This window comes from Apium graveolens, chromosome 8 (genome assembly GCF_009905375.1).
Source record: "Apium graveolens cultivar Ventura chromosome 8, ASM990537v1, whole genome shotgun sequence".
In the NCBI taxonomy this organism is placed as follows: domain Eukaryota; kingdom Viridiplantae; phylum Streptophyta; class Magnoliopsida; order Apiales; family Apiaceae; genus Apium; species Apium graveolens.
The window spans coordinates 43,741,263-43,813,351 of record NC_133654.1 but is presented as its reverse complement, the minus strand read 5'-3'; the positions used below and the strand labels follow the sequence as shown (position 1 = coordinate 43,813,351).

At 35.4% G+C, this 72,089-nt stretch overlaps 1 pseudogene; it reads left to right on the top strand.

Annotated features, from left to right (window-relative positions):
• The first annotated feature begins 41,335 nt into the window (after positions 1-41,335).
• LOC141679526 (umbelliferone 6-dimethylallyltransferase, chloroplastic-like) lies at positions 41,336-52,741 on the top strand (annotated as a pseudogene).
• The last annotated feature ends 19,348 nt before the right edge of the window (positions 52,742-72,089 follow it).

Sequence of the window (72,089 nt, the reverse complement as noted above, 5' to 3'; positions counted from 1 at the left end):
TCCAACCATTGTTAAATTGCAAGGTAATTATCCAAGGTTCCTTATGATTAGTTATGGCTATCCTAGGAGTTTAAGCTCTAAATTCCTTATCAATCTCTTTCAATAAATCATTTAAGAAGAGAGTGAATAGTGTTTTCAAGAAATTTAAATTGTTTAATCTTGTGTTTTTGGTTATATTAAGCTTTGGTATGGACTTTCAAGGGTGATTCCAAGCTCCTTAGTTAGTCTTACTCACCAAGGAAGGTATAATCTCTTAACCTAGAATTGTTATTGAATATTAAGAGCTTATTATGAGTAGGATAGTTCATGAGAAGCATGGTGATTGAATATGTAGAGATTAGTTGGTTTTGTGATGTTTTTGGAGTTGTAAATCTTGGTTATTAGTTAATGAACTTAAGAATAGTTTTAGTTCATGTTTGAAATTGAAAGGCATATGTCATAGCCTATTTGTTTATTCGAGGATTTAACTCAACTCAAATAAGAATGTAATAAGTAAATAGTGGATCTATCGTCAGAGAGATCTCACAGAGTAACATCTGTCAAAGGGTTAAGAAACATTATTCATCTACAGACTTGAAGACTTAATTCACTGGAAGAAGCTCAAGAAATTGATCAAGCCTCAGTGATATAAATCAAGATTGTGGATTTAATCAAGTGACAGAGATCTCGTCAGGGTATCAATTAATTACAAGGATTTAGTCTGAAGAAAATCAAGAGTATCAAGGTCAAGGCTTGAAGAAACGTCACGGAAGTTAGTCACTCATGAACCAGACAGTACATCGAGTGTCAACATTGAAGTGGTGGAATTGATTCATAATTGACAGTAATTTTCAGAAGATTTTTGGAAGAATGGTTGCTGCTCAAGATTAGTATTAATTCTCTATTAATTAATTAAGTCAAATAATTTAATTAAGAAAATAAATTATATCTGCAAAGATTAATTTATTGATTAATTGAATTAATTGATTAATTAATTCAGAATTAATATTAAGGATTTTCAGAATTGTTATTAGATTAAAATATATTAATAATTCAGTAAGACAATATGATTTGAACTACTATGACAATCGGTATGACAATTGATAGTCATACCGAAAGTCTTGCTAGTTCATTCTGATTGTCTTGCTAGCTATTGGGATTGTCTTGCTAGTTCAAAAGGATAGTCTCACCGAAAGTCCTACCAGTTCAAATGGATTGTCATGCCAGTTCATTTGATTTTCTTGCCGAAAGTCTTGTTGATTCAACTGGATTTGATTTGTTTACTTAAACAACAGAAAGCAGAAGACATTATTCATTTCAATCAAACAAAACACACAAGTCAAGAACACAGCAGAAACAAAAGCAAATTATTTCATTTTTCATCTGTTTTATGAAAGGAATATGTCCTAAGTCCAATCATGTATTAGGATTTAGGAATAACTTTTATGTAATCTGTTTTGATTTCATTTATATTAATAAAAGACTTGTTTTGTTTTTATTACGGGCTCTATCTATTTAAGTGTTTAAATAAGATATACCATAGTTTAGAGTAAAGCTTTTTATGGATTATGATGAGATCATAATAGTGAGACCTAAAAAGATGATAACTCTAAACTTAAATAGTTCCTGGTCATAGGATTACTAACTAGTAATTAATAATCCGCAAAGATCGGTACATACTATGCTTGCTTCATTATGAAGGATGTCTGTTCTCATAGACATTTGTGTGGTGACACTATAGCTAGTATGTAGGTGCTTATTATAGAATAAGTTCACTGAACATGACTCGCACAGCTGAACAACTGATGGAGTTCACTCACGTGTCAGCAGTTGTTCACATAGTGATAGTTGTACAAGTATCCTTAGACTTGAGGTCATCATAGTCATCTTGTGTACACTGAACTATGCTTTGGTTTAGTTCTTAGTCTCCAGGGACAATTATTAGGGCTCTTCTGGGTATAGGAATTTGTACACGAAGATAGTGTATGATCAATAAAGGATCTACCCCTTCCAGTGAAGGAAGCGAATGTTCAAGGCTGATCCACTTATGCTAGTTCAGGAATCTCTGGCCAGAGTGAATGAAATTAGAAAGGAGTTTCTAATTTGCATAGAACTACGCATAGTAAATGGTAAGCAAGTGATTGAATTAGATAGGCTTGACACGAGATCCATGCCTTGTATTTAATCGGGACATTATAGGGTAGAAGGAGTTTATTGTACGGTAACTATTCACTGACAGGTTCTTGGTATTCTAAGCAGTGAATTCATATTATCCGGATAGTCGCGATATGTTGAGAAGCATCACTCACGATGTAGAATAAATGTGATTAATTAATTAATCATATTTAATAAATTAGAGAATTTATATAAATAATGATAAAATAGTTTTATTATTATTTATTTCTACTACCGGCTTAATATTGAACCTACAGGGTCACACCATAAAAAGAGAATAATTTTATGGTGGATGAATTAATTAATAATGGCTAATAATTATTTATTTGTGAAATAAATAATTGACTGGCAAATTTAATAATTGATTTAATGAGATTTAATTGATTATAAATTAATTAAGAAAAGTTCTTAATATTATTAATTAAGGATTTAATTTTTGGAAATTAAATCAAGAGAGAGAATTATTTCTAAAGTGTTTAGAAAAAGGATTAATAATTAAAAGGTGTTTTAATTATTAATGAGAATAATAAATGGGATAATAATAATAATATTTATGGGAAAATTTCAGCTGAAAATTTTGCCTATAAATACACTATTATAGACCCTATTTTTATTCCAACCCAAGAAACCCAAAAGTTTTAGAAAACCAAATTCTCTCCTCCTCCTCCTCCTCCTAAAAGTCGTTTTCTTGGTGGATACCGGTGGAGTGCTTCACACTTGAGGAGCAACTGCTAAGGATCTCTGATCGTTGTCTCCGAATTATTTTAAAAGGTTAGATTCGATCCCTCGAATTTTTATTCATGATTTATATGCTTTTATTTTGATTTTGTATGTGTAAAAGTGTTTTTCCACGCCCCGCTGCGTTTAAAAATCCAACAATGGTATCAGAGCATAGGTTGTATGCATATAGATCTGTGGTAAAAATTTCAGAATTTTATGTGCTTGTATGAATTAATTATGATTTTTACAAGTTATATCATGGATTAATTTTGTCTGATGATAAATCGTTTCTCATAATAATTTTGAATGTTGATCTGGGTTCTACAAGTGTTGTAGATCGTCTGGGTATTTTTTTCATAATTTTATGATGTATAGATTTTTTATTATGAATTTTTGAAGTTTTTGCAATTAAATTCGTAATTAAATAAGTAAATATATGTATATATAGTATATATATATATATATATATGTTTGTATATTCATATGCTGTACATCTGTAAGTTGCTGTACTACTTTTGCTGTACGGAGAAGCACAGAAACAGTCAGGTACGGCTGCTGCACGGAGTTCGAGAAAGAAAGAAAACGGCGGCTGCTGAAAAAAAATATAAAAAAATAGGGGTGTAACGCATTCCGGGTATGCGTTACACACCTGTGGCACATTCATGGAATGCGTTACACCCTTTAATTGCTGAAAAGGGGTGTAACGCATCACCGGAATGCGTTACAGCCCTTTTGTTGATTTTAAAATTGATTTTCTAGGAGTTTCGTAACTCCGTTTTAGGCGTGCAATATACCGTTGGATTCGTTTTTCCGAGACGGATCTAATGGAGTGATCAATTTTAGTTTATATAAAAGTTTTGAACTGTTTATATTTCCATGAAATGTTTTAAAGCTGTTTTTGACTGTTTTTAATTGCTTTTAAATGCTTCATGTGATACATAGAGATGTATAATGCTTAGTTCTATGTGCTAGATGATATAACATGCCTACCTTGATGTTTATTCATGTTGATATATGTGATATATGCTTAGTTTATCATGCGATGATAGATTTAGGTGAACTTAAATGAACATAAGGCGTTTGTTAGACAACCTAGTATAGTGAAATTGTTTCATAACCTTAATAATAATATTATGAATACAATCATGAGATTCTTGTGTTTATGAAACACGTAATTGAATATAAATTTTTGATATGAGAGAAAGGATGATTCTGTCAACAACAGATTTCTATCTGTAAGAAAGGGTTATTAAGTGACGCCTCTTGACAATGCTCCACCCGATCTGGGAATCATCTGATTATTGATTATTGATTTGAAATATTTAATTTAAAAGGAAGAATCTCTTTATAATATGATTATGATTGTAACGTAATATAATCCCTCTAAAATTAAAAAATATCAAGTAGTAATTGGCCAATGATACAACGGACTTGTGTCGGTCATAGCCTTCCAACATGGTAGAAAGTAGTTCTTATTTTTGAATCATTGTCGTTTCGTGCCACAGCCGAGGGCTTTGATTTCGAAATAAGAAATACTTGTCTATTACATAGAGATGTGTACATTGAATAAGAATCTAAAGGTCGTTACGTGCCACAGCCGTGGGCCTTTGGGGACTGATTCAATTGTGCGGAATGTTGGGTTAGACTTGACTTAGAATATTGAGTTTATCGTGCCACAGCCATGACTCAATTATTCAAGAGGCTAAAGTTTGATTAGGGAATAACATTAGATGTAATTGACAAGAGTTGTCTGCCTATTGAACATTACATGGCGTTTTGTGCCACAGCCGAGGTTGTGTGATGGAATGTATGATCCCTATTCCCACTAGCATTGTGAATGCTTAATTTTTCACGTAGGGGGTTGAATAAATTTAGGAAAACTAGTGGGAGCCACTTATGAATAAAGACCCGATTCATATAGTGTTTTAAAATGAAATCAAATATTTGCTGAGTGTTGTTATGTGTTTATCATTTACAGATTTACTATATTATGTCTTCTGCACTATCACTCAGGAGCATACTAGATGCTCACAAGTTGACTGATCCTAATTTTGCTGTATGCTTTCACTGTAACAAGTTAGGGCAATGGAAGAGTAACTGCAAGGTTTACCTTGCAGAATTGAAGAAGAGGAAGGGTAGTAAGACTACCGCTTCTGATTCAGGCATGTTCATGATCGAAGTTAATATGTCACTAGGTCAAATTTCTACTTGGGTATTAGATACCGCCTGTGGTTCTCATATTTGCAATTCGTTGCGAGGACTAAAGGGAAGTAGGAATCTTGAAAAAGATGAGGTGATTCTACGTATGGGCAATGGAGCAAGGGTTGCGGCCATAGTTGTAGGATCATTTAGTTTACATATGCCTACGGGCATGACTATTATTTTGAATAATTGTTATTACGTTCCCTCTATTGTGAGGAATATTGTTTCTATCCCTATGTTGGGTTTGGATGGTTTTTCATTTATTATTAAGAATAATGAATGTTCTATCCTTAGAGATAATGTTCTTTATGGACGTGGAATTTTAAATAATGGTCTGTATGTATGTGACGTAGAGCATGATTTACTTCATATTGAACAAACTAATAAAAGAAAACGAGATGATGAAAATCTGACCTATTTATGGCACTATAGGCTAGGTCATATTAGTGAAAATAGACTTCGGACATTGCATAAGGAAGGGTTACTAGACCCCTTTGATTTTGAATCATATCCTACATGCGAGTCTTGTCTATTGGGTAAAATGACCAAATCTCCATTTAGTGGACATAGAGAGAGGGCTACAGATTTGCTAGGATTGGTACACACAGATGTATGTGGACCAATGTCTACGCAAGCCATGGGAGGATTTTCGTACTTCATTACTTTCATAGATGATAGATCTAGATTCGGATATGTGTATTTGATGAAACACAAGTCTGAAGCCTTTGAAAAGTTCAAGGAATATAAATATGAAGTGGAGAAACAAACCAACCACAGTATTATAACTCTTCGATCAGATCGAGGTGGTGAATACTTGAATGGACAGTTTCTAGATTATCTCAAAGAAAATGGTATAGTCTCCCAGTGGACTCCTCCATATACTCCACAGTTGAATGGGGTATCTGAAAGGAGAAATCGAAATCTGTTAGACATGGTTCGATCCATGATGAGCTATGCAAATCTTCCAGTATTCCTATGGGGTTACGCATTGGAAACCTCAGCATATTTACTGAATAAGGTACCTTCCAAATCTGTTCCTCAAACTCCGTATGAGATATGGAAAGAAAGGAAACCGAGTCTTAAACACGTTAAGATTTGGGGATGTCCAGCTTATGTCAAGAAAGTTGACCCAGATAAGCTGGAATCTCGATCCGTAAAATGTAGTTTTGTGGGATATCCCAAAGAGACTTTAGGGTATTACTTTTACACCGATCATCGGGTGTTTGTCTCCAGACATGCTACCTTCTTGGAAAAGCAGTTTATCCTTGAAGGAAACGGTGGGAGCAAAATTGAACTTGATGAAGTTCGTGAAGCACAAACTACTACGGTTCAAGTGGAAACACCTGTTCAGACTGAACAACCTTCTGTGGAACAGCCCATTCGTAGGTCAGAGAGAGTGTCTCGCCAACCTGAGAGGTATTATGGCCTTGTCATTGAGAATGACAATGAGTTGTCAATTATTGATGAAGACGACCCTAAGACCTATAATGAGGCTATGAGTAGTGTTGACTCAGAGAAATGGCATAGTGCCATAAAATCCGAAATGGAATCTATGTATACCAACCAAGTATGGACTCTGGTTGAAGCGCCTGAAGGTGTTAAGCCTATTGGGTGCAAGTGGGTATATAAGAGAAAGATTGGAGCAGATGGCCAGGTGGAGACCTATAAGGCTAGTGGCAAAAGGATTTAATCAAAGACAAGGGATTGACTTTGATGAAACCTATTCGCCTGTAGCCCTGTTAAAATCAATTCGGATTTTGCTTGCGATTGCTGCTTACTACGACTATGAGATCTGGCAAATGGACGTGAAAACGGCCTTCCTCAATGGGGAACTTGAGGAGGAAGTGTATATGACACAGCCGGAAGGTTTTCTTTCCAAGGGAAATGAACACCTAGTGTGTAAGCTGCTGCAAACCATATATGGTTTAAGGCAAGCTTCTCGTAGATGGAACACCCATTTTGATGAGACAATCAAAGAGTTTGATTTTATCAAAAACATGGATGAACCATGTGTCTACAAGAAGGTTAGTGGGAGTGCGGTAACATTTCTTGTATTGTATGTGGATGACATACTTCTTATAGGAAATGTTATACCGATGCTGCAATCAGTCAAAGTATGGCTATCAAAGAACTTCACCATGAAGGACTTGGGAGAAGCATCCTACATTCTTGATATGAAGATCTATAGAGATAGATCTAGAAGAATGATAGGTCTTACCCAGGGTACATACATCCAGAAAGTGCTTAAAAGGTTTAGCATGGAAAACTCCAAAAGAGGTCTCATACCGATGAGTCATGGAGTGTCCCTTTCCGAAAAAATGTCTCCTAAGACACCTGAGGAAAGAGAGCATATGAGTAAGATTCCTTATGCTTCAGCAATAGGATCTATCATGTACGCGATGTTGTGTACAAGGCCTGATGTTGCTTATTCAATTAGTGTGACGAGCAGATATCAGTCCAATCCAGGTGAAGACCACTGGAAAGCAGTGAAAAACATCCTTAAGTACTTGCGAAGGACTCAGGACATTTTTCTTATTTTTGGCGGTGAATCTGAGTTGAAAATAGAAGGTTATACTGACTCTAGTTTTCAATCAGAGAGTGATAGCAAATCCATGTCAGGGTACATGTTTACTCTAAACGGTGGTGCGATAAGTTGGAAAAGTTCCAAACAGTCGACAACGGCTGACTCCACAGCGGAAGCAGAATATATAGCTGCAAGTGAAGCTGCAAAAGAAGCTGTTTGGATGAGGAAATTTTTTTCTGAGCTGGGAGTTGTTCCTAGCATCGAAGAGCCTATTATGTTGTATTGTGATAACAACGCAGCAATAGCACAAGCCAAGGAACCTAGGTCTCATAAAAATTCCAAACATGTCCTGCGGCGCTTTCATCTGATTAGGGAGATTGTTGAAAGAGGAGATGTCAACGTCGAGAGAGTTGACACACATAACAACATAGCAGACCCACTCACAAAGCCACTTTCTCAGAGTCACTTTGATCATCATAAAGACAAGATGGGTATTAGATACCAGAGTGATTGGCTTTAGTACAAGTGGGAGATTGAAAGTAATATGTTCTAAGTCCAATCATGTATTAGGATTTAGGAATAACTTTTATGTAATCTGTTTTGATTTTATTTATATTAATAAAAGACTTGTTTTGTTTTTATTACGGGCTCTATCTATTTAAGTGTTTAAATAAGATATACCATAGTTTAGAGTAAAGCTTTTTATGGATTATGATGAGATCATAATAGTGAGACCTAAAAAGATGATAACTCTAAACTTAAATAGTTCCTGGTCATAGGATTACTAACTGGTAATTAATAATCCGCAAAGATCGGTACATACTATGCTTGCTTCATTATGAACGATGTCTGTTCTCATAGACATTTGTGTGGTGACACTATAGCTAGTATGTAGGTGCTTATTATAGAATAAGTTCACTGAACATGACCCGCACAGCTAAACAACTGATGGAGTTCACTCACGTGTCAGCAGTTGTTCACATCGTGATAGTTGTACAAGTATCCTTAGACTTGAGGTCATCATAGTCATCTTGTGTACACTGAACTATGCTTTGGTTTAGTTCTTAGTCTCTAGGGACAATTATTAGGGCTCTTCTGGGTATAGGAATTTGTACACGAAGATAGTGTATGATCAATAAAGGATCTACCCCTTCCAGTGATGGAAGCGAATGTTCAAGGCTGATCCACTTATGCTAGTTCAGGAATCTCTGGCCAGAGTGAATGAAATTAGAAAGGAGTTTCTAATTTGCATAGAACTACGCATAGTAAATGGTAAGCAAGTGATTGAATTAGATAGGCTTGACACGAGATCCATGCCTTGTATTTAATCGGGACATTGTAGGGTAGAAGGAGTTTATTGTACGGTAACTATTTACTGATAGGTTCTTGGTATTCTAAGCAGTGAATTCATATTATCCGGATAGTCGCGATATGTTGAGAAGCATCACTCACGATGTAGAATAAATGTGATTAATTAATTAATCATATTTAATAAATTAGAGAATTTATATAAATAATGATAAAATAGTTTTATTATTATTTATTTCTACTACCGGCTTAATATTGAACCTACAGGGTCACACCATAAAAAGAGAATGATTTTATGGTGGAGGAATTAATTAATAATGGCTAATAATTATTTATTTGTGAAATAAATAATTAATTGGCAAATTTAATAATTGATTAAATGAGATTTAATTGATTATAAATTAATTAAGAAAAGTTCTTAATATTATTAATTAAGGATTTAATTTTTGGAAATTAAATCAAGAGAGAGAATTATTTCTAAAGTGTTTAGAAAAAGGATTAATAATTAAAAGGTGTTTTAATTATTAATGAGAATAATAAATGTGATAATAATAATAATATTTATGGGAAAATTTCAGCTGAAAATTTTGCCTATAAATACACTATTATAGACCATATTTTTATTCCAACCCAAGAAACCCAAAAGTTTTAGAAAACCAAATTCTCTCCACCTCCTCCTCCTCCTCCTAAAAGTCATTTTCTTGGTGGATACCGGTGGAGTGCTTCACACTTGAGGAGCAACCTCTAAGGATCTTTGATCGTTGTCTCCGAATTATTTTAAAAGGTTAGATTCGATCCCTCGAATTTTTATTCATGATTTATATGCTTTTATTTGGATTTTGTATGTGTAAAAGTGTTTTTCCACGCCCCGCTGCGTTTAAAAATCCAACACTTTATTCAACATCCAAATTCTAGATTGTAAAGTTAAATCCAAACCACTAGAATTATTTATCTTGTTCTTGTGTAACAATCTAGCGGATTAAAATCCCTAGAACTTAATCTCAAATCGCATTTAGCATTTGATCTTTTCATTGCAAAAATAGAAAAAGTTCATGTTGAATTTATTCTAGATTTGTAATAATTGATTTGAGATTAATCCCTTGTAACCGATACCGTTGTTGTAACACCTTTCAAGTTTAATAAAAGTTTTATTTAACTTGAATTTTGTTTCACCTTTTTATTCCGCATTTTATTCGATTAAACGGTATTGTTTGCATTCAACCCCCCCTTCTACAAACAAATTGGGACCTAACAATTGGTATCAGAGCCTTCTGATTAACGTACAAATCAAGATCCTAGACTTTTGTGTTTCTTTCACTCCTTGAATTTTTTATTCACTCAAAAAATTCATAATGACTACACAAAAAGTTGGAACCGTTAAAATTCCACTATTCGATAAAGAAAATTATGTTATGTGGAAGAAGAAGATGCTATTGTTTTTACAAGTTGCTAATCCCAAATATCTGCAAGTGTTAAAGAAGGGTCCAAAAATTCCAATGGTTATTGAACCAGAGGTAATAGAAAATGATGTGGTGATCACCAAAGCTAGAACTTATATGAAAGATCCTGAGGATTTCTCTCCTGCTGAAATAGAAGAAGCCTCCCTGGATGCTAGCCTTCAATTAATTTTAGTAGATTCCCTTGATCCCTTGATGAATAGACATGTGATGAATTGTAAAGATTCCTAACATATCTGGGAAACTATTGAGGTTATTAATGAAGGCACATAGGAAGTTAGGGAAAACAAGTTAGAAATCCTAACCTCTGATTATGAATACTTTAAATCCAATCCAGGAGAAGGAATCACTGAAGTGTTTGAGAGGTACAATGCATTGATCAACAACCTGAACATTAATGGTAAATACTATTCCATCAGGGAGGTCAACAAAAAGTTCCTTTTAACACTGCCAACTCATCTCGAACATAGAATCACTGCCATAAGAGAAGCAAGAGATCTGAGTGAGATTTCTTTAGAAAGGCTCTATGGTGTGTTAAAGACTTATGAGTTGGAGCAGATTCAGCAGAAGAAAGTTTACGGGAAAGGAAGAGTGGTCAGCACGTCTACTGCTCTAGTAGCTGATGAACAACAACAACAACCACAATATCAACAACAATCTCAACAGTCAGAAAGAATGGTACAGTCTTCCAAGGTTGAAGAAAATGTGATAGTCGCAGAATTTGATCCTCCTACTACAAATCAATCAGGAGATGATTTTTATTCCTTGGAAAAACTGGAGCAATTGGAGGATGAGTCAATGGCCCTGATTGTCAAGAGATTCTCAAATGTCAGATTCAAAAGGAATCCCAAGTTCAAGTACAAGTCCAACTACAACAGATTCCAGAAAGGTGGATCTTCATCCTCTAACACCAGCAGTGGTGGGTATAAAACATGGATGGTTGATCGAAGCACCATTCGATGCTTCAACTGCAATGAGTTGGGACACTTTGCCACAGAATGCAGGAAGCCAAAACAAGTTAGGAAGAACTCTTACGATTCTAATCAGAAGAGTAAATCTGAAAGGGCTTACCTGGCAAAGGGAAGAAGCTGGGATGATACTGACAGTGAAGATGAAGAAGTTGGGAATCTTGCTCTCATGGCTAGTGATGCAAACACCTCATCGTCAAGAAAAGAGGTAAAATTTACTGATGTTGAATTAGTTTATCATCTAGGAGGTTCCTTAGATTGTGCTCGTCGGGATAATGAATTGTTAAATCAACAAATCAAAGACCTTGAGAAAGAGGTCAATGAATTAAGACTTGTGCACATTAATCAAGATAAATTAAAAGAACAAGTATCTTTTCTAGAGAATAGAGTTGACTGTTATAGACAACTTGAAACTATTCTCAAAGACAAGATCACCGGTCTTGAGGCTAAGGTTAAAGCTTACTTTAATTCTTGTTCGAAGTCCAAAGAGTTTTACAATAAGCAAGCTGTTAATCAAACATCTGGAATAGGTTATGATTACAATGCTGCTATTAGAAAATTAGGCATAAACTCCCCTCCTCATGTCTGTGCTAAAGGCAGGGAAGTACCACATGTTCTTAAGGGTGTTGATGAACCCCTCTATAAAGAATCAATTGCTGAACCATTTGATGAGACCTCATTTATTATTCAAGAAGAAATCCGTGCTGAAGATAATGCTAATGAGAAAGCTGTCTCCAAGTCAAGTGTGTCAAAAGTTCCAGTCAAGGTTGTGAAAGCAACTGAGACTAACTCAGACACACATGAGTTGGATAACACAAATGCCATGTCTACCATGCATAAGTTGCCTATTGTTAATCCCTCTCATAAAGCATGTGGTGTTCCTGATTGTATGTCTTGTGCTTTTAATCTGATGTATGTTTATTTTAATGGTAAGCATGTTTCTAATAATAAGACTACTCCTCGTCAGCATGTGAATAATAGAAAGCATGATAGGTCTAAGACTGCTAGTCCTCCTAAATCTAGAAAGGAGACATTTGTGCCTAATCCTAAACAGAAATTTGTCAAGGCTGTTCACAAGGTCAAATGTCCAGTCATTGAGAAAGTTGAGAATATTAAAATTAAGAATGTTGTTTTGCCTGATAAAGGCCAATTTTACAAATATGCCGGACCCAGCCAAGCTTGGGTTCCGAAGAAGGTCTAATCCATTTATATTGCAGGGCATTAAATAGGTACAACCGGTAGTGTGGATTCTTGACAGCGGATCGTCAAGACATATGACCGGAGATAGAGCCCTGCTATCAAATGTGGTTGAGAAAGCTGGCCCAGTGGTTACCTTTGGAGATAACATCAAAGGTTTAACGGAGGGATATGGCTGTTTGCTAGCTGGAAATGTTATCATTGAAAATGTGTATGTTGTGCAAGGACTTGAACACAATCTGTTTAGCATTAGTCAGTTCTGTGACAACGGCTACAATGTTTTATTCGACAAGCTGAAGTGTCAGATTCTGCACAAGAAAAGTGAAAAACCCTCCTTGATGGGAATCCGGAAAGGAAATCTGTTCGTAGCTGACATGAACTCTGGAAGCAATCCTGAAGTCAATTGTTTCTATGCAAAGGCATCGTCAGATGAGAGTTGGCTATGGCACAAGAGACTTTCTCATCTCAATTTCAAAACAATGAATTCTCTTATCAAAAGAGAATTGGTCAGAGGTCTGCCTCAGCTGGAATTCTCCCCAGAAGGACTATGTGAGGCTTGCCAGAAAGGAAAGTCAAAGAAAGCAAGTCACAGAGGCACTGACACATCTTCCATAACTGGTGTTCTGCAATTATTGCACATGGATTTATTTGGACCAGTTAATGTCCTTTCGATGTCAAAGAAGTGTTACTGTCTTGTGATAGTTGATGACTATTCCAAGTATACGTGGGTTTTATTTCTTCACTCTAAGGATGAAACACCACAAGTTGTGATTGATCATATCAAGATGATTGAGTTAGATTCTAATGTCCCTGTTAGAGCAATAAGGTCAGATAATGGAACAGAATTCAAGAATTCACTTCTCAATGGATTCTGTACAGACAAAGGGATTACCAGATAATTTTCAGCTCCTAGAACCCCTCAGCAAAATGGAGTGGTAGAAAGGAAGAATCGTACATTGATTGAAGCTGCAAGAACGATGTTAAGTGAATCAGGTCTTCCAATGTACTTTTGGGCTGAAGCTGTCAATACTGCATGTTATACTCAGAATCGAACTCTAATCAAAAAAGACTTCATGAAAACTTCTTATGAGATTTTGAATGAACAGAAACCTTCTATCAAATACTTTCATGTATTTGGTGCCAGATGCTTCGTGCTCAAGGATGGAGAGGATCATCGTGGTAAATTCGAGGCAAAGGCATATGAGGGTATTTTTGTTGGATATGGAAGAAGATCATACAGAGTGTATATCATTGATCAACACAAAGTAACTGAAAGTGTCAATGTTACATTTGATGACACTAAACTCCCTAGTATCCAAACTGAAGATCCCTCTGAGAAACTGAAGTTTGATGATATGTCAGATTCAGAATCAGAACATGGTCAAGAACCTGAGTTTGTTGCTGGTGAAGAACCTGTTAATCATGATGATACTGAAGGTAATAGTGATGGAAACTTTGGCAACAATGGAGATACCACTGCTACTGACGGAGAATCTTCAAGTCAACATGGCAACAACTCAGGGGGAGATGCTGAAGGATCATCTAGTAGGACACAACATCCCAATGAATTTCAAGGCCAATCATCAAGATCAAATCTTCCAAGACAGACTGTCTGGAATAAAGCTCATCCCTTTGAGTTGATTATTGGTGATCCAGATGTTGGAGTCAGAACTAGACGTGCTACTCAAAATGAGTGTCTGTTCTCAGGATTTCTTTCTGAGATGGAACCTAAGAAGATTGAGAAAGCACTGACTGATCCAGATTGAGTGATTGCTATGCAAGATGAACTCAATCAGTTTGAAAGTCAACAAGTCTGGAAACTGGTACCTAGACCTACACACAAGAAAGTTGTTGGTACTAGGTGGGTATTCAGGAATAAACTAGATGGAGATGGTGTGGTTACAAGAAACAAGGCAAGACTGGTAGCAAAAGGGTATTCACAAGCTGAAGGCATTGATTATGATGAAACCTATGCTCCAGTGGCTAGACTAGAGGCCATCAGGATATTTTTGGCATTTGCAGCATTCTCTAACTTTAAAGTTTATCAAATGGATGTCAAGAGCGCCTTTCTGAATGGAAAGCTGGATGAAGAGGTATATGTAGAGCAACCTCCTGGTTTTGAAGATCCAGATCATTTGGATTTTGTCTTCTTTCTTTTCAAGGCTATCTATGGGCTCAAACAGTCTCCAAGAAAATGGTATGACACTCTCTCTGAATTTCTTATTGAAAATAGCTTTATTAGAGGTGTCATAGACAAAACTCTCTTTTTTAAAAAACATAAGAATGATACTATATTAGTCCAAGTCTATGTGGATGATATAATATTTGGGTCTACTAATGATAATCTCTGTAAGAGATTTGCTAAGTTAATGCACAGCAAGTTTGAAATGAGCATGATGGGAGAGCTGAAGTTCTTTCTTTGATTACAAGTAAATCAAAGGTTAGATGGAACATTTATTTGTCAATCCAAGTATCTCAAGGAACTCCTCAAAAAGTACAAACTAGAGGATTCTGCATCAGCAAGGACTCCATCAACTACAGCTGTCAAGCTTGGACCATGTGAAAACTCCATTAAGGTAGATGTCACAAGCTACAGAGGTATGATTGGCTCGTTACTCTATCTTACTGCAAGTAGACCAGATATTATGTATGCTACATGCTTATGTGCAAGGTTCCAAGCGGATCCTAGAGATATTCATCTCGTTGCTGTTAAACGAATCTTAAGATATCTTAAGGGAACACCAAATCTAGGTATTTGGTACCCTAAAGAATCTGGTTTTAACCTTGTTGGATATACAGATTCAGATTATGCAGGAAGTGTTGTTGATAGGAAAAGCACCTCAGGGAGTTGTCAATTCCTAGGTAGCAGACTAGTCTCGTGGTACAACAAGAAACAGCAAACAGTTTCCAACTCAACGGCCGAGGCTGAATATATTGCTGCTGGAAGCTGCTGTGCTCAGATCTTGTGGATTAGGAACCAGCTACGAGACTATGGCTCTGTATTGAACAAAATTCCTATTTTATGTGATAATACAAGTGCAATAGCCATCACCAACAACCCTGTGCAGCACTCGAGGACAAAGCACATTGACATCAGGTATCATTTTATTAGAGAGCACGTCATGAATGGTACTGTTGAACTATTTTTTGTTCCAACTGAAGAACAAATAGCAGATATTTTCACTAAACCACTTGATGGATCCACATTTACCAGATTAGTTGGTAAATTGGATATGTTGAATAGTTTTAGTGATTAATCTAGTTAATATCTGAGATCTGTTCTTGAATGAATTTACAAATGAATTTTTCATAAATGAAAAATTCATTTGCAAATTTATTTTATCATTTTATCATATTTCTTGCTTATTTCTATGTAATTTTTATTATCTTATCTTATTTATTTACTCAACTTGTTAATTTTAATGTCTCAGAATATTTTATTTTCTCTAAAAATATTTTTCTATGAATTCAATTTGTTAAAATTCAAAAGAAATCTATTTTTGGACTGAAAATATTATTATCTCTTAAATTATTTTAATTATTTTAATTATATAAATATTTTCTGCAATATTCATTTCAGTTTTCTGAAATTGAAATATTTTATGTTAATTATTCAGTATATTTAAATACTTAATTTATGTTATACTAGAATGACAATCGGCATGACAATTGAAATTGTCTTGCTAAAAGTCATTCCAGTACTAATACTTGTTTATTTTTAAATCAGATTAATTTTATAACTGGCAAGATAATCGGTATGACTATTGATTGTCATGCCAGTAATAATTAATATCAGGCTTTTTATATTTTATTTTGTACTGGTATGACAATCGGTATGACTATCAGATTGTCATACCAGTTATATATTATTATTTGTTTTGTTTTTTTTTTGTTTTTTTTTATTTTTTTTCCTGTCTTTAAGCTGGTGTGACAATCGGTATGACAATCGGTATGACACTCCGATTGTCATACCAGTTATACTACTTAATCGTTTTTATGTGTGTTTTAATTTTCATCAGTTCAGTTTTTTTGTTTTTCAAAAATTTCATCAGTTATCTCTCTCTCTCTCTCTCTTCGACCAAACACCAATTCCATCGCCATTATCTTCCTTGCTCGAGTTTTTACTCAGCAATCTAAATCATCACTCCTGTGATATATACATACAAGTATATATATACAGAAGTGCTGTTGAATTTTTGTTAAAAAAAATCAGTTTGTGTTTGTTGATTTTGGGTATTTTTAATTTTAATTTCTGTTTTGTGTCTTTTGGCTTTTCAAATCCGCGTTTGTGAGTTAAGAATTTTAACGAGATACATTTCTGTCTAAATTTTTCGATTATAATTAATTTAATTCTAATTATTAAATTAATTTAATTAATTCAAATTTTCTTAATATTATTGTTAAAATTCTGAAAGTGTGTGTCTTATTATTATTTTAAATGGCTCTCAATTTCCAAATTGTCGCGCATAATCAGGTTGGTTATTTTAATTCAGAAAAATGTGATGTGGAAAAATTTAAGCCTTGGATTAGATTTTTAAATGACCATTCGATTGTTAGCTCTGCTATTAAATCAAATGTGATTTTAAATGTCGATCTGCTTAGACTGATTTGCACAACCTCTACTGTGGCCGATGATTCAAAATCTTTTTCATTCACCGTGGCAAACACATAGTATGTAGTTGATGAAACAGTCATCAATCGAGCATTAAATTTTCCATTGGACAATTTCTGTAATTTACCCTCTGAAAATGATATCACAAACTTTTTCCATGCTATTCACTATTAGGGGGTGATCAATTTAACCAAACTTTCAAAATCCAATTTGGTGTCTGAATGGGACATTTTCTTCGATACACTTTTTAAAGTGTTTGCCAACTGCACTAAATCCAAATTTCACAACATCACTTCCACTCTACAGTATATTGGTCTTGCGGTTGTTTTCAATCAAAGGATCAATTTTGGCAAACTACATTTTCCCATTCTCTTGAGACGTCTCACTACTGCTTTATGTGATCATTCTACAAATCGTAGGGTCTCGTGTTACTATGCTCGTTTTCTCATGCTTATAGCAGATCATCTTCTCACACCTGAGCACAAAGCCCTTTTTGCTAACTCTGTAGTAACCGAACCCCCTCCTGTAAGCAAAAATATTTACACCCGCCAAGACACAACCTTCAAATTCATGCAAGTTCCAGTACTTGTATCTGCTTTTATGGCCACTTATATTCCCTTACCTATTTTCAATCTTCCCGGTCATGAACAGCAACCTCAACCTCCAGTGGTTCAAGCCACTCAGGCTCCTCCAACATCAGATGCTCTTCTATTACATGTAGTAATTCCTCACTCTCACTCCATTCCTACTTCTGTTGAAAGACCCCCAGTGGTAGATAGGACTGACCATGAAGTTGTAGAACCACAGGTTCAATCCCAGGTCATAGAGCCAAACACAGAGTCATAACCTATCTCAACCTCTCCCCCACTGTCTAAAATGTTACCCAGAAGGTTAATAGGAAGTAGTGTATTGTTGAATGTGAGTGAACCCTCAGCTCTGCCTCCTCCCAAGAAAAGAAGAACATATACTGAGGCATTTGAAAGCCCATCCTTGTCCTCCCAACAGGACATGGACTTTGAAATGGCCAATGAACAGTTACTAGAGATATTCTCTCAACAGGATGAATCTATTGAAATTCGCCATAGGGCCATGGCATCCGGTACTGAGTCAAGCACAATTCCATTACTCACAATGGAACCATACATACCAGTAGATGATACTCAGGACACGGAGCGAGGAGTGCACATAGAGTCTGTTACAGTGCCTGCCATAGTTACGGTAGAAGAGCAGTCACATGCTTCTGAGGGAAAATCTGACTCTCAGCCACCTTTAATAGAGTCATTTTCTCCCCTCCCAGATCCAACACCTCTGGCTCCCTCACGGGATTCTCCACTCGCAGATTTATCTGGAGAAAGTGGAGGGCAACTCGGTCAATCTATCCCTGAAGCAATTCAGACATCTATTTCACATGAAATGATAGGTTTGACAGAGGATCGGGACTCGCGAATTCCCATTGCACCACCACAGACCTCTCTTGAAGAGGCTAGGGTGATTTTAACTGCAGGTACAGAAGAACAGCAACAGGAAAAATCCTCACGAGCAATTATATTGAGAGAAACACAAACACGAGAGGTGAGTGAATCAAACACGAGTGAAATTCAGGTGAGAGCACACGCAGACACAGACACTGAAAACCTGTTAGCTCAAATTGCTGCTTTAAAAGAAGAACTTGCTAAAAGCCAAGCTGAAGCTAAATCATTCAAAGCACAAGTGGTTGAACGGTCTTCTTCTTCCACCTCTGTCAACAATCAGCTGGCACTCATTAGGAATGATATCTCAGATCTCAAGACCACTGTCATACCAAAGCTCAATTTCATTCAGGAAACTCCAACTTTATCAGCTGATGACATTTCTAACTTCTGCTCTCTACATACAAGAATGACTTCTCTTGAAGACCTGGTTGAAATGAATCATGCACTGGACTCCTCCAGATTTCTAAAGATAGAAACGGGCATGGAACATCTTAATGAAGGAATGAAACACTTATATTTCATGATCAAGAATTCTCACTACCCTAATGAAAAACAAAGAACTTACTTTGAAGGGCCGTCTGGTGGAGGCTTAGGCTCTGGAGGTGATGGAAGTCATGGAGGGTCTAAAGGAAAGTCAGTAGAGGATCCCTCAACTAAGGGGGAGAAGAAAGGGAGTAGTGGAAAGGGAAAAGAAAAAGATACCTCTGCTGGAGACAAAGGAAAGGCTGATGATGTCTACTACAGTGGAGAACATGATGACTTTGATATTTTTGACATTCCCACTGAACCAGTCTTGGAAGATAAAGATGGTTTATTTGAAGCTGAAGAGGAAAGTGATTTTGGAGAATGGGAAGAGGAAGCTACAGTGGATCCTATCTTTGAGAAAGAGTTTCAGCAGCAGCAGTCAGAGATGAAAAGAAAAGAAGCTGAACTCAAAAAGGTCTCCCAGATCATTGACATGAGGAAAGACATACAAAGAACAGAAACTCTTCAAAAGCAACGTCTTCATGACATTAAGGCTCAAGAAAGGAGAAGAGATGTCAGACTGAAGATTGGTGAAACATGGGATGAAGCTAGGAGAGTACTTGATATGCCTCAGCTGAGCACTAACAATGATAGGCAGTTCTTACATCTTCTTGACAAGCTGGAAATCTCAAATCCTAACAATGACATGTACATGAATGCTATCAAGAATGAAGTCTCAAGGATCACAGCTGCTTTTGACAGATCCCTAAATGAGATGAGCATTTTTGTATATTGTCAGAGTGAAGGATCTTTCAAGGTGTCACTTCATCTGTTTGAGAATCGTTCTTTGTCAGAGATTTGGGTTCTTCTCAACAAAGTAAAAAGAAGCTCATAATTGAATGAAGTTCTTCGAGAAAGGCTTAAAGAGTTTTCCAGCAGGGCTAGTCCTCAAGTGGTCAACAATCCTCATCAGGTGAGATTCTTTAAGTCTGATTGTCTTCAAATCTGTCAGCTAGATGTACAATCTCTTAAAGACTACTCAGCTAAGCATCTGGTTTGGATGGAACATCATTGAAGAACTGCTGGATACTCATCCATGTTGAAGACTCAAGCTGCTGATTTGATTCAAGCTTATTATGAAAAGAATATTAAAAGGTACAATCAGTTCAAGAATAAGCTGAAGTCAGTTGGAGTTCAACCAGTCAGACCAGCAAGCTTCACTTCAGAAAAGGATCGTGTCTTTGAGAAGGAGTTGCTTCAAGATTTAGAAGAAGGTGAAGTCAGAAGAGAAGACAATTGAAGTCAATTAGCTCAAATCTCAATGTAATATGATTAGAGCTTTATGTATCAAGATAGACTAATGTAGTTATATGTTCAGGCCAGAGGAACATCTATCTTGTATTCACTTGTAAATTTCTTTTGGAATCTGGAAAATATTAAATATAATCCAGAACTTTTCTTCTATTTACTTTGCATTACTGTTTATATCTTTTTCTTATTTGTTAGTTGAGTTATCCTTTAGGTATTTGTTGTTATTGTCTAACAAGCAAATAGGGGGAGATTGAAAGGCATATGTCATAGCCTATTTGTTTATTCGAGGATTTAACTCAACTCAAATAAGAATGTAATAAGTAAATAGTGGACCTATCGTCAGAGAGATCTCACAGAGTAACATCTGTCAAAGGGTTAAGAAACATTATTCATCTACAGACTTGAAGACTTAATTCACTGGAAGAAGCTAAAGAAATTGATCAAGCCTCAGTGACATAAATCAAGATTGTGGATTTAATCAAGTGACAGAGATCTCGTCAGGGTATCAATTAATTACAAGGATTTAGTCTGAAGAAAATCAAGAGTATCAAGTTCAAGGCTTGAAGAAACGTCACGGAAGTTAGTCACTCATGAACCAGACAGTACATCGGGTGTCAACATTGAAGTGGTGAAATTGATTCATAATTGACAGTAATTTTCAGAAGATTTCCAGAAGAATGGTTACTGCTCAAGATTAGTATTAATTCTCTATTAATTAATTAAGTCAAATAATTTAATTAAGAAAATAAATTATATCTGCAAAGATTAATTTATTGATTAATTGAATTAATTGATTAATTAATTCAGAATTAATATTAAGGATTTTCAGAATTGTTATTAGATTAAAATCTATTAATAATTCAGTAAGACAATATGATTTGAACTACTATGACAATCGGTATGACAATTGATAGTCATACCGAAAGTCTTGCTAGTTCATTCTGATTGTCTTGCTAGCTATTGGGATTGTCTTGCTAGTTCAAAAGGATAGTCTCACCGAAAGTCCTACCAGTTCAAATGGATTGTCATGCTAGTTCATTTGATTGTCTTGCCGAAAGTCTTGCTGATTCAACTGGATTTGTTTTGTTTACTTAAACAACAGAAAGCAGAAGACATTATTCATTTCAATCAAACAGAACACACAAGTCAAGAACACAGCAGAAACAAAAGCAAATTATTCCATTTTTCATATGCTTTATTCAAGATCAAAATTCTAGATTGTAAAGTTAAATCAAAACCACTAGAATTATTTATCTTGTTCTTGTGTAACAATCTAGCGGATTAAAATCCCTAGAACTTAATCTCAAATCGCATTTAGCATTTGATCTTTTCATTGCAAAAATAGAAAAAGTTCATGTCGAATTTATTCAAGATTTGTAATAATTGATTTGAGATTAATCCCTTGTTACTGATACCATTGTTGTAACACCTTTCAAGTTTAATAAAAGTTTTATTTAACTTGAATTTTGTTTCACCTTTTTATTCCGCATTTTATTCGATTAAACGGTATTGTTTGCATTCAACCCCCCCTCTACAAACAAATTGGGACCTAACAGAAATTTATATAAATTAGAAAACTTGAGGTGTTGGGGCTGTTGTAGTGATGTATGGATGGAGTTTGGTTGTATGGTTGAATTGTGGTTGGCTTGTGGTTGATTTGGAGTAGAATAAAAATTGGTAATCGTGTAAACATAGCCGTCGTAATGTCCAATTTACTTTAGACTGTTTTTTCTCTTAACATCAGGACCCGAGAACTCACTGTTAGGTTTTGATCACTGCCATGATTAGATAGTTCATGTTACGAGCTTCGTTTTGATATGTGGTTCGTTTGAATCCGATGTACGGTTTAGGAGAAACGTCCGTTTTAAGTAACGGCGTTTCGCGAACGAACCATTACCCCTCGCCTTACTTTGAAACATTTGTTAAATGACTAATTGGAGTATGAAACATTTATGTAAAGTGTATTAGGCAGTTGGTAAGGCACTCGCAAAAGAATCGCCTTAAAACTCTTAATGGTTAATTTATTAAAAATGGTGGAGCCGAGGGTACTCGAGCGACTTAAGAGAATCATTAAGCGCAAAGCGAGCGTTAGAGTCTAATTGGTTAAATTATAGATTCTTAAGCAACTTTGGTTTAATTCCAACTTATATGTGGTTTATAGGTTACCAGACTCATTCCGGGACTTTTACCACCCCCAGTCGCTAAGGCAAGTTTTCTACCCGTTATACTGTTGTTGTGATGTATACATATGTATATGCATTATCTTGTGACAGATGCATGGTGGTTAATTAGCAAATCTTGCGATATATTGGAGCATGTTATATGGTATATATGCATGTTTGTTTCATAATCTTGATATATATTGTTGATTCAATTGCTTATAAGTTGCATAATACCTATGCTAGAGATAAGCAGTTGTTGCGTATACCCTTAGTATAGGGGACCCAAAGTTGAACATTTTCTAAAACCGGGAGTCGATGTTCCCGAGTATATTATATATATATATATATATATATATATATATTTATATATATATATATATAGATATAGTTTTCAAAACTATGAATCGAATAAGGTTTATTCGATAACTTTATTTTATTAATGAATATTATTTTGAATATTCATTCGAGGACTTATGACTCCGTTTATTTTATTTAATGAATATTATTGTTAGAATATTCATTCGAGGACTTATGAATCCGATTATTTACTAATTATTATTCTTTATTTTATTAAAGAATATTGTGTCGATAATCAAACTCACTTTTGATTATTCAAATAAAGATAGTACTTTCGTATAAGTATATCTTTGGTTATTTAATATTCATTTCAAGTATAAGTTTTAAAACTTCTACTTCGATTATATTTAAAAAGATCATCCTTATGGGAATATTATTTAAATAATAATATTCAGATATTTTCTAATATATCGGGATTGATTTATTTTATTAAATTAGCATTACTCCAGACATTCTTAAAAATGTTTTCGAGTCTTCAAAATGATTTTAAAAGTTAGAGTGGATCCCAAAACTCGTTTTCAAATTTAAGATCTTCCTTTCGAAGGGGATTTAAATACTCGCTCAAAAATCTGAGGGATCTGGCTCCGTGATGTATTCTTATATTCGCAACAAGGTTGCTGTTTTGATAAAAGAGTTTTTGATTACTTACTCAACACTCGGGAAGTAAAATTCTCGGAACAAGTTAATCCATTAACAGGCATCGCCTGGGAAATATCGGTGAGTTCTCCTTTCCAACTAGATACGACTTCTTGGTGGAGCCGTATCAACAAGTTTCTACTTGGGAAAAGGGGGGACGAGCTTTACGTTTCAGAGTCATGGATTTCATCTGAACTAGGAGTGGCGTAAGTGGTCGAGTACCGCCGGCCCAGCCTTATTATATTGGCCCAAATGGCCTGGAAGTTCCGCTAAGACGGTCCATTCCTTAGGAGTCCAGTGTTCAGTTGACAAGTAAATCCGACAGGTTCTCCTCTACATGTAGAAAATGGTGGGGTTGCACTACTACGACTAATCATTGTAAGTGGTCTTCCTGGCGCGGCAAACTCCCGTAATGAGTTCATCATCCAATTGGATATTTCTGCAACACTACCCAGAGCACTTCGATAGAGAGGCTACGGTTGGGCGATTGTTGAGTGTTGGCAGGGTCGAGTTTTCAAAATGATGTTTGCATCAAATGAAGTATCTCGTAACTTCATTTTATTTTGATGATATTTTAAAGATTGATTCTATACAAGTTTTGTCTTTTAGCTTAATCTATGGGATGAACTATTTATACATTGAACGGTGGTAGTTCAAGTAGTATTCGGAAAAGATATATGTATATTGGAGTATCTTGTAACTTCATCTTTTAAACTTATATCTAGTACATGATTATCTTGTGCATGTCAAAGATTTTCAGAAAAACGTTGAGACAAGGTTAGATATATGAGATCACCTTGTAATTATATTTTTATACAGTTATAAACTGGAACTCTGTGTATATTATACATGTCAGAGGATTTCAAAGATTGTGAAAAGTATATATATGTATATATATACTGAATATTTTGCGACTTGGTCGCGTTAAGATATCAGCTTGGTTCATTTCTTCTTGACCAAGACTTTCATGAGTACTATGAGAATGCTCATATATTGTTAATTATTATACATATTATTTCGGTGGGCTTGTTGCTCACCCTTGCTTTCTTCTTTCATGACACAACAACAGATAGAAAAGATGAACATGACCAAGCTTCCAATTCGCAAGCGGTTAGGAAACGTTCCGCAGTTTTCTGGAAGCGTTGATGCCGCTGTAGCTGAGGTAGAAATTACCAATATGCTAGACTTTCAACTTCTGATGTACCAGACTTATGTATCTATATGAATTGTAATAATGGCAAAGAAATGTAAATTTATTCAGAAACCCTTTTAAGGTGTAACGGTTTATAATTGTGGAATAAAATGACTTGTGTTATTTTTGGTATTCATCTCTGAGATTATAACTTGTGGTGTGTGTGTGTATATTGTGGGGTCACAGTAAGCAGTAGTTGGTTGACTGTCAAGATTAAGTATTGATAAAGGAATTGGAACTCGTGACAACCCGAATCCCCGACCCCGGATTTGGGGGTGTTACAGAAATGGTATCAGAGCCAAGCATTATAAACCTCAGAGATGATGTGACGTTAAGATAATAAGTTCACTAAGATAATAAGAACTTTTTCCAAGTTCATAGTCGGGCTACCTAACGTAGTACTGACAGTTAAAACCCTTACGGGAACCCTTATAAATATTATGATAGTAACATAGTTCGTTCTCGTATAGGGCAGCGGGGCATCGAACCCTGAGGTTCAGGAGCATCAGCATGATGATGTTTTATTAAATGTTGGAGATCAAATTGTGAATCTGATAGAGTACCCTAGCGAGGGACCGGATGAGATTCATGTTGGGAATGTTGCAGTTGAGGATGTTATCCCAGAACGGATTGTTGCTGAGGAGGATCTCGTGGAGGGTCCTGGCGGGAATAAAGAGAGGACTGCTGAGGAATTGATGACCGTAGTCAGGGCGACTACCATAGCAAGAATGGCCGCGAGGGTGGCACTAGAGGATGAAGAGTTACCAAGGGCATAAAGGTTAATGAGGGCAGAAGGAGTGGGGCCTTCCACGACACCAATTATACCAGTATCAGACCCTCTTCCAGAGGTTCCTGAAGAAATCCATGAGGTTCTACCAATTCCTGTTCCTTCCCCTGTACAGAGCCCAGCACCTACTGAGGAAATGCCACATTTCTCTCATGCACCATTATCACCTGATACCGTGCTTGGTTATCCATTTGGATCTCCTGGGTCTGCACCACCTGCACCCCATGGACTGCTAGATGCTACCACTCAGGCTTCTCTTATCGCCAATTATCATATGACTTGGGGTGGCCTATCTGAGGCCCGTAATGTTAGAAGTGATCTGTTGGACCGACTTACTGCACCAAGAATTGAGGGCAGGGTACTTCCGACAGGATTAGCTTATAGCATGGAAAGGATTGAGGCTACCACCCGAATTACAGCTAGAGGCCATCTTGAGGGTCAGATTGATCCAGCTCTACTTGCGACTAACTTAGACCTCATCACCGCCTTAATGGAGCAGGTTAGGATTGTGCAAGATCTTCTTGCACACAGTGAAATTGGGTATGCATTGACCCAGCCTTCAGTCTTTTCAAGCCAACAAGTTCTGACGTTTTGGAGGACTGGGCATTTTGATAATGGTGGTGCAACTGGTACTCCCAGCATTGTTTTTGAAGTCAATGATGATGAGCATGTGTTAACTCCTGGAACAGTTCGAAAGGCTTTACATTTACTAGAAGGCTGCATTTTCTCAACACCGGAGGAACCAGCTCTACAGCAGATCATGGCCAATTTGGGGTATGAGCATAGTTTGGCTAAGCTTGGACAGTTGAAACGAGCACATATCCGAAATGAATGGAGCTTTTTCTTCGACTGCATCACTAAAACCTTCGGGAATAAGTGTTTTAACTTTGATGACATTCCAATAATGAGTCAGCACATCGGGTATGCTATTATAAACCAAACTCATTTTGATTTTGCAAGTGTTGTGCTAGGTTTTATTGGGGATAGGATGACAGAGGATAGGATTGTTGTCTACTTTGCTAGGATCTGTCAGCTTATATATAATTTATGTTATGCTGATGAACCCCAACCTACCACTGACTTATTTCCACCCTTTAAACTAGCAAAACAGGCTTTTCATGACTTGGTAAATGCTGACCTTAAGAAAACGGTGGTTAGACCGTTACAGATTCCTCAGTCTGTAAAATAGATCCTGGTAAATGTTGATCCTCAAACCTATAGATATGTTTATTCTGATGTTCAACCTACCACCACATCCCAAATACCACAACAACCATCAGAACATACCACACATACATTTATACCTCAACCCTCTCTCAGAACATATCTCAAAACTTATCTCACACCTTCACAGACAGCTCAACCTTCATCCTCAGCACCTACTGTGAAGCCTTCATCTTCCAAGTCTAAGAGGACAAAGACTGTTCCTCAGACACCACTGAAGAGAAGGAGGATTGTTCTGAGAGATGAGTCAGACAGTGAGGAACAGGTTTCTGCATCAGAACCTGTTGTAAAAGAAGCTGAGAAGGTCCCTTCTTAGAAGGATTCTAGAATTGGGGGATCTAAGCTTCTCAAAAGGCTTAGAAGAATGACTTCTTCTGAACCTCCCAAGGAATCCCTACCTTCAAAGAGATACAAGAAATAGAGAGATAAAAGGCCAGCTTTAGATGATGAGGAAGCAGCAGCTAAGGAAGGAGATCAGGAATCTCTGATCTTAAAAGAACCAGAATTTGTTGAAGCTACTGCATCTCCCTCTCCATTGTCCCCAACTCAGGAAGCTGCTACAGACAAGGCAAACACACCATCTGTGTCTCTTGTACATGAAACTGTATCTCCTGTAGACCCAGGCACAAGTGCTGAAATTGATATTCACAACCTGGTTGTGCCTGAGGTTCTCTACTTAGAAGCTCCAACAGCAATTAATCCATCAACAACACCACTTACTGATGCTAATGAAACTCCAGAATTGTCTGCAACACCTTCTCTGCATCTTGATGTTGATGATCAGAATATAGGTGAGCATCAGGATATGGCTGTTGATCAGAACTTGGAAACAAATCAGCACTTAGAGGATGATGCTGAAGCCTCAATTGCTTCACATACTGTTGTTTTATCAGAAGATGCTGATTATGTCCGTTCTAATGCTTCAAATGCTGATACTACTGGTGAAGCTGGTATTAATGCAGATGCTGATGAAGCTGGTCCTTCAGGACATGCACCGCAATAAACTGTTCATAAATCTGAACTAGTTAAGAAGTTTGTTACAAGAGCAGCACCAGTACCTTGGAGTGAAACTCCTAGAGGACAGGAGTGGACTAAGGAATGGAACTCAGTTACCTTTGTTCCATCTGAAAAGATTCTTGCTGAGCACTTGGCAAAAGCTGATGAAATGTTAATTAATGATGATTTCAAGACACAGCTTCGAGTCACTGCATTGAGTACTAGACATCTTCAAGGTCTCCATTCAACAACTCATGCATAGTTACATAAAATTCAGGAAGAATTGCTCAAGCATGAAATGACTCAGAAAATTGATAAGAAAAAATTCTTTCAACCTACCTTTGACAGAGTTGCTTACATTGAGAGGACCCAAGAGAAGCAACAGTCTCAGATTGATGATATTTTGAAAAATCAAGCTTCTCAGCAATCTCAACTCGATGAAATCCAAGCTTCAGTGGAATTGCTTGTCTCACTTCTCTTAGCTGCTGATGCCAAAAAGGGGGAGAAAGTAATTAAGTCCAAATGCAAAACTGATCAGACACTGAAGGGGAAGGATGATGAAAAAGATGAGCAGGGAAACTCTGGAATGGGTGGAGGTCATGGTCAAGGTAGAAGTTTCTCATCAAGAAGAGCTGAAATTAGAAGTCACAGGACAAGTTCTGATGCTGGAAAAAGAATTACTTCTGCTACTGGTAAAAGGATAAGTTCTGATGAACTTTTGGATCTTGATGAAGTAATATCAAGACAGTTATTTCTGAAAGAAAATCCAGGGATGGACTTGGAAAGTCTGATGGAAGAAGAAGCTAGACTTAAGTCAGAAAAAGTCAAATCTAAATCTGAAGCTTCTGTTGGTAAAAAGAAACTTCCAAAGGTTAAAGGCATTGTGATAAGAGAAAGAACAAATCCTGAAGCAACCAAGGCTAAATCACAATTGCAGATAGATCCAAGGTCCAAGGGCAAAGAGAAAGTTGGTGAACCTATCAAGGTTTATGTGCCTCATGTGGATGAAGAAATTACTGTTGAAGATGCTGATCTTGCTCTGACTTCAAGAAAATTTTCTAAGACAACCTCTGACATTGCTCAAGTTGTTCAGAGTCAAGATATAGTTAGTTCTGATATCTCAAAGAAGCAAGTAACCTCTGACATAGCTCAAGTTAACTTGATATCAAAAGATAAATCAAAGGAAACCTCTGACATTGCTCATGTTAAACCTTCAAAGATACTCCTACCAGGATTCACCAAAGCTAAACAGACTCAACCTTTGAAGACTGCTGTAAATGGTTTTGAAGCAAGAGTCGTTAGTGGAAAGGAAGCAAGAGATAAAACTGGATTGGGTAGTACTGATGAAAGAAGAATACAGAACACAACCAATGATCCAACTTCCTTAAGTGAACCAGGTATTGGAGCAACTCCTGAAAGATTGAATCAACTAGAATCTGTACAGATGGATTACCATACCTATTTGAAAGAACACATCTTGTTGTATTTCATGACATATGGTAGGGTTTATCATATAAGGGAAAATGCCATTCAACTGAAGTATTTTGAAGAATTGGAACATGTATTATTCTTACTTCAAGTGAATGACAAAATAACAGAAAGTGCTGCAAACTATTTGAAGAGTCAAATTCAGAGACAGAAAAGGCTTTATTCTGTTAAGTCTGACAACACATATCTTCCTAAGTACAGAGATCACAAGGGTGATATTGTTGAGATGAAGCCTAACTCTGCTAAGATTATAACTACCTTTCTGGGTTACAAGGCTGTGGAATTCAATCTTGAGTCTGACAAGGCGTATTTGATCAGACTGGATCAGGACATAAGGAAAGCTAAAATTAATGATCTTAGGGCTGCAATCTTTCAAACTGGTGAAGATTCTGCAGAACTTAAGGATGCTAAAAGGAGGATGATTGATGAACTCAGATATGCTGAGAGATGTTTGTTAATGAACTATCTCAGAACAACTCCTGACATCAGAGAGATCAGAAAATGAAGCCAAGTCAAGATCTACAACTGCTCAAATTTTGATATGAATACAGACTGAAGTTGTTATCAAAAGTTAAAGTTGGTAAAGCTTTAAGGACTGTAAGTTGTAGTTATCTAGTCAAATTATCATATATTTGTACTTAATGTTTCTGACATCATCAAATATCTGTTAACTTGTATATTATGCTAATTTACAAGTTGGGGGAGATTGTTAGATATATTTGATAATGTCATGACTAATGTGATTTATATTTAGTTTTCAGATCTTACTTAAACAGGACAAATCAGTATTTAACTGAAATCAGTACTTATACTGAAGTCAGAACTTAAGTCATCAGTACTTAAGGTTCAGGAGATATTTATCAGAAGATAATATCAGGACTTAAAGAAAACGTTCAGATAAGGAAGGCAGTTGATTTACAGGAAGAGAAGATCAAGAAAAACGTAAGAAGAGATATGCATGAAGAAGGAATTCTATGAAGAATAGAATACTTGGAAGAAAAGATATCTGATTGATATATTTTAGGAAGCAGAATTATATTCCATATCAATTAGCGATTATCTTGTAACTGTGTACTATATAAACACAGACATAGGGTTTACTCTATAAGTGTTATCATTATCAAGAAGATTATTTATTGTAACCCTAGCAGCTCTCATGATATTTGTTCATCATTGAGAGAGGACAGTTCCATACCGTAACAGAGTTTATTGTTATAAATAAAGTTTGTTTTCTGTTACTTGAGTTATTAAAGTTTGATTTGATTGTGCTATACACTGTATTCACCCCCCTCTATAGTGTGTGTGACCTAACATATATATATATATTTTTTATTAATGTGACCAAAATTTCAAGAAAAAATAATTTTATTTGATAAGTTACACTACAGGAAAACAGGACAAAACCGACCACACGTAACCGATCGGCAACTATTTGGCTCCAATATAACCGACCACCAGGCTGGTCGATTATGTAAGAGGATAAACGGTGCAGTTTTGATGATGTGGCAGAGCTAAAAACAGGTGGTCGGTTATAGAAGCTAAAAACGATGCAGTTTTGCTGATGTGGCACAAGTAAAACCGACCACGTTTACGTGGTCGGTTAAAACCCTAGTTAGAGGCCATTAAAACCGACCAACATCTTCGGTCGGTTATAGGTGAAAATATAAAATTAATATAAAGTACTAAAAAAATACCCATTATATACAGAACGGTGTCGTTTAACTGCATTTTTTATAACCGACCGTCGTAAGTCGGTTTAAAGCTATTTTTTTGTTTTTTTGTGTTATATCTTTCATTTCTTGAAATTGGGGCAAAAATAAAAAACAACTAAGAGGGATAATTGAAGTGGAGGAGTAATAGAGAAATTATGAGTTTTTCTCATTTATTGTAATTAATGTGTGTGTGTCTGTGTTTGTGTTTATTGTATGTATTAAATGTGTTTTTGTAATGTATTGAATGTTAAATATGTTTTTATGAGAAATTGAAGTTATTCTCATTTATTGTAATCAATGTGTGTGTGTTTATGTTTGTGTTTGTGTAATGTATATTGGTAAGTATTGAATGTTTTTTATTTTTTATAAAATGCATGTTAAATTATTTGTAGATGGAAACCATTAATCGAAGTTGGATCGATAATCAATTGCAAAGTGATAAACTTTTATTGACTCCGAAATATAGAATTGGTGTAGAAATATTATTAAAATTTGCTCTTGAGAATGGAATGGAAGAAGATGGTACAATGAAGTGCCCTTGTAAACGTAGTAAAAATTTGAATTGGTTAAAAATTGATGATGTTAGATTTCATTTGCTCTCTAAAGGGATGCTTGTGGGTTATACCTTGTGGACGTCGCACGGTGAAAAGATAGGAAGAAAATGTAGTCGAACATCACATCATCGTCGATATGTTCGGGAACCTCCGAGAGTAGAAGAACCGATAGATTTGAATGCGATGTTACATGATTTTGCCGGTGAAAATTATGAATTTTATGACACTACGGATATGGGAACTATGAATGTAGAAGAAGATCCAAATGATAGTGCTAAATAATTGTACGAGGTTATTGTTGAAAATGGAGCACCTATTTATCCCGGTAATACAAAGTACACAATATTAAGTTTTACCACAAAATTATTGGAATTCAAAAATAACTTGCATTGTAGTAAATAAAACTTTTGATAGTTTGCTTAAACTTCCTACAAATGTGTTACCAAAACAGCATACATTACCCGAAACTTATTATGTAATGAAAAAAATTATAAAGGATTTGAGGGTTGAACATGAAAAACTTGATATGTTTGAGAATGATTGTCTGTTAATTTATGGAGATGACAAGGATAAAGTTGTGTGTGATATATGTGGTAAAGATCGTTATCGGGATGTTTCTAGGAAAGATGGTAAAAAAATACCAAAAAAAATCTTAAGACACTTTCCTTTGGTTCCTCGACTACAACGCTTATATATGTCGGGACATACATCCGATCACATGAGATAGTACAAAAATAGAGATGTGAAATTAGGAGAAATAATTCATCCCGCGGATGGAGAAGAGTGGAAAATTTTTGACCGTCGATATCCATCATTTGCTCAAGAGATTCGTAATATATGGCTTAGTCTTGCGACCGATGGTTTCAACCCTTTTGGCCCTATCGGAAAAAAACATATAGTGTGTGGCCCGTGGTGATAGTTGTCTACAATCTTCCACCATCGATGTGTATGAAAAAGCCTTATATGTTCATAACGGATATAGTGTCGGGTCTAAATAGCTTTGGAAAAGATATTAACGTTTGTCTAGGGCCTCTCATCGATGAATTGAAGATATTGTGGAATACCCGAGTGAAAACATACGACCAATCTTTGAAACAAAATTTTACAATGAGAGCGGCTTTTATGTGGACAATTAGCGACTATCCCGCTATTAATATGATAAGTGGGTGGTCGGGCAAAGGAAAAATGGGATGTCAAGTGTGTCTTGGAAGTGTGCAAGGGTTTCAATTAAAATATTGTGGAAAGTGCAGTTTCTATTGCACGAACCGAATATTCCTTGAATCAAATGATCCACTCCGTTAAAAAATTAATTTGTTTGATAATGAAAAAAGAAGATTGTTGCGTGGTCGTTTGTCCGGGGAGGGTGTTAAGGAGTTGCTTGATACTTTAGTTTTTCTACCAGCCGGAAAGACTAATTCGAAGGCAAGGAGTGTCGGATACGGGGAAGAGCATCATTGGACTCATGTCCCAATCTTTTACGAACTCCCATATTGGTCATCACATAATTTACGATATTCAATTGACATCATGCATACGGAAAAAATGTTTTTCAAAACATTTTTTTTACTATTGTGAATGCGGCAAAGTCAAAAGATCATAAAAAAGCAAGAGCGGATTGCAAGCATTTTGGGGTGTTACCACATTTGTGGATCGATGAAAAAGGAAAGTCACCTAAAGCACCTTATTCCCTTACTAGAAAATAATGTAAACTTTTGTGTGAATGGATTAGTGCACTAAAACTTCCAGATGGTTATTCCTCAAATATATCACGTTGTTGCAATGTTGAGGAGTGTACATTTTATGGATTCAAAATCGCACGATTGTCATATTTTTCTTCAAAAATTATTACCTCTTGCAATTCGTGAGCTTCTATCGGCGCCTATTGCAGATGCCATCATGGCAATTTCTAACTTTTTCCAAGATTTATGCTCATCCATGGTTACAAAAACTGATTTGGAAATAATGGAAAAATCGGTTATCAAAGCGTTGTGTTTGTTGGAAACGATTATTTCTCAAAGTTGGTTTGATTCGATTGTTATTTTCTTTTATTTGTTTCATCTCAAAATCTATTTTCTCAATTTCTCACTCAAAATCTCCAAACTAAAAAACAATGGCGTACAATGAACGACGAACAATGGCTTCTCACTCAAAATTTGTCCTCTATTTCTCACTTAATGTAAGTATATGTTTATATATATATATATATGTTTTGTGTGTGTGTGTGTTTTGTGTGTGTAAGTATATATGTTTATATATATGTTTTTTGTGTGTGTGATTCAAGTTAATTAACGATCGAAGTTCAAGTTAATTGTGTGATTCTCAATTTCTCACTCGATTTTCAGTTTTTTGTGTGTGTTTATGCTTTTTTGTGTAAGTACATATGTTTTGTGTGTGTTATATATAAGTTTTTTGTAAGTATATATGTGTTTTTGTGTACATTACAACAAAATGGGCCAATTACGATGGCCAACTTTGCGACGGAAAAAATCGGATCGTCAAATTTACGACGGAAATTGAAATTCGTCGTAAGTTATCAAAGAGGTAAATTTAACTTTTTCCCAAAAAAATTTGGAGGGAAAATAATAATCATTTGAAGTTGCGACGATTTGAACATTTCGTCGTAAGTTAAATATTTTTATTAAAATTTTAACTTGGAATTAAATAAAAAAGATATTTCATCTAAATTTACGACGAAATATTTGTGACGGAAAAAATTGGAACATCCAATTTACGACGGAAATCAAAATTCGTCGTAAGTTATCAAAGAGGGAAATTTAACCTTTTTCCCAAAATTTGGGCGGGAAATTTGACTTTTCTCAAATTTTGCAGATAATAATTTATGACGGATTCCGACGTAAATTAGCACATGAAATTTGATAATTTCAATTTTTAAAAAATATTATTTCATGATCCAACCATATTAATGTCAGCATTTATTTGTTTGGGTAACATTTCAAGAATTTCAGGAAAAAATTAAATATTTTGATAAAATATTTTAATATGAAACATTCATTATATCACTAATATATATATATATATATATATATATATATAAATTATCATCTATATGGTTGGATCGATGAAAAATATTTTTAAAATAATCGAACCACAAATTCAGAAATAAACACTAGTTAGTTGTCCAAGTCAAACTGATGTTTGACTGTTAAAATGTCCACCCAAAATAAAATTATTTTGATATGAAATTTTGGTTATATCACTAATATATATATATATCTATTGACATCCAACCGGTTAGATCGTTGAAAAATATTTTTAAAGTAATCGAAACAGTATCAATTTAGGATTAAACACTAGTTAGTTGTACTAGTTAAGCTGATGCTTGACTGTTAAAATGGCAAACCAAATAAAACTATTTTGATATGAAATTTTGATAACATCACTAATATATATATATATATATATATTGACATCCATACGATTGGATCGTTGAAAAATATTTTTAAAATAATCGAAATACTAATTCAGGATCCAATACTAGTTAGATGTACTAATCAAACTGATGTTTGACTGTTAAAATGTCAAACCAAATAAAATTATTTTGATATGAAATTTTGGTTATATCACTAATACATATATCTATTGACATCCATATGGTTGGATTGTCGAAAAATATTTTTAAAATAATCGAAACACTAATTCAGGATTCAACCCTAGTTAGTTATACTAGTCTAACTGATGTTTGACTGTTAAAATATCAAACCAAATAAAATTATTTTGATATGAAATTTTGGTTATATCACTAATACATATATCTATTGATATCCATACGGTTGGATCGTTAAAAAATATTTTTAAAATAATCGAAACACTAATTCAGGATTCAACACTAGTTAGATGTACTATCAAACTGATGTTTGACTGTTAAAATGTCAAACCAAATAAAATTATTTTGATATAAAATTTTGGTTATATCACTAATACATATATATATTGACATCCATATGGTTGGATCGTTGAGAAGTATTTTGAAAATAATCGAAACAAAAATTCAGAAGTAAACACTAGTTAGGTGTACTAGTCAAACATCAAACTGATGTTTGACTGTTAAAATGGTTAACCAAATAAAAAATATTTTGATATGAAATTTTAGTTATATCACTACTATATATATCTATTGACATCCATGCGGTTGGATCGTTAAGAAATATTTTTAAAATAATCGAAACACAAATTCAGGATTAAACATTAATTACCTATACTAGTAAATTCATGCTTGGCTGTTAAAATGACAAACCAAATAAAATTGTTTTGATATAAAATTTTGTTTATATCACTAATATATATATCTATTGACATCCATATGGTTGGATCGGTGAGAAGTATTTTTAAAATAATCGGAAAACAAAATTCAGAAGTAAACACTAGTTAGGTGTACTTGTCAAACTGATGTTTGACTGTTAAAATGGATAACCAAATAAAAATATTTTGATATGAAATTTTAGTTATATCACTACTATATATATATATATTGACATCCATGCAGTTGGATTGTTGAGAAGTATTTTTAAAATAATCGAAATACAATTTCAGGATTAAACATTAATTAACTGTACTAGTAAATTCACGCTTGACTGTTAAAATGGCAAATCAAATAAAATTATTTTAATATGAAATTTTGTTTATATCACTAATATATATCTATTGACATCCATATGGTTGGATCGGTGAGAAGTATTTTTAAAATAATCGGGAAAAATATTCAGAAGTAAACACTAGTTAGGTGTACTAGTCAAACTAATGTTTGACTGTTAAAATTGATAACCAAATAAAAATATTTTAATATGAAATTTTAGTTATATCACTACTATATATATCTATTGACATCCATGCAGTTGGATCGTTGAGAAGTATTTTTAAAATAATCAAAATACAAATTCAGGATTAAACATTAATTAGCTGTACTAATCAAATTAATGCTTGACTGTTAAAATGGAAAACCAAATAAAATTATTTTGATATGAAATTTTGGTTATATCACTAATATTTATATCTATTGACATCTATATGGTTGGATCGTTGAGAAGTATTTTTAAAATTATCGAAACATAAATTCAGAAGTAAACACTGGTTAGCTGTACTAGTCAAACTCATGCTTGACTATTAAAATGGAAAACCAAATAAAAATATTTTGATATGAAATTTTAATTATATCACTACTATATATATCTATTTACATCCATACAGTTGTATCATTGAAAAATATATTTAAAATAATCGAAACAACAAATCAGGATTAAATACTAGTTAGATGTAATATAAAACTTTGGTTATTCACTAATATATATATATATATATATATATCTATTGACACCCATACGATTGGATCAAAGAAAAATATTTTTAAAATAATCGAAACACAAATTCAGGATTAAACACTAGTTGGATGTATTAGTCAAACTCATGTTTGACTGTTTTATTTTCTACAAAGTATAACAAATTATATAATAATAATAATAATAATAATAATAATTAAATTTACACTCTTAAATTTAACCAATTACAGTTATATCGTCATCTAAGAAACTAAATTTAACTATTATAACAACAATCCAAGGGTTGGATTTAATTTTATGAAAACTTTTTATATATCAAAACAAAATAAAATTATATTAAATAAAAAGTTAACCCTAAATATCCACCCCTGTCACTTAGGCAGTTAGGCGTACCCCTCCCCCCTTTTAAGTTCCTCACGCCGCCGACTTAGAACCCACATCCCCCTATCTCTCTCCCTCTCCTCCCCTCCTCCGCGAGATAACGAACTTTGGTATCTCAATTATTTGGATTCAGCCTTTCTTTTCTATGACGAGACCGAGAAACTGGTGAGAGTGAAGATTCGAGACTGTCCAATGTGGCAATTGCTGCTCAAGTCTTTCCCAAGTCTATGACGAGACCGAGAAACTGGTGAGAGTGAAGATTCAAGCCTTCTCAATGCGTGTATATATACTTGTGATTATGTGCGTACCTCTCTCTTAGTTTTGTGTTATCTATCTTGAATCAGGTATTGTCAGCGTACAAAGCACATATTCAGTAAATTAAATGAGCACCCTTTTGTTGTGGAGCTTTATCTTCGAGAAGATGGATCTAAAATTTAGAACGTCCTTCTAGATCTTGTTGGTCGCCGTACTGTAAGCATATCGGTGGTTCTGATGGTTAGCTCTCGACTCTATACTACATATTGCACATGTTTACATATTTTTTTAAGTGCTTCTACCATTACTATAGATTTTAAAATAGAATTATGAATATCGCTTTGTTGTTCAGATCTTCAAAATAGTAGTTTTGGTTCTGGTTCTGTTTGACCTCTAGTAGTTTGAGTGTCTGTCTGATAAAGAATCTCTTTGACAAGTCATAGTAGTGTGGAAACTATGTTAGAGTACGTGGTTATGCCATCTATCAGATACTTGTTTTAGCTGAAAAGCCTGATTAGCATAGATTTATCGGCAGGTGTCTTAGAATTGAGTACCAGCTAAACAAAAGTGTGCCAAACAAACTATTATTATTAATTAAGGAGGCTCTCTCTTATCCTCTTTTATTTCCCTGGAATGCCCTCCCCTCGCATTTGAAATTTAGTAACAGTGTAATGATGCGATGGGTAGTTGCAATGTGTAATATAAATTTGAGTTTATAATGAAAAATCACAGTCAATGAAATATTATTGTGCAATGTATATGTTATATATCAGATTTTGCTTGCTATTGGTCTCTTAGCAATAATACGCAGATGTTACTATATTTTTAATGGTCAGAAGTGAATACATGTTAATGACAGATTGAAGGTGATTTTACCATTTTTTCCTTTATTTAACAGTTGAAGATTCTTCAAGCTATATTTATCTGTATAAAAATGTTGATATAATTTGATCTCCGCTATTAATGATTCAGTTCTCTTTTAGGAATATGAATTACATCGGATACATAACATGAACATGTTAATATGACATATAAGTAATTTAGCAGGTGCGTGATTTTTATCACTGCTGAACTGTCTGGACTAGTTGGAGCCTAGGTGTTCCTATTGCCCAATGTTACACGCGATCCCTAAGTTTGTAGCATAGTGGATGCCCCTGCCTTTTTGTGAAAAAAGTGTTCATTCTCTGCTTATATTTAGAATTTAGTGTTCTTCTCCTAAAATCACTCATGTTTGGTCATAAGCGCATATACAGAGTATTTGGGTCAGGAATTATTACTTCATTGATTGTGTTTGTTGGTTTTGAAACTGTGCATATGTGTGTGTTTAATATATATGAAGTTGTAACACTGCTATGTAAGAATATTATTTTTGGGTCTTTAGGATTGAATCTGATCAGATCAAAAGTATAAAAATGATTCGTAAATTTGGAATTAAGTTACTATCCAGACATTGTACCCTAGTTGTACTTGTTTCCAAAATTATGTATATGTGTTTTGAATTTTGAAATTTATATGTCTGTCTATTATTGTAAGTTATTGTAAATTATAAACTACCCTTGCCCCTTTCTAAACATAAGCATATACAAATTTATACTTGCTAGTAATTGACAAGGATACTATAATAATTACAATAACGTAAGTTTTGTAGCAAACGATAGTTGGTGTTGGTTATCTTTTATTAGTCAGGGCATTGAGTTTAATCCGATATATTAATATTGCAGAGATGCTGGTATTGGTATAACACATGAATAACTAATTGATTGTCTAGGTACCATTGCACAAAGTGGGACAACCAAGTTTCTTAATGCATTGAAGGTACAAAGTTTAGATCATCTTTATGTTTCAATTCAAGTCTTTGACCAAGTCCTAATATTCTAATATGTGACAGGAAAGCAAGGATGCTGGGGCTGACATCAATTTAATTGGTCAATTTGGTGTTGGATTTTATTCAGCCTTCCTAGTGTCCGACAAGGTACCTTTAAAAAAAATACTATATCAATAATTTAATCTTGTATATATAAATTTTCAATTAATTTATATGTAAATTAATTGAGAATTTATATATACATGATTCACTAGAAAAGGTATATTTTATATGAGTGCAAGATGTTCTAAATTTTTATTGAATAATTGAAGAAATGTCTATTTAGTTTTATTAGTCTTTCAAGTTTAAAGCTATTAAGTTCTATTAGGCTTTTAAGTCAAGGAAGTTGTGCAAATTTTCCTCACACATTTCTTAGAATGTAAACTTGTAGGAACGTGTTGCATGAAATAGTTACCTCATTAGTTTGTCACAAATTTAGCAAATTAAAATTAAAAGTTGGAAGCAGGTACCATGTTTTTACTTTTTGCTGTTCAACAGAAATTGCATGTATTAATATATTTTCTTTCCTTGTCAACAGGGAGCTGAATGTGAGTATCGTCATAGTGAAGCTTCCCGGGTTAATTTAAATTTATTGTCATTTCTTGCTAGAGTGCACTTGTACAAATCTTTTTGTTTATCCCCGTGTTGTGTGGGAATGTATGATTTGTTACCCATGTAGTCATTTGAGCATATTGTAATATATTTTGATGTTTTGATATGAGTTCATCCACTAGTTTTAATTGTTTTTTGTTTAGCATTGTATAGAATTTAAATTGGAAGCGGAAAATGGCTGAAAACTGAAAAATCATAATTTGGATACAAACTTACGACCGTTGTTCATCACATATTCCGTCGGAAGTTTCTAATTTACGACTTAAATTTGCGTCGTACATTTATGTTATATTTTATCAAGGTGGGACCCATAAGAAAATATCCGATGATTCTTCCGTCGTAAGTAACTAACATACGATGATATTTTCTGTCGTAAGTTTATAACATACGACGAAATTTTCCGTCGTAAGCAGATTTATTATTTTATTGAGTATGTGGGGCCCTTCTTCCTAACTTGCGACGCAATTTTATCTTGTGACGAAAAAATGAACTTACTACTCGACCAAAAATGATGATTTTTTTCCGTCGTAAATGGCTCAATTACAAAGATTTCAGTTCAAAAAAACCGTCGTAAATGTCCAAATTTGTTGTAGTGGTAAGAATTGAAGTTCAAAATGAACTTTTTCACTTGAAATCGAAGTTCAAATCGTAATTTTCAGTTTTGATATGTTTTTGCATGAAAAATATTCGTCGGTTTTGGTTGGTTTGTTGAATACACGTATAAGTAAAAATCTTGGTTATTTCGTCGATTTGTTGATATATGTATAAGTATAATTCTGTTTTTAGGGTAGATTTTTAGGGTTTTTTCTTTCTGCTCACGTACTTTCATTTCGTACTCGAAATTTGTAATTGCATCTTTACGTGAGTTTTATAGCTTTAATTTGTTGAATATACGTTTGTGTGTGTGATTTATGTAATTGTTGAATAAATTGTGAAATTGTTGGATACATTTTTATATGCAAGTCGATTTATTTGATTTAGTGCATACATTTAATTTGTATTTTTGTATTCGATTTGTATGTTCGTATATTTGTGCTAATAAATTCTTATATTTTTCATTTTAAGATCTTTTCACTTGGATGCGAGCGGTGGTCATGATTACGATGGTGTTGTTTGCGATGGCGAGGAAAGGGAAGGGGAAGGAAGTTGAAAACGAAAAAGATAAGGGAAAGGGAAAAGCTAGCAAGGGTAGTGGTGGAAAAGGCACATTGAAGGGCAAAGGAAAGGGCACTAAAGGCAATGGTAGAGGAAAGAAAAAGATGGGGAAATTGAGTTTGCATGATGAGCCGACGGATTCGGACCCGAATGATCCGACTCGACACATGACAAATACGGAGGAGCGAGAATAGCGAGGAAGGCGACCTCGATCACATTCGAGTGGCATATATGGAGAAAAACCGCCATTGAAGCCATACCGCATTGACATCTCCAATGGACAGTAAGTCTTAAATAAGTTTTTAAATTGCATTATTTCTATATGTTTATTTTTTTGTTCATTGTTCAATATTATTATGTGAATTGTTAATGTTTATTGTTTTCTTTTGTTTAAATATAATTGAAGATGATACGGCTAAGAAAATGCTTTTGAGTATGATTTGGGAGAAGTGGTCTCTTGGGCGTTACACTTATACCGATATCAAAGAACATAACCCGGGTTGGTTGAATGCAAGAGTCGAGGAGTTTCAAGTAAGTTAAAAATTGATTTTTTTTGTAATTGTCATTTTTTTCTTAATTTTATGATGCATTTATCCTCGTTTTCTTTTTTTGCAATTTTAGAAATATTATAGGCATCTTAAGGGGCAAACCCGTTCAAAGGCCCAAAAAATTATGGAAGATCACATTAAAGTGACGATAAAAAGGACTTTGAACGAACTTAAGAAGAGGGTGGAGCGAAAAGTAGGGAGAAGGGCGTTTCAAAGTTGTCTTTGAAACCGCCTTATTGGTCTGTTCCTTTTTGGAAGGACCTTTTGGAGTATTGGGAGAAGAATGAAGGACACTTACACCGGTCATCGGTTGGATCCGCCAACCGACAACAAGTTGAAAGATTGCATAGTGCCGGTGCAAGGTCATTCAATAAAGTTTGGGAGGTAATATTATTATATTCCATCACACACACATACATACACGTTCAACATATTTAATATAATCAACTAATTATTAGGACGTGCTAATATAAGTTGTTTAATATTTCGAAAGGTAATGACGAACAAAAATAAGAAAAAGCCGATGAGACTCGAAGTGTGGGATAAATATCATAGGAAAGTTGGATCCGATCCAGAAAATCCCGTCTACAATACACCGGCCGCCATGCGTCTTGCGGTAATTTTTATGTGATTTTATGACCATTTTATGTAATTTTAAATGCATCTTTAATAAGTGAATTTATATGTATTTTCATGTGATTTTAAATGCATTTTTATGTGATTTTATGACCATTTTATGTGATTTAAATGCATCTTTAATAAGTGAATTTATATGTATTTTCATGTGATTTTAAATTCATTTTTACGTGATTTTATATGAATTTTTATGTGATTTTAAATGCATTTTAATGTGATTTTAAATGCATCTTTAATATGTGATTTTATATGTATTTTAATGTGATTTTAAATGCATATTTATGTGATTTTATATGCATTTTTATGTGATTTTAAATGCATCGTTAATATGTGATTTTATATGTAATTATGGGATTTTAAATGGATTTTTATATGTGATTTTATATGCATTTTTATGTGATTTTAAATGCATCATTAATATGTGATTTTATATGTATTTATGTGATTTTATATGTATTTTTATTTGATTTAAAATGCATCGTTAATTGTTTTTAGAGATATATAATTGTTCCAACTAACTCATGAAAATTTTTTAGGAACGATATGCTGCCATTCTCGAGCGCATGCCCGTGGAGGTTACAGAAACGGGTGATCAGGATGAGCCGTGGGATTGGTGGATGGAAGCATTGGAGGTCACCTAAGGTACAAAGCCTAAAAAGAATTATGTGGTGGGGTTCCCCAATGCTCGGGCCACCGATCTCTTGCCTACACTTGCTACCCGGTACCGAGATTCCACACGGAATGAAGCCGGCTCATCCTCATCCGCTCCGAAAGAACGTGAAACCATCCCCGACAATGTATATCTTGCCATTGTGAGGAATGTGCCTAAGGAGATCTGTGTTAATCCAAATTGGTTTGCTCGCCAACTTTCCGATGTGGAGATAGCTACATTCGCACGTACCGCTCTCGAGGCCTCGGATCCATCATCCGATCCTAGCCAAAGGTTGCAATGGAATAACCTTATCGGTGGCGAGATCGTTCATATCGTGGGCTCTTTGATTGAAGATATCGTCCAAAAGACGGAAGCTCGTATTGCGGAGGTATAATTTTTGACCTTCTTGTTTATTTATTTGTTTTCATTCACATGTAAATATTGTTTCTTGTTTTTAACTAGTTTAATTAAACTTGTGTATATAGGAAAACAATCGACGTGCTATGGAAGTCGATAAGAATTACACGTCCGAAGATGAGGCCTCCGATGACGAGGACTTTAATGATGGCGGCGGTGATGGCGGTGGATCGTCCGATGTTGATTTATCGGATTATTTTACATTGATCGGTTTTAAGACTATTGTAATTTGATGGTTATGGGATGTAATATAATACGTTGTGATGGTTTGATACTTTGTCGGTTATTTAGGAATGCTTATAATGATGTAATGATACGGTTTAATCCTCCAGTTATCGGAGTTTATGAATGGTTGCGTTGGATTTAATTACTATGGTTTAATTGTGAAATTTACTAGTTTTTGCGAATGGTTTTGAGTAGTATAGTTTAATGATTATCATTTTTATTTCGTTTGGTTGTTTGGTTGTGATTGGATTGGATTTGTGATTGGTTTGTGCATTGATTTGGTTTGGTATACAAGGACTGCAGAAAACCTTCAATTTTTTTTTAAAAATCAGCCCTTAAAACCGACCGACTTAAGGCATAACCGACCACTTTTGACCATTACAAAACCGAGAAAACCGACCGTCAAGGGACATAACCGACCACTTTCTTCATAAAACTGACCGTCTCCTTTAGAGGGTGGTCGGTTTTAGGACGGTCGGTTATGACATTTAAGTTAGCTTCTGAAATAAAACCGACCGATGTGCACACTTTGACCACGATCGGTTATGAGTTGCAGTCAACTTTTTAAAAATAGACATAACCGACCACCTACGGTCGGTTATGACTCAGTGACGTGCAACACGTGTGCACACGTGTTGCCACGTGTACACAGTGACCCCACATTTGAATAAAATGTCCAGGCACTTAACCGACCACTATGTTGGTCGGTTATGAGGGTTAAACCCGACCGAAAGTCATAACCGACCAGGCTAAAACCGACCATACACTGTGGTCGGTTATGACTATTTTAACCGACCATTTTGCCTCTTAAACGACCGTTTTTTACGGTCGGTTTTGTCTTGTTTTCTTGTAGTGTTATTTTCACAGTCAAGTAACGGTTGATTTGATTTTTTTCGGCCCGGCTCGTTTATATTCACGAACAAGGTCGTGTTCGGCTCGTTAGTTAACGAGCTCGAGCTCGAACACTTTTTTTTTCGATAAGAAAGTTTGGCTCGGCTCAGTTCGTCAGAAAAAAATAAAGTTCGACTCTGTTCGATTAAAACTCGGCTCTGACTCGATTCGTGAAGAGTCCGGCTATAAATGGTGTGATCAAATGACATGCTAAAGAGTAGAGAGTCCACCTACTGTCATATAACATTCTGGAGTTGGAAACAAATAAAGGAGCCATAACTCAAACATTAATGCATTCACGCTTCTCCTACGGTTTCTTACATCATCAACCAGAAAAGGGTACATGTATATAGATAATTTTTTATGTTGTGTTCCATTGTTTTGTTTATGTATTTCATAATTTCTTTGTGCATTGAATATTTCTTCAAATTTAACCCATTACGTCGATAAAGCTCAATTGATCACAGGGACTTAGGGTTACCCAGCTATATTCAATTTGTGTAGGTATTCTTACACAAAGAACACATGCAAGAATATTGAATGGAGACCGTGAATTTCCTTTCAAGGTGGTTTCTTGCGAAAGAAAATTAGATTTAAAAAAAAATATCAGCAGCAGTGATGAAAAGTCATCAAGAACATACAGAAGCACATTTATACAAGCATTGTATACCACAGTAAACCGCGAGGTTATTAAACAACCCAAAGATGATTTCGAAACAACAAACGGCGAGGTTGTAATACAGCCCAAAGATGATTACGGAGCAACATGGCAGAGTACTTTTTGGAGGAAATGGGATGCGTTTGTGATGTTTGGTCGTCCATACTCTGTCCTTGGCTCAATATTATTTATCTAATAAATATATGAATGATTGGATTATAAATTGCGTAAGAGGTCATTTTAAATGAACTTGATTGATTTTCTTGATATCCTGTATGACAGATCATTGGAATATGCTCAGTTTCTCGACTGCCTTTGACATCAGTTGGAGATTTCTCAGTTGCAGTTTTTGTAGGTGCCTTCAGGTGGAATATAATATTGTAAAAGAATTGTATTGAATTTGGGAGTAAATGTAAATATATTGCTAATATGTAAACGTAACATGCAGGCACTGATCCCTTTTGTTTGTGCAAACATATATACATCCAGAATAAATCAAGTGGTTGACTTGGAAATAGACAAAATAATAAAACTAGTTCAACTCATTTTTTTTGTCACAAAGTATATGCAGATAGACGACTTTGTTGGAAAATTAATCTAAACTTGTTTGATTGTTTTATGTGTTTTACTTTTATTTAAATAAATATTGTTATTACCCTGATTTTTAGCAGTAAAGAAAGAGTCAGTAGTAGTTGAGTTATTATAGGACGTAGTGGTGATAGAGTTGTGTTTGAATGGGTCTAGGAAGTTACCCTTATATTTTCCTATTTTCTTGCCACCACCTTTGGTGTGCAGTGCTATTTATATTCCTGTATGCATTCTTTTATATGAATAAGAGCAATACAATGTAGTCCCAGGAGTGTTTGGCTCTTGTACATATCTCATTCAATCTTGTTTATTCTGTACTTATAATTATAGTCTAGGATTCTCAACATGGTATAAGAGCTACCGATCTTTGAGGCAGAAAAAAACTTGATTTTCGAGAAGTACCAAGGACATGGGTGGTGATGATCGAGTAGTACAGTTGAGGTTAAGGTTAAGTGAGGTTGCAAGCGGTTGTAGTCGAGTAGCTGGTGTGAGTTTTAGAGAATTAGGAAATGGCTGCAGACGGAGGAAATGGAGTCGTGGAGAAACATGCATTTTCTAGTTTTCCGGAATTTTTTATCGCCGACGACAGCTGTGCGAGCGTGCAGAAGAATGTAAGTGCTTGGAAGGGGTATTGCATAGATGCAGGTGGGTGTGTAGTGGTGCACAAGAGTCAGAGTCAGTTGTAGCAAGAAGGAGACGACAACGGTGTTGCAAGCTGGTTTACGAGGGTGGTGATTGTCGTGCAGGTGCTAGGCTACAGAAGTGGTGTACCAGACGGGCAAAATAAGAGAGGGCATATGGGCCAACAAAGATAAGCCATACGGGCTTGTGAATAATAGCCATAAGGACTGTGAAATGGATGCCATATGGGCAGGAAATAAATTGCCAGATGGGCAAACAAGGAAGCCAAAAGGAGCTGTGATCAGTGGTGCCATATGGGCACAGAAAGGCCACACAGGCTGGATCAATGTAATAGCCATACGGGCTTAGATTATTATCCATACGGGCTCAGATCATTAGCCATACGGGCTCAGTTTAAAAACCATACGGGCTGGAAGGATTGCATGAGACAAGTTTAGATTAAGGGGGAGATTGGAAAATTAATCTAAACTTGTTTGATTGTTTTATGTGTTTTACTTTTATTTTAAATAAATATTGTTATTAACCTGATTTGTAGAAGTAAAGAAAGAGTCAGTAGTAGTTGAGTTATTATAGGACGTAGTGGTGATAGAGTTGTGTTTGAATGGGTCTAGGAAGTTACCCTTATATTTTCCTATTTTCTTGCCACCACCTTTGGTCTGCACTGCTATTTATATTCCTGTATGCATTCTTTTATATGAATAAGAGCAATACAATGTAGTCCCAGGAGTGTTTGGCTCTTGTACATGTCTCATTCAATCTTGTTTATTCTGTACTTATAATTATAGTCTTGGATTCTCAATATGGTATCAGAGCTACCGATCTTTGAGGCAGAAAAAAACTTGATTTTCGAGAAGCACCAAGGACATGGGTGGTGACGATGGAGTAGTACAGTTGAGGTTAAGGTTAAGTGAGGTTGCAAGTGGTTGTAGTCGAGTAGCTGGTGTGAGTTTTAGAGAATTAGGAAATGGCTGCAGACGGAGGAAATGGAGTCGTGGAGAAGCATGCGTTTTCTAGTTTTCCAGAATTTTTTGTCGCCGACGACAGCTATGCGAGCGTGCAGAAGAATGTTAGTGCTTGGCAGGGGTATTGCACAGATGCAGGTGGGTGTGCAGTGGGTGCACAAGAGTCAGAGTCAGTTGTAGCAAGAAGGAGACGGCAACAGTGTTGCATGCTGGTTTACGAGGGTGGTGATTGCCGTGCAGGTGCTGGGCTATAGAAGTGGTGTACCAGACGGGCAAAATAAGAGAGGGCATATGGGCCAACAAAGACAAGCCATACGGGCTTGTAAATAATAACCATAAGGACTGTGAAATGGATGCCATATGGGCAGAAAATAAATTGTCAGATGGGCAAACAAGGAAGCCAAAAGGAGCTATGATCAGTGGTGCCATATGGGCACAGAAAGGCCACACGTGCTGGATCAATGTAATTGCCATACGGGCTCATATTATTATCCATACGGGCTCAGATCATTAGCCATACGGGCTCAGTTTAAAAACCATACGGGCTGGAAGGATTGCATGAGACAAGTTTAGATTAAGGGGGAGATTGTTGGAAAATTAATCTAAACTTGTTTTATTGTTTCATGTGTTTTACTTTTATTTAAATAAATATTGTTATTAACCTGATTTGTAGCAGTAAAGAAAAAGAGTCAGTAATAGTTGAGTTATTATAGGACGTAGTGGTGATAGAGTTGTGTTTGAATGGGTCTAGGAAGTTACCCTTATATTTTCCTATTTTCTTGCCACCACCTTTGGTGTGCACTGCTATTTATATTCCTGTATGCATTCTTTTATATGAATAAGAGCAATACAATGTAGTCCCGGGAGTGTTTAGCTCTTGTACATATCTCATTCAATCTTGTTTATTCTGTACTTATAATTATAGTCTTGGATTCTCAACATACTTCACATATTACATATAAATTCACCTTTGATGCATTTACTTAACAGATAAACAAGCCCTATCTTCCACTGGTTTGTGGGGGAAGGGAAAGCAGTTGTGGCAGCTACAGGCTTTCTGGTTCGACACTTTTCGCCTATCAATGATTCTTTTGAGTAGTACGTCTATTTATTTCACTTTTTTATAGTTGAACCAACGTCCTTTTATACACGAGAAGTTGGGCGAATGGCAAATTTTATCTATTTTCATATAAAATTAATAAAATAATTATTTTTTTAAAAATTGACCAATTTTAACCGGTAAGATACCCTACTATTAGTGGAATATTTTTTATAGTTCAGATACATAACATTACTCTATGATAAACTCTTGGATTTATTTGTAGTAAAATATATTTTATACACAAAAAAGTACAAAGGATCTCTAATGGTGTGTATGAAAACCAAATTATATAATTGACTATAATTGATATGTAACAAATTTAATTTGAAATTGAACATATTAATAGGAAAAGTATATAATAGAGATATACATAGTATATATTTATACGAATAAATTAAAAATTTGGGGTGGGTTGTTTGAAAATAACTTAAAACCCATACCCAATCCATTAAAGTCGGGTTGACATATTTTTAACCCAACCTAATATCGGGCTATAACGGTTCGGTTTAATCTGCCGAAAATAGGGTTGGATTGGGTCGGTTTGATCCATTTTGTCAACTGGTGTGGACCCCTACTTGGTAGTAGTATTATTACACCTTATAAAGTTTTCAAGAGTTGTTTTTTAGTGTTCTTTGTAAAAGATATTGTTAATGGAATGCTATTCTAGTATATGATTTTCCTGAAATACATCTTTTAGAGTCAATGAAACATTTAGTTAAATAATTTGAAATTAAAAAATACAAAATTTAAAGCGCAAATTAATCCTTGGTTTCTCAGAGAATGATTGAGTGGCATGTGTTGAGAGCTTGCAATTGTTTTTCCTCTCCTGTCATCTGAGGGGAATCTAAAAGCAACCCAACAGCTAGCATTTTTTGGTTTTTTTAGCTTTATGGTGACAACCTCGTTATTTAGTTATACTGCATGAGCAAAACATTAAGAAGAAAAACGAGGCATGAGTGGATAATTAACAAAGAGAAGCCGGGGGAAATAGAGTATTGGAAATGAAGAAGACTAAAGAAAAAGTGAGAAAGGTAAAGATAAATATGGTTATAAGATTATCATAATATTTAATTCCATGCAAATTAGTGACATAATCTTAATAAAATTCATAGATAGTACTTTATGAAAATTCCTTCCATATTTTTTTATTAAAAATCTTTTTCTTGTGAGTATGTACAATAGGACTCTAAATTATCTTATAAACCAAGGACCTAATGAGTTGCCAACTACAAAGAACAAATTAACTGTCATAAGTTGATTGTGATTTAACTCTTTTGTGTTTGTATTATCCCTTCAAAGAACTAACTACCTTTTGTGCTTGTAATGTTCTTATCTCTCCAAAAACTACGATGAACTATTTATTTATCAAATTCATGAAATCACATATCATATATATGTATAAATGACAGTGGATATTTACATTTACATACAAATGAGGTACTTTAATTCTTTTTTTACATATTTAATAATAATCATGAATGTATATATACCATTGTTTGGATATGTGCAGTGTGTGGCCATGGCCGCCATGTTTCAGTCTCTACCATTGTTTCTAGGAGTTCTTGGATATTTTCTAGTTGCCAATGCGTACTCGGTCGAGGTAAGTTGTGTTTTTTAATCTTAATTAGTATCAATTAGGTAACATTGAAAATATTTTACTTGATATATGAATACAGAAAAGATTAGAGAAATTTCAGTGCAGTTAATGATTTTTTAAGGTTTATAGTTAGGCAAACCTCGAGGTACAACATATTTTTTTAATGCAGGTCCTAAGATAATCACCGATAAATTTATTTTTTAATCAATTAATGTTGGTACCAAATGAACCTCCTACTAATATTGAAGCAAAATATAACATATATAGCTTCTTATTTCAGTATTTCTTCATCATCATGTTCAAATCAAATATCAAAATACAATGTTATCATTATACAATACTGCATTAACTCTTTTTTTTTTTTGGTGTCTCTTTACAAATTCTTTTCATGTATGCTACCTAGCTTATAGTTGTTTCCATTTTATATTTGAGAATAATTTTTTTGGAAAACTACGTCTAGGAATACAGACAATGCTGTGGTTATAGTTATGCGGCATTGTTTTGTATTTTTTAAAAGAAGAGAGGTCTGAGTTGGATAACTTGGTTCAGAGTTTATTTTGTAAGTTCAGGTTTTAAAGTCTAGGAATAAAGATAGTGTTGTGGTTATAGTTATTGATGTAAGAGATGGGTTTTTGCATGTCCGGCGAGCCATTTTTTTTCCTTCTTCTTTACATGTTACTATTTCGGTAAAATAACTTTTTGGAGATCTATACTTTAGCAAAATTTTGGTTTATCGTGTTAATATGTACTAGCAAGTCATTCTAAAATTAAAACTTAGAACCCAATAATATTTTATATTTTTCATCACTCCCTTAATCAGGACAATATACCCTAACTATCAATATGGATTCAAATATTTAAATTAAATATATTGAATGGGAGAACTCGAAGCCCAATACGTTCCAAGTCTTAACAAGAGAATATTGCATCTTTTTAGTCTTAGAGTTCGTTATTTGAGTTGGATATTCAGATATATAAGGTCAACACACTCATAATGTATATAGACGTTTACAAGTAAATATATAATGCATTAATTTCATAAGTATCTTCTTTGTATGCTTATATATTATCTTCTTTATATGGTTCTTGGCAGCTACCTTTGCCTAGATGGAAAACAAAACCGTTCCTTGCTGCATTTAGTATGGCTAGTCTAATGGGGCTCACGATTCAGCCTGCTGTCTACTATCACATCCAGGTAGATAATGAACTACATACATGTATATCTATTGCACGCGTGGAGCACATAACAGATGCTACCAAGCACATAACACGTATTTCAAGTTTCATCATAACTTTTGTAAATTAAAGAACTCTTTAGCATTGAAGAACTAAGCAACGGTGAAAAATGAAATGGTTACATTGCTTCTGATTCTTCTTTTTAAAGTCCGTGTTTCCTTCTGATATATAAAAGGTTATTTAACAAGATAGACTAGTAGGCGTAAAAGCCTATTCTACTCTTATTCCTTAACATTTATAACATGATATATACTTGTAAACTAAAGGAAAATGATATGGGTATCAAATTGGTTCCCAAAAAAATTACAACACGTTACTTGTCAAAATTTTATTGGTTAATTGAAAATAGACCCCCTGCATTTACATCAATAACACCAATAAAATCATTCATTTTTTGTAACAATCTTTTGTGCATTACTCCTAAATTAGAGTTTAAAATTCAATATGCAGAATGTGCTTGGTAGACCGATGGCATTCACAAAGTCAGTGGGCTTCGCTACCATTTTCATCAGTGTCTTTTCAGCTGTTCTTGCAATGATCAAGGTAAACCTTAGATATAGTTAATTTTCATGTACTAGGTACTTTGAATTATCCCGTTTTTATAAGTGCACTGTAACAGGACTTACCTGATGTTGAAAGAGACCGTGCCTTGGGCAACCTAACATTCAGTGTGATATACGGCAAAGAGAAAGTTAGTAACCTCAAATGTTATTCAGAAAAATGTTACATAAAGTAGTTGTTAGAAATAAAGATGATGACGCTTGGTTGCCTTTAATTTTTGCAGGTCTTTAATATCTGTTTAAGTATCATGCTGTTTCTCTATGCATCTGCTGTGTTGACAGGAGCATCATCCTCCTTCTCATATGCAAGCTTGTGTCTGTAAGTTAGTTCTATGTATGCTTCATAAAAAGAAACAAAGAGACAGACATATGCTCACACATCGGAGAAACATTAGTTACTTACATCTCTCTTTATTTTGAATTTTCATTTGTTTCCTTCTTTCAGGTGATAGGTCACACTGCACTTGCCTTTCTCCTTATGCTTAAAGCAAAATCTATTGATGTGGAGGATCGTGTATCAACGCAGTCCTTTTACATGTTTTCTTTTCAGGTATATATGTGACTATATCTGTTTTACACCACATCTGATTGTAAGATATACTGTTCTTACTTTACATCTTTGCATGCAGCTATTATATGCCGAGTATCTTCTGATTCATTTCATGCGCTGAGAAGATATGTTCAAGTCCTCCAAAAGAATAAGTAATCAAAGGACAATCGGATATAGGGCTCCCAAGTTAGTCAGGCCCCACCTGGCGTTTTATACTCTTTGGAAGTGAAAATAATCTTTAGATTTTTATTTTTATTTTGGATTTCTTGTGAGGCCCAACATGGGTTTATCTTTGGAAGTGAAAATAATCATTATTTGTTTGTTTCTGCTAAGGTTTCCCTGTGACATATATTTTCTGGTTAAGTTTTGTATTCACGTGTATGAATTATTGTTGGGATTTATGATCATCTTTGTTAAGTGAGGCATGGATTACAAGAAAAGAAACATGATATTTTCCGACCGTCAAACCGGTCATTATAAGGCTGAAATAGTTCGGTATTCCCGAACAACGATCGGAACCGAGATGATCAGATTATCTTTGATCGTTATATATTTTTAATATCAAATTTTACGTTGTCTGACTCGAAGTACGGCCACGTGTGTATGTCATATGTCAGGCTCCATCAGACGTAGCTCCATCAGATGTAGCGTGACCCAAGACCTGACACGTCAATGCCACACGTGCCTTGCACATCAATTTAGTACGCCAACTCTGACTGATAATTACGATCGCAATTCGGTCATTTTTAATTTATTATGATCTTTAGTTAGTCGACATAGTTGGTCGGTATAATAATAAGAGACTGAATTGGTGACTTTTTCCGTAAAATCTTATAAAACCATACTTAACCGACAGTTTTGGACGGAGACCGTCGTTTTTTTTATGAATGTGGTCGGAATTGTATGAATTCATTCGGTATTAGTTATCCTGAAATTGTTACTTTTAGTTTTCATTTGTTCTAGTTAGTCGATATTGATACGATTTTTTGTTAAATAGGTTTGGCATTTGGTATTCCTGTATGCAATAACATTACTATCATAACTCCACGTAACTCCATATACAATACCAACTCCAAGCACATTATAATCAAAATCGACAATTTACAAAAACTCTATACTTATAAATAACAAACCATGTACAATAACTAATAAATTTTTATACAACCATAGCATAATTCGAATACAACGAAATAGAATGTATGTTCAAACCAAATTTAATAACATCCGTATGTTCAACAAAAAATCAAACCATACTTAAAAGAAAACAAAATATTAGCCGATGTCTCCTTCCATGTCGTCATCATCGTCGTCTTGTTGAGTGCTCCTTGTTGCCTAAAATATGTATGAGGTGAAAACATTTTAAAGTAACACACTGTAAAATATACGTAACATATGTTTAGAAATTTTATAATTTTTGTAAACCGAAACACCCTACATCAAACGAAAAACAAATTGTTGACATACGTGATGAAATTATATAATTATAAAGTTCAAACAAATATCAAAAATTCTTAACACGGAAGAAGCTCAAGAACTTGCAATTTACAAAATCAACCACCCCAATATATACTCTGCATAATAGGTCAAACACAGTGGTGATTGGTACACATTTCTCTGAATTACTGTCCTTGAACTTAAAACAAGAGTAATTAACACAAAAACCTTCCCCTTAGCAAGGTTTATTGAAATATTGTGCAAGTATAGTACCCAATTCTATAAAGAGATTATATAGAGATAGAGGGTGGGGGCGCATAACAAGTCGAACACAACGATGAAAGGTATGCACTTTTCTTAATTTAATGTCCTTGAACCGAAAATAAGAGAAATCAGCACAAAAACTTTTCCTTTAGCGAGGTTGGTTAAATTGGGTAAGTATAATACCCAATTTTATAGAGATAATATAAAGGGTGGTAGGGAAATGAGAAATAGAGTTTGTATAAAGAAGGGAAAGGGGAAAAGAACATATTTAACCTAACTTAGAGGACAAATACTGACTACTAAATTGATAAATGATTGTTATTATCAGTCGGTAATAAATCTCGCACCTAGATTATTTTTTTTGAATAGGCGCCACAATATGACAATTTGGGCGAAAAATGGAAATTTTTAAATCCCCGCCATGACAAATTTCGGTCGATCCGGTCAATATTGAATAAACTGGTTTTTAAAAAATAAATGTTCATGTAAAAAAAATATAAATCTAAATTATTTTAAGTTACTATTAATTATTTACCATGAAAATAATGATTAATAAATTATAATTTGATATATTAAAGATAAAATATGAATATTGATATGTCTGAAACAATTTAGCCGACACAGTTATCATTATAAATTGTATGTTCTGTATTTTACATATCTTAATAGAAGTCGATAATACCACCGTTTTTAAGGTTGGATCGTTAAAACTAATCGTTGAAATGTAATGTTAAAAAGAGAGCATTCGATTGAAATTTCAAGGTTAAACAATATGTACAATATATTAAACAACATATATATACGCACACACGTTTAAAAGATAATATTCTAGTATTTGATATTTCCATTAACACAATTAATATCACTACCCTAAATTCTAAAAACTACACCTTAATCCTAGATCTTAAACCCTAAATTAATAAGATAATAAATCTATAAGTTTTGAATACAACTTTTAATATTATATAAATAAATAAAAGTAAATATCACTAATATCGACCAAAAACAAAAGAAGGTCTGTTTAATCCTGGTCGATATAAAGACCGTCTGATATAGTCGTTATCGTTTGAGCAATTTCATGGGTCATAATATCTTTTAGTTAATTATTTAATTAGTTGATTAATTCATTTAATCAATTAATTTTATTTATAAATAGTTAAATAAAATGTAATATTTAACATTAAGTCGATAATATTTTAAAAATGTTTTTAGCTTTTAAAAATTTTAAAAAAAATTGAATAATCGATTAATATTATTCTTAATTGTATTATTCGTATTTTAATAATATTATGTCCGTTTTAAACAAAACAAACGTGTTTAGACTCCAAAAATTATATTACTTCCATTAAAAATACTTTCGAGACCTAAATCTTTTTGTAACAAAAGGTCGATTGTTTTACTAGCACTTCTAAGTTAGATATATTTTGAAAATTTGTATTTTGACCTTACTTCAGTTTTAAACATATCAAATTAAATCTTTTCATAGATCGAGTTATGTGATATGTGAATTATGTTCTTACGTGCTTTGTGAATAATGTGCTTACATGGATCTAGATTATGGTGTTATATTATTCTTTTTATGTGTGGGCTATCGTATGGATAGTCTTGCCCAGTAGTAATATACAATTGTTTAAAAGGGGTTGGATACAATTGTATAATTATTTCGAACAAGTATAAAAATATAACAGTTCTTTATATTTCTGATAAAAACTGTTACAAACTCTCTCAAGAAATACTGATGTTCTTGAGAGCTGCTAGATCGTATAATACTCGAGTTAATCACTATGTTATGACCTAAACTGTGTTTATATAATACACGGGTGCTATAAATCAATCTAAAATATGCACTATCAATAACTAACAGAAAATGATACATATCTTTAACTGAATATACAAAGTCCTATCACTCAAAATGTAACAAATATCCATCCCTCAAAATAAGGAATATAATCAGTCTTCACAAAAGACTACCTTCAGATGTTGATGATCTATAGATACTGATGATGCATCAAATCCCGATGATAAAATACAGATGACATATAAACACAGTCAGATCCTGAGCTCCTTTTGATCATTGAGAATCAACACGTAACAATCTCCCCCAATTTATGCTTAATGTAATGAAGCACAAATTCCATTCTCAATGATGCCAAAACCAATTACAAAATGTACAAGGAATAAAGCTTACTTCAGTATCCTAAGATAACTGACAGTTGTTTCTAGAAAGTTGTTCAACCTTTCTTCCTCCTTGTCTTGAAGGACTTTGACAAGCTTTTTTTCAACTCTCTCTTCTCTTCAGTATCTTCTCCAAGCTGATAAATGGTTGATCTTAGTTTAGAAATTGAACTTTTAGTTATTTTAAAATCACCAATCAATATAAAGCTTAAGCTAACATCTTCATGATCGGGACTGAAAGATAACTGAGGATTGTTGAGAAAAACTTTTAAAATTGCAGCTCCCTTTTCCATCTTCATTTCTTGACTAGTATAAGTTTTGTACATATGAACATAATCACCATTGTATTTGTCTTCTTTGTTCATGACTCTTCTTCTGATACTCTCAAGTATCATAGAAGACCAGTTTCGGGTAACATTGTCCTCAACTCTAAAAAGATAGTGAATGTATTTCAACTCTGTCACAGTCTTCATAAAGAGTTGTTGTAGAGTAAAACTTTTTAATTTACCATTTCACAAGAAGTACAGAATCTCCTCTCTGACATCATCAAGATTTATCTTCCTATATACAATCTTTACAGTTTCAACCTTCTCAAGATGTGAATGAGCAACTCTTTCACCAAGATTGTTAATCAGAATATCTGTGTCCAGTAAATCAGTCCTCAGAGTCTCTATTCCAGAATGACCAATACCTCCTCTAGTTCGAGTTTTGATAAGCTTTAGCTTTTCATTATATTCCACCCAAGAAGGTTTCTTGATGGACTTATCAACATTTTCCTGTTCTGAAATAGGATCCCTTAATCCTTCTGACACAAATTCAATGTGCTTGAATCCTTTAGGATAATTGAATGAATAAATATATTTCCATCTTTTATCCTTCTTGATGGGAAAAGCATATCCTTTTAGATAAATCATAAATCTTTCCTCTAGATTTATGCCACAGCTCTCTTCTTGAATTTAGGATTCTCTCCACATAGTCATTGCATGTTTGATCAGCTTTCCTTCTGTCAATTCTTTCTCATTCATCAACCTCTGAATTATAAGAAGCAACTACTGTAATAAGAATTGACTCATCCAATGTTTTGCTCACCTTTTCATCAGTGCTAGAATCAACTATCAGGTTCACAACATCAGTATCTACTTTTTCCTCAGGATTTGTGTCTGCTTCAAGAGACACATTTGTATTAGTCATATCAACTTGAGCAATGTTAGCAGTTGACTTTTTATTCCTTTGGACAAGCATCTCTTCAGTTTTCTCAACTTCTTCTGCTAAATCATGTCCTTTTATAGGAACATAACCTTCTCTGGATAGGACATTCAGAAATGCAGAATCAATTGCAAGCACTTGACTTGATTTAGAAATTCTTCCCCTTCCTCTTCTTCCTCTAGCACTTGTAGATCTTCCACCTCTTTTTCCTCTTCCTTTAGAGGTCTTGGCTTCAGCTTCAATTTGAGCCATTAACTCCTTCTGTTGCATAACTGCTTCTTCAGTTGTTAGATCAGGGAATTCTTCAGTTATCAATCCAAGAGCACTCATAGCGTTCTTTTGCTCAAACCTTTTATCTTTGTAGTACATAACAGTCTCTTCACCTGTTTTCTTGTGTCTATAAGGAAAGAATAACCCTTTAGCATCTGCTAAGTTAGATATTGTAACATCACCAGTTTCAAGAGCATCAACATTTGTCTTGTGCTTAGCTTCATGAACACAACTAGACTTTCCTTATCCTGAAGAACCAGATGTTTTAGAATGTTGAGGCTGTTGAGCAGTTAGAGCAATTTGAACATTTGTAACCGGATATTTATCACCATCAGTATCTTTATCTATCAACTGAATAGAGTCAGGTGTACATTTTGTGACAGCTATCTTCTCCCCCTTTTTGGCATCAGTATTTGAAAGAAGAGAAAATATAGCATCCAATTTATCCGCCATAGAAGATACTTTATCTTCCAAAGAAGAAAATCGAGAATCCATGAATTGTTGAGATTATACCATGACTTCAACAGCATTTTTCACACTTATGAGTTCAGCTGAAGTAAGTGGAGTAATCATAAACGTATCAATCTTGTTCTATAAACAAGCATGAGATTTCTTTATATTAGCAAGTTCTGACTGAATTCCTTTTACAAAAATGGTAGAGGCCTTAAGATGCAATTTAAGTTCAGGATTTTGAAGTTCATCATAGGCCTTGTAAACATGTTGAATCCCAACAGTAGAGGAGATAGAAGTGTGTGCATCTCTCCATGCAAAATCCCATTCAGTCTTTCGAAAATGCTCAGCATCAGCATTGTAATAAGAAGGATCTGCATTGAAATATGAAGAGGAACCAATATTAGACTTCTTAGATGCATCAATAGCAATCTTAAGCTGATTTGTGTCAGGATCATCATGATCACTATCTTCATCAGAATTAGAGCTGGACAGACCCTCTCAAAAATGTGCAGAGCTAGGTAGAATTGCTTTGCCTTTATGAGGATCCTTCGCTATAGTTGTCCGTTCCTGATGAGATCATGAAACAAAAACAAGGTAACACCTAAATCTCTCTTTTATTTTCAAGTGATCTCATCACTTTTCACACAATATATTACATTTAAGAGTAATATTTTTCTCACAAAAGAAAGTTTATAAGGAAAGAAACACTTATAAAATTCTTTTCTCAAAGTTACCTCTCCTTTTGCCAGTACAGGAAACTGCCACTCAAAATTTATTTTTCTCACATAGTATTTTTACACAGTCTCACAGAAAAGCAGAGTCACATAGTTTGCAAAGAAATAAGAGATGGCTGAGAGGAGTAGTATGTTTGTCATATAAATAGAGGTAACCTCAAAAGAGACTATTTATAATCATAAAAACATGAGGAACAACATAAGAAAATAAGCAATACTTAAAGGTGAGTCCTCAAGTGGAAGTGATGATAGTGGAGGAATAAACAACACATCAGGATGCTTTAACAAGCTAGTCAGCAAAAAGAAATCATCAGTAGAAGCTTTTTGAATGGAAAATCGATCAACATCAGGATTTGTTATAGCATCAGAATTTGATTTGTCAGGAGAATGAACTAGGCCAGCATAAGTACTTTGAAGTGATGGTTCTTGTGGGTCCTGAGGAATATGAGCTGCTTCAGCAAGTATTAGTGAAGGCTCTTGTGTACTCTCCTCAAATATGAGATCATTAATAACTGCATCCATGTAACACCCCCAGATCCAGGGTCGGGGATCCGGGTCGTCACGGTCTTTCTTTCCACAATATCACTTCACTTAATTAATAATAAATAACCTTATGTTGTGACCCCACACTAACACACACCACAACCCGTTATAGTCTCAGAGATGAAATTGAAATAAGTACAAGTCTTTGAATCCACAATTTAAAAGTTATTACAACCCAAAATGATTACTTGATAATTTACAGTTAATTGCCATTATCTGCCACAAGTTATAATTATACATAATTTGATTCTCCAAAGTAGAGTGCCTGATCTACCAATAGATCTACCTCTGCAGCTATAGCAGCTACAACATCATCGGGAAGACACGGGACGTTTCCCACGCGCTTGCGCTGGGTCTGCTGGAGTCTGGCCATCTTTCCTAACTGTTGTTATGTGATGAAGAAATAAAGCAAGAGTGAGCCTTACAGCTCGCAAGATAATATAAAGTGATAACAATAATATAAGTATCTAAATGGATACTTACTAGAATCTTTTATCAAGTGTAAGATAATTACGTACTAGATATAAGTAAAAATAAGGGATGAAGTTACCAAATACTTCACTACACTTATATCATTTATAAAGCTACTTGAACTACCACTTGTTCAAAGTATAATGTGCTTTTACCAGTTCATCACATAGATGAGACTACAAGACAAGATTTGAATAGATTAAATCTTTGAAATATTATTAAAGGAAATGAAGTTATGATATACTTCATTAAGTTCTGATATATATATATATCCACATATACATCTTCTTTATACATTTCCTGAAAACCTCTGTCATGTAAAGTATGAACAGAGTTTGAAACATCCAATAAATTTTGGGAAAGGAAAAGAATTTTGGCATAAACCAGGTATCTCGCTGATCAGGCAAAGATACCAATAAGTAACCTTTTCTACTAGTAGATGGACGAATTCCCCACTGGTCATCACCCTGGTCGCAATAGGACCTTATGCTGGACTGCCACTCAGCCACTTATGCATTTGATGGACTCCCACTGAGCCACTTACACTATCATAGACGCCCACTGAGCCCATGTTGCTTATGCTGACTCGATAGATGGACTTACTTCCCGAACGTTGGGTAAGTAATCAATTCATTTACCAAAACTGCAACCTTGTTGCGAATATAAAATACACCACAGAGCCGGATCCCTTAGGTTTTGAGCGAGTATTTAAATCCCCTTTAAAAGGAAGATCTTAAATATAAAAATGAGTTTTGGGATCCGCTCTAACTTTTAAAAATCATTTTGAAGACTCGAAAACACTTTAAAGAGTGTTTGGAGTAATGCTGATTTAATGAAGTAAATCAGTCCCCAGTATATTTAGAAAATGTCTGAATATTATTATTTAAATAATATTCCCATAAAGAATAATCTTTATAAAAATAATTGAAGTAGAAGTATTAAAACTTATACTTGAAACGAGTATTAAATAACCAAAGATATACTTATACGAAAGTATTATCTTTATTTGAATAATCAAAGATAAGTTTGATTATCGACACCTTATTCTTTAATAAAATAAAGAACATATCTCAGCAAATAATCGAAGTCATAGATCCTCAAATGAATATTCAAATAATATTCATTAAATAATATAAACTGAGTCATAAGCCCTCGAATGAATATTCAAATAATATTCAATAAATAATATAAAAGAGTCATAAGCCCTCGAATGAATATTCAAATAATATTCATTAAATAAAATAAAGTTATCGAATAAACCTTATTCGATTAATAGTTTTGAAAACTATAACCATATATATATATAAATATATATGTATATATATACATATATACAAAATCTACTCGGGATCCTCGACTCCCGGTTTTAGAAAATGTTTTCACCTTTTGGGTCCCTATACTAAGGGTATATGCAAGTTACCGCTATCCTCTAGCATAGGTATTATCAACTGAATCAACAATTATATATGGAAAGAATATGAAACAGGCATGCATATATATATACCATAGCAATATGCTTCAATATATAGCAACATTTGCTAATTAACCAACATGCATCTATCGCAAGATAATGCATATACATATATACATCACAACAACAGTTATAACGGGTAGAAAACTTGCCTGAGCGACTTGGGGTGATAAAAGGCTCGGGACGAGTCTGGTAACCTATAAACAACAAGTAAGTTGGAATTAAACCAAAGTCACTTGTAAATCTATACTTTAACTAACTTAGACTCTAACGCTTGTTTTGCGCTTACTGATTCGCTTAAGTCACTCGAGTACCCTCGGCTCCACCATTTTTAATAATTTAACCTTTACGACTTTTAAGGCAATTCCTTCGCGAGTGTCTTACCAACTGCCTAACACACTTACCATAAAGGTTTCATACATTAATTAACCCTTTTTGGTCTTTAACCTATGTTTCAAAGTAAGGCGAGGGGAAAATTTTCGTTCGCGAAATGCCGTTACTCGAAACGGTCGTTTCTCCTAAACCGTGCATCGGAAGCGAACGAACTACATATCAAAACGAAGCTCGTAACACGAACTATCTAAACATGGCAATGGTCATAATCTAGCAGGGGGTTCTCGGGTCCTAATGTTATGCACAAAAGCAGCCCAAAGAAAATCGAACGTTACGACGGCTATGTTTACGCGATTTCCCAATTTAAAACCATTCAAAACCAACCCAATTCAACCTCAAATCAAACATACAACCAACATCCATCCTTATCACATCATATCAGCCCCAACCAATTCAATTTTAACATTCATACTTATGCCTAAGCTTGAATTTAACTATACTACAATCTTTTAACCAAAACAACAACATTTACCATTCCATTTCAATACCATTTCAATCCCAAACTCTAAATCACAAACATTAAGCTACAATATCACCCTACTAATCAAAATCATCTTATAATACATAGGAACCTAGGGTTTGGAGATGATATACCTTCCTCGAAGTGGTGGGAGGAGCTAGGAAGCCTTAAGAAGCCTTGAGAAGTCTTAGGAATGCTTGGATCTTCAAGGAAATCAAGAAAAATTTCAAGTTAAAAACTTGAAAAGACTATTCATTGTCTTCTTCATTGATTAAATGAAGAAGATTGAGAAGGAATTGATTGCTTAAACTCATGATATAGCCCTAACTAAGCATAAAGATGATTAGGGAATTATCTTACCAATTTAGGAGGCTTGGATCTTGAGTTTTGAATTTCTTGCCCTTTAAAATAGTAAAAAGCCGAGAGCTAACTTGCTTGAATGAGGGAATTGATTTTTTGTGTTCTGATGAAATGATTTGCTTGGCTTGGTTGATTTGATTTTGTTTTTGTTTTAGTAAATTACCTAGTTGCCCTTGATTTTGTGTGGTTAAAAAGCCACCACATCTCCTTCCTTCCCATGTCATGCCCATGTCATGTGGTGATGTCATCTTTCCCTCCTTGTCCTCTTCTCATTAGTTGGGTGACATCACTCTCTCTAATCCCTTTGCTTAACTTCCTAATTGTTTGCCTAATGACCGCTGATCTGTTATACGGTTCGCTTAACTTTCGTTCTCGTTTATCGTTTGAAGGATCATACCCGGGATCTTATTACTTAGGTTCCCTCAACCTTTCTTAATACATTATATTCCTTTTTATGATCCTCTATTATAATCCTTTAATTTAAATCCTTTTTATCCTGCTACCTTATACTCAATTCTTTCCGTATCTAGTGGATTTCCGGGAAAACCAAAGTGTTCGGAAATTGGATTCTGACGATCTTTACATACACTCATATACCATATAGAGTACTAATAAAATCTCAGAATATCCATAATAGAACCCCTACATAGTGTGGCATGAAAAGTTTTCTCATTCAGCTAAAACACTATTCACAAGGGTTACAAAAAGTCGAAAATTTTGGGGGTTATTACAGTCTCCCCTCCTTAAAAGGATTCCATCCCGGAATCAAACAGAAAACAAATGGGGGTACTTTTCTAGCATTGCGCTCTCTAGTTCCCAAGTTGATTCTTCCACATTATGATTCTGCCATAGTACTCTGACTAGCTTGATTACTTTGTTCCGAAGCACCTACTCCTTCTTATCTATAATCCTTACTGGCTTCTCCACGTAAGTTAGATCTGGCTGCATATCCACCTGCTCATACTCCACTATGTGTCTGGCATCCCGATGATACTTCCTTAGCATTGACACATGGAACACATTATGAACTTGTTGCAAATTAGGGGGTAAGGCTAGCTCGTAAGCTAACTTTCCAATCCGTCTTAATATCTCAAAAGGTCCAATGTATCTTGGGCTTAGTTTTCCTTTCCTTCTGAACCTCATTAATCCCTTTCAAGGGGATACCTTTAGCAGTACTAAGTCCCCGACTTCATATTCCTTGTCCTTTCAGGCTAGGTCTGCATATTTCTTCTGTCTGTCTTGGGCTGCTACAAGCCGTCCTCTGATGAGATCCACTATATCTTTGGTCCTTTGGACCACTTCTGGTCTGAGCATCTTCCGCTCTCCTACTTCATCCCAGTATAAGGGAGATCGACACCTTCTTCCATACAGGGCCTCATAAGGCGGCATTCCGATGCTAGCATGAAAGCTATTGTTATAAGAAAAATCGATCAATGGCAAGTGATCATCCCAACTCCCTTTAAAGTCTATTGCACAGACTCTCAACATATCCTCTAGTGTCTGGATGGTCCTTTCACTCTGCCCATCCGTCTGGGGATGGTACGCGGTACTCATATTTAACTTGGTCCCCGCACATTCCTGAAAGCTCCTCCAAAATCTGGAGTTGAACCTGGGGTCTCGGTCTGAGACAATGGACGCTGGGACTCCATGTCGCGTTACTATTTCCTTAAGGTAAATGTCCACCAGTCTATCGACTGTGTATCTCTCATTGATAGGAATGAAATGAGCTGACTTTGTCAGTCGGTCTATAATTACCCAAATGGCGTCATGATTGGCTTTCGTCCTTGGCAAGCCTACAACAAAATCCATCGCTATCAGTTCCCATTTCCATTCGGGAATCTCCAGGGGTCGTAAGAGTCCACTGGGTCTCTGGTGCTCTGCCTTTACCCTTTGGCAAGTCAAACATTTGCTTACCCATTCTGCTACGTCCCTCTTCATGTTGGGCCACCAGTAATATTCCTTCAAATCCCTATACATCTTGGTACTTCCCGGGTGAATGGAATACCTTGAACTATGGCTTTCATCCAATATCTCATCTTTAAGCTCTTGAACATTCGGAACCCAAATCCGGTAGGAGTACCTCATTATCCCTTTATCATCTTTCTCAGTATGGATCTCCTCTCCAGTCATTGACTCTCTGCCTTCATTCATTATTTTCTCCTGGCACAATCTGATCTTTTCCAATAACTCGGGCTGCATTGAGATCTCAAAAAGCTTTTCAGTTCCGGTTACCTTTACTTCTATTTCCATTCTCTCAAAATCCCTTATCAATTCTTCCGAAGTTGTTATCATTCTGAGTCTTTCCTTTCTACTAAGGGCATCAGCCACCATATTGGCTTTCCCTGGATGATAGAGAATCTCACAATCATAGTCCTTGATTAGTTCTAACCATCTCCTCTGGCGCATGTTGAGCTCTTTCTGCGTAAATATGTACTTGAGGCTCTTATGGTCTGTGAAAATCTCGCACTTCTCTCCATACAAGTAGTGCCTCCAAATTTTTATGGCAAATACTATTGCCGCGAGCTCAAGGTCATGAGTAGGATATCTAACCTCGTATTCCTTCAGTTGTCTTGATGCATACGCAATCACTTTACCGTGCTGCATAAGCACACACCCTAGTCCTTTGTGCGACGCGTCACTATATATCATAAAATCTCCTTTTCCGTCCGGCAATGCCAGTACCGGAGCCGTTATCAACCTTTTCTTTAATTCCTGAAAACTGTTCTCGCATTTCTCCGTCCATTCAAACTTCTCTGTCTTACGAGTAAGTCAGGTCAAAGGGGCTGCGATCTTCGCAAAGTCCTGTACAAATCTACGATAGTAGCCGACCAATCCTGTAAAACTCATTACCTCTGTGGGTGTGGTTGGCCTTTCCCAATTTGAGACCGCCTCTATCTTGGAGGGGTCGACCAATACTCCTTCTTTATTGATCACATGTCCTAAAAACTGTACTTCATTCCGCCAGAATTCACACTTCGAGAATTTGGCATACAAGTGCTCCTCTCTGAGTATTCCTAGAGCTATCCTCAAATGCTCTGCATGTTCTGCCTCAGTTCTTGAGTAGATCAAAATATCATCAATAAAAACTATGACACATTTGTCCAAGTACTTCTTAAATACTCTATTCATTAAATCCATGAAAGCCGCTGGGGCGTTGGTTAATCCAAAGGACATTACCAAGAACTCATAATGCCCATACCTGGTATGGAACGCTGTCTTGGAAATATCTTCGGGTTTAATCTTTAATTGGTGATATCCAGTTCTCAGGTCGATCTTGGAAAAATAAACAGCATCCTTTAGCTGGTCGAACAGATCGTCTATTCTAGGTAATAGGTACCTATTCTTTATGGTTAGCTTGTTCAACTCTCGATAGTCTATGCACAGCCTCATGCTCCCATCTTTCTTCTTAACAAATAAAACTGGTGCTCCCCATGGAGACACACTGGGTCTTATCATACCCTTATCCAAGAGTTCCTGCAATTGGATAGCTAATTCCTTCATTTCTAACGGGGCTAACCGGTAAGGTGCTTTTGAAACTGGCGCCGTCCCTGGGGCCAACTCAATAGCAAATTCAATCACTCTATCGGGTGGTAATCCCGGAAGGTCTTGTGGGAATACATCTTCAAATTCGTTGACTACTGGAATATCTTGTAAGTTGGGCACCTCCTTCTGCGTGTCCATCACATAGGCTAGGTAGGCCTCATTTCCTTTTCGTAGCATCCTTCTGGCCTGGGCCATAGTCAAAAATTTATGCGTCTGCCTCTTTCCTCTAAATATAACTTCCTTCTTCCCTGGGATATTTAGCTTAACTTTCTTCCCTTTACAGTCTATCTGAGCATCATTGCTAGATAACCAGTCCATTCCCAAAATTACATCAAACTCCCCTAATTTAAAAGGAATCAGATCAACACTAAAAGATTGTTCCCCTATGCCTATCTCACAGGCGGGGTGAATCTGGTTAACAGGAATAATTTCATGATTGGCTATTTTTACTTGCAAGGGTTCTATCAAGGGTTCAGCCTTAAGTCTTAACTTACGCGCAAAGTCCTTTGATATAAAAGATTTAGTTGCTCCCGAATCAAATAAAACATTTGCAGTGACTGAATTTAGAGAAAGGGTACCTGCTATCACATCTGAATCTTTCATAGCATCCTGGACTGTCATGTTGAAAGTCCTCGCAGTAGGTGGCTTATTAGAAGCAGCCCTGCTTGCTCCCGAAGCTGTTGGTTTGTTCATTGGGCATTCCCTCTTCCAATGACCTGGGCGTCCACACTGATGACAAGTGGTGGTTGGAATGACGGCAGGGGTTGATGATGGGCACTTAGTTGAATAGTGGCCTTCCCGACCGCACTTAAAGCAGGTTACTGGCTTTCCTTTACACTCCCCAGTGTGATTCCTTCCACATATGTTACAGGCTGGCAATGGGGGTCGAGACTGGTTGGAATAGGACATTCTTGATTTCTGGCCACCCTGGCTCACACTCACACTCATTGGCCGCTTAAACCCAGTGTTCATTCCTGGTAGGGACACTGCTCCTCGATTAAATCTAGTTGGGAAGCTCCTTCCTACGGAACCTCCACCCATGCTCATACTTTTCCTCTTTATTCCTTTCTTCTCTCTTTCCTTCTGCATCTGTTCACTTCCGACTTCTACAATCGTTGCCTTTTGCACCAGAGTGGCATAATCCGTAAGCTCAAGGATTGCCACCCTATTCTGAATCCACGGTTTCAGTCCCTGCTGAAACCTCCTAGCTTTCTTTTCCTCGGTGCTTACAAACTCCGGCACAAACCTTGATAACTCAGTAAATTTCGCTTCGTACTCTGCTACAGACAAGTTATTCTGCTTTAGCTCCAAGAACTTGAGCTCCATCTGGTTTTCCATAAACCTCGGGAAATACTTCCCAGAAACAACTGACTAAATCTCTCCCAGGTTATAATAGCATCTGTCTCCATGTTTTTCTTGGCCTCCCACCAGTAGTTAGCTTCTCCTTTCAGAAGGTAGGTAGCAAATACAGTCTTCTGTGCCTCATCGGTACTCAAAATCTCAAAGGATTTCTCCATTTCCTTTAACCATGCCCTTGCCTCAACTGGGTCGGCTGATCCGTGGAACTCAGGGGGCTTAAGGGACTTAAAAGCCCTGAAAGAGTTTGCCACAATATTGTTATTTCCTTGAGGGGGTGGGTTGGGTTGACATTCCAAATTCTGCCTTAGGAGTTGCATGAACTGGCCCATGGGATCCATGCCCGGGTTTGGTACCGGTTGCTCAACCTCAGTTTCTCCTTCTTCAGCCTCTATCTCAAATCCCTCAACATCATATGTTTCCTCTTCCTCTTCATACAGGGAGTCATCCTGTTCCACATAATCTTCATCTTCCTCTTCACTGTGTTCCTGGTTCCTATCATCCTGGTTATGGCTTTCCTCAGATCCAGGGTTCGCCCTAGTTCCAATCTTTCTTGGTGGCATGATTCTGATAATAAAAAAAAATTATTGGGAAATTCAACGTTAGGTCACAATCATATACAACATTGTGCCTTGCACAGCTTCATAATGGGGAGAACGTATATCGCAATTCTATTATTTTAAGAAAGTTCTAATACGAAGTCCAGTAATAATAATGATAAAAACAGTGATCCCGTCACTATGGAACTGAACCGAAAGGAAACAAATATATACATAATGCGAGAAATACATAGTTTGATCTGGTCAAAAGTACAACAGTGCTACAGTCATCTGTCCCAAAAGTGATACACAAGAGTCTATCTGTCTAGTCAGAAAAAGGGATGCTATATACAAGTCAACTATCCCGGAAAATTGGCTCTTACTAAGGCCTCGGCTAACTAGACAACTAGACTATTCCATCATCAATCCTGAATCACACACCGGAGCGGGTCAGCTCCCATACCCTTTCCATCGCACGACGGAAGATATAGTCGGTCCTGCCGCCTGGAGATCCTACCATGCCTGTCCCCCTGGAGCGATCTGAGCCTCGCTCGGGATGTGAGCTCTATCCCTGTAAGCTCCCTCCTCAAGGATCGGGGTATAGAAGCCCTAGTCTCATAAGCTCGGGTACGCCTACCCGCCCTCTCTGCATCCAACTCCCTTCTGGCCTCATTCAGTCGGCCCTCGGCAACAGCCACTCGGGTCCTCAGAACATCCTGAACATATCCATGAGCTAACGAAGACTGCCTGTGGGCAGGGTCAAGTGGTGGTGAATCCGGAGCCGCTGAGGGTGCCTCCTCGGTCTGCCTAGGCTCGGAAGTATGGGTCTCTGAGCTGTCATCATCGGGAATCCAAGATAGTGGTAGAGGGGTAGGGGCTCTGACCACCGGAAGTGTGGGTAATGGGGTACCAGCATACACTACCATAGGTCCAACACGCTCCTCAGCTACTGGGACCTCATCCGGGTCCTCCTCATCTGGAATAACAATAACCTCTTTCTCTGACTCCTCTGAGGGGTCCTCCTCATCTGAAATAGCAATGACCTCCGTCTCTGACTCCTCTGAGGGGTCCTCCTCATCCTCCTCCATCTCAGGCTCCTCCTGGTCCTCAACATCTAGCAGTGCCTCATCATGCTCACGCTCGAACATCTCAGGGTCCTCTATCTCAGGCGCCTACACATTAAACGAGCTAAGTTACTATCATGATACTTATAAGGGTTCCCGTTAGGGTTTTAACTTTCAGCACTACTTTAAGTAGTCCGACCATGAACTTGGCAAGAGTTCTTATTATCTTTGTGAGTTTGTTATTATATCGTCGCATCATCTCTGAGGTTTATAACGCTTAGCTCTGATACCATTTCTGTAACACCCCCAGATCCGGGGTCGGGGATCCGGGTCGTCACGGTCTTTCTTTCTACAATATCACTTCACTTAATTAATAATAATAACCTTATGTTGTGACCCCACACTAACACACACCACAACCCGTTATAGTCTCAGAGATGAAATTGAAATAAGTACAAGTCTTTAAATCCACAATTTAAAAGTTATTACAACCCAAAATGATTACTTGATAATTTACAGTTAATTGCCATTATCTGCCACAAGTTATAATTATACATAATTTGATTCTCCAAAGTAGAGTGCCTGATCTACCAATAGATCTACCTCTGCAGCTATAGCAGCTACAACATCATCGGGAAGACGCGGGACGCTTCCCACGCGCTTGCGCTGGGTCTGCTGGAGTCTGGCCATCTTTCCTAACTGTTGTTGTGTGACGAAGAAATAAAGCAAGAGTGAGCCTTACAGCTCGCAAGATAATATAAAGTGATAACAATAATATAAGTATCTAAATGGATACTTACTAAAATCTTTTATCAAGTGTAAGATAATTACGTACTAGATATAAGTAAAAACAAGGGATGAAGTTACCAAATACTTCACTACACTTATATCATTTATAAAGCTACTTGAACTACCACTTGTTCAAAGTATAATGTGCTTTTACCAGTTCATCACATAGATGAGACTACAAGACAAGATTTGAATAGATTAAATCTTTGAAATATTATTAAAGGAAATGAAGTTATGATATACTTCATTAAGTTCTGATATATATATATATATATATCCACATATACATCTTCTTTATACATTTCCTGAAAACCTCTGTCATGTAAAGTATGAACAGAGTTTGAAACATCCAATAAATTTTGGGAAAGGAAAAGAATTTTGGCATAAACCAGGTATCTCGCTGATCAGGCAAAGATACCAATAAGTAACCTTTTCTACTAGTAGATGGACAAATTCCCCACTGGTCATCACCCTGGTCGCAATAGGACCTTATGCTGGACTGCCACTCAGCCACTTATGCATTTGATGGACTCCCACTGAGCCACTTACACTATCATGGACGCCCACTGAGCCCATGTTGCTTATGCCGACTCGATAGATGGACTTACTTCCCGAACGTTGGGTAAGTAATCAATTCATTTACCAAAACTGCAACCTTGTTGCGAATATAAAATACACCACAGAGCCAGATCCCTCAGGTTTTGAGCGAGTATTTAAATCCCCTTTAAAAGGAAGATCTTAAATATAAAAATGAGTTTTGGGATCCGCTCTAACTTTTAAAAATCATTTTGAAGACTCGAAAACACTTTAAAGAGTGTTTGGCTTAATAATGCTGATTTAATGAAGTAAATCAGTCCCCAGTATATTTAGAAAATGTCTGAATATTATTATTTAAATAATATTCCCATAAAGAATAATCTTTATAAAATAATTGAAGTAGAAGTATTAAAACTTATACTTGAAACGAGTATTAAATAACCAAAGATATACTTATACGAAAGTACTATCTTTATTTGAATAATCAAAGATAAGTTGATTATCGACACCTTATTCTTTAATAAAATAAAGAACATATCTCAGCAAATAATCGAAGTCATAGATCCTCAAATGAATATTCAATAATATTCATTAAATAATATAAACTGAGTCATAAGCCCTCGAATGAATATTCAAATATATTCAATAAATAATATAAAAGAGTCATAAACCCTCGAATGTATATTCAAATAATATTCATTAAATAAAATAAAGTTATCGAATAAACCTTATTCGATTAATAGTTTTGAAAACTATAACCATATATATATATATAAATATATATGTATATATATATACATATATACAAAATCTACTCAGGATCCTCGACTCCCGGTTTTGGAAAATGTTTACACCTTTTGGGTCCCTATACTAAGGGTATATGCAAGTTACCGCTATCCTCTAGCATAGGTATTATCAACTGAATCAACAATTATATATGGAAAGAATACGAAACAGGCATGCATATATATATATATACCATAGCAGCATGCTTCAATATATAGCAACATTTGCTTATTAACCAACATGCATCTATCGCAAGATAATGCATATACATATATACATCACAACAACAGTTATAACGGGTAGAAAACTTGCCTGAGCGACTTGGGGTGATAAAAGGCTCGGGACGAGTCTGGTAACCTATAAACAACAAGTTGGAATTAAACCAAAGTCACTTGTAAATCTATACTTTAACTAACTTAGACTCTAACGCTTGTTTTGCGCTTACTGATTCGCTTAAGTCACTCGAGTACCCTCGGCTCCACCATTTTTAATAATTTAACCTTTACGAGTTTAAGGCGATTCCTTCGCGAGTGTCTTACCAACTGCCTAACACACTTACCATAAAGGTTTCATACATTAGTTAACCCTTTTTGGTCTTTAACCTATGTTTCAAAGTAAGGCGAGGGGAAAAGTTTCGTTCGCGAAACGCCGTTACTTGAAACGGTCGTTTCTCCTAAACCGTGCATCGGAATCGAACGAACTACATATCAAAACGAAGCTCGTAACACGAACTATCTAAACATGGCAATGGTCATAATCTAGCAGGGGGTTCTCGGGTCCTAATGTTATGCACAAAAGCAGTCAAAGAAAATCGGACGTTACAACGACTATGTTTACGCGATTTCCCAATTTAAACCATTCAAAACCAACCCAATTCAACCTCAAATCAAACATACAACCAACATCCATCCTTATCAC